Source organism: Phaseolus vulgaris, chromosome 8 (genome assembly GCF_051622355.1).
Source record: "Phaseolus vulgaris cultivar YP4 chromosome 8, ASM5162235v1, whole genome shotgun sequence".
Taxonomy (NCBI): domain Eukaryota; kingdom Viridiplantae; phylum Streptophyta; class Magnoliopsida; order Fabales; family Fabaceae; genus Phaseolus; species Phaseolus vulgaris.
Window position 1 is genome coordinate 44489472 of NC_143505.1, and position 72089 is coordinate 44561560.

Below are 72089 nucleotides of genomic sequence, written 5' to 3' on the forward strand. Positions count from 1 at the left end.
GGAAATAGTAAAAATACAAGGGAGGGTTAAATTGTGTTTTAATTAATTTTTAAAACCTTTTTTTCAAATATTGTATGATGATAAATGTTTAGACGGTAGTTTTGTATAACAAAGGATCAGGCGAAGGCTTTTCCATTGTCAGCCGCGAGAACTGAGAAAAAAGAAATTACAAAGAAAATCATAAATAAATAACATATAGTACTTTGAAGTAAAGAATATACTTAAAACTATGCTTACCATTGTTGGATTCAGATATGCATGTTGTGTTTGGATTTTGATTCTCTGAAAAATAAAACCCATGTAAAACAATAGGTCAAATTATATATAGACACTAAAGTTGTTAAAAACTATAACATACCATTTATTTATTTTTATATATTTTTACCATAAATTTTGATGAGAGTTCATTCATTCTTACATCATAATTGACTATGAACTTGTTTTTTGAACCTAATTTTTAAATATATATCTATATCTATATCTATGTATATATGACACTTAAAAATCTAAATATAAGTTGTAGTTGTTGTACCTGATACATTAGAATTTGTTTGAGAAAGGATAACAATCCTATTTCTTCTATTAATATTTTGCTTGAGTTGCTCCTTAACTATTGAAAGTTGAATGACTGAACTTCAGGAAATATTGTAGTAAGAACAAATATTTTCAGCCATAAAAGTATGTACTGTTTTGAGGACTAAGTGTGTACAATATATTGTTCATGCTATTTTTGTTTTGGCGCCAATTTTTACGGTACATCGTGAGGAACGAGACTTCCTTATATGTTATTACTTTGACATAATGCAGTTATTAATTAAATATTAAAATATTTAACAAATAAAAAGGTGTAATATTTTCGTATAATAATAATGATATTTAATTATATATAATTATATAATAATGATATTTAATACTTAAAAATGTTCAACCAAAAATTTACCTTTCAAAACGGATAACACTTGTACCCTTTTTCTTTATTTTGCATAATAATCAAACAAACTTCGAAATGTAATGTATTTAAAAAATCAAATAATAACAACCATAAAAACAATTACAAATTTAGGTAGTATCAATGTTCAATGAAGAAAGCCCATGCAATGCATGTGTAGAAGTTGTTGTGAAAAATGGGAACCTAACTTTTAAGATGTGAAAACAAATTCTTGTTCTACTCAATGTTCTACTTTAAGCATTGTTATTAATGAATTGTTGGTTGACTTTTGAAAGAGCAAACCTGTAGGAAATATACTTATCAGATTGTATATATAATAATATATATATATATAGTAAATAGTAAATATAGTAATATATATATATGGAGTAAATATATAGTAATACATTTAAACCGACATTTATCTAGAAACAATCATCTCTTAAACCACAGAAGAACGAAGCACAGTCAAAAAACAGAAACATAAAGTACGTCAAATTAAAAAAAGATAGCATGATCTGACAACCCTAATAAGCAAAAAAATGGGAACTTTGGCTAACTTTCTTTTGCACAATTGTAGAACAACTTTTCTGTTTAACAAAAAAAAAGAAATCCTTCCATTGGAAATATCTGAAATAACAAACAACTTGTAATAACACGTAATATATGTATACCACGAAAATAAGTTGACTTTTTACTTACACTCCATTTTCAGATATGCTCATTCTGTAGTTCCTAATATGACTAAAACATAAATCAAACAACAAAATATATAAATGAAGAAGATGGTAAGTAAAATGATTATTATAACCCAATTTTTGTATGAAATGTATATACCTTAAATCTGTGAACTAAAAACATTTAAAAATGGAAACTTTAATCAATATTTATGCTCAGAATGAAAAAAATATCCAAACTTTAATTAACTTTTCCATTCCCTGGATACCTCTACAGTGCGTATGATTACCAAGTTCTATATTGGGAAATCACAGTAGAAGAGAAACAGTTTTTATGTCTTAAAACTTAAGAATAGAGAAGTATTATTATAACAACATTCTTTTTTTATGAAATGCATGCACCTTAAATCTATGAACTAAAAACATTTAAAAATGGAAACTTTAATTAATATTTATGGTCATAATGAAAAAAGATCCAAACTTTAATTACCTTAACCGTTCCATGGATAACTCTACAGTGCATATGGTTACCAAGTTCTATATTCTATATTTGCAACTCACAAAAGAAAATTCAACATTAAAATTACACAATTTTACAATCTTAACGACCCACAAATTATATGTAAAAATGAAAGAATAATTTTTTCCATAACTTGTAAATTACAATGCATTACAATAATTTAAAGTAATTTAAATTAAATAAAACGCTTTCTAATACTAAGTTCTCAGAAGATATATACATGAAAAATGAAGTATTAAATACCAACTTCCTTCTTTAAGTTCAACCTGCAAAAAATACTCCACAATAATTACTACAATTAAAAGTATAATTCATTAGATTATACCAAGTTCTTGTAAAATAAAAAAAAATGTGTTTCTTCCAGAAACAAATTGTAGGCAAATTCATATGGAACTACGAAGTCACATTTGATCATATAAAATAAAGTCAAATACAATATAACAAATATTTATAGAATGAAATAGTACTCATAAAAATTACTACAAATTAGAAAAATGATACAGAAAAACAAAGATATATACATCAAAACATTTCAAGATAAAAAAAATAACTTAATACATCAATGACTAATTAATTAATAATTAATAACTAGTAACTAATAATAAACAATAAACAATAAACAATATAAACATAAACAATTTATACAAAATCAAATTAATATATATGCATTCCACAATATGAAACAGGATTATGATTTTTTTTAATATACTGGCAATTCTTATAGCGTTGAGCATATTTAGAAATGACAACACATTATTAATATACCAGATAATAAATGAAAAATTAAAAGCAGTATGTATACATATTAAAAATATTGAAAACAAACAATAAATACAAAGAAATAAAATGAGATAATTAAACATAACCATAATAAAATAAAAATAAAAATAAATAGTAAACAAAATAAATTGTTTTTGTTTCCAACAAAGTGGAAACTTGATGCTTCTCAACAAAGGAAGGAAGCAATACTTGCAAAATAAAATATCTAAAAAAAACTAATATAGTTTAAAACAATAAATGATTATCCTAAAAGCTTAAGAAATTTAATTATACACTAAGTCTTTTGTAGTGACTCGTCATCAATAGTAGAACCCTAATATCAGAAGAGGACTTCTTGTTATGACATTCAAATATAATTTTGTCATCTTCACGGATAGAATGAAGATGACAAAATTGTTTCCACCCGCTACCAAGTGTAACCTGGACTTGAAACAATAACCAAATTATTAGTTAATAAGTTAATAAAATAAATAGAATATAACAATAACCATTTAAAAAGAAAGGATGGTAAACTGACCACATATCCTCCATAGATTTGTTTTGAAGACAACATTAAGCCAAAATGTATAAAGGGGCCATTGTTGAGCGACTCCCTCTCTTGAACATCATTCAGAAAATTTCTTATAACACTTTCACATAACTCCCCCATATAAATAGTTATATGGAAGGAGTTACTACCCACATAACGAAACAATATATTGTGGTGACCTTTAAACCCATAAAAATCACTCAGACTAGACCATCCATAGAAAATTTGAGGACAAAGTATATCTTTGTTATAATATACTATATGAATATTGCCTTGACTGTCGCTGAGGGTCAATTCCTCACCCAATTCATTTTCAAACTCGATGGCGAATGCACGATCCACGTGCCATTCTATCCATTTTAAAACCATAAAAATACTCAAAGAACTGAAAAAACTATGAAAAAATAGGAATCTCAGAAAAAAAAAACATACCTCCCCACGAATGTTAACTATTGTAAATAGACCTCAAGTAGAAAGTTTTACGATTTCTTCATGAATGACAACCGTGACAGTGAGAAAAAGAAAGATGATGACGATGGAAGTAGGGAAGAGTAATTTAAGAAGCTACAAAGAAGAAAGCAATTGGATTGTGAGTAATAAAAAGCCCTACGATATTTATTTATAGCAATCATACCTTTTCAGTCACAAATCTATAAGTTTTTTCTGAAACAACATGTCCTTTTAGTTCCTAAATTAAATAATAATAAAATAATTAAAATCCAATAATGATACTAAAAGAAATTAATAATTATTAATAAATAATAATAAATTAAAGACCAATAAATATGAAAAGACAAAATTATAAAAAGTAGAGTAGGCGAGTTGTTATATGTAATTATTCTTTGACGTTTCAATTTTCCATTACCTTATACAACAGACTCTTTTCAGTTGAAGTAAGTTATTAACAAAGAATAATTAATAAAAAATACAACTATTTTCATAGATAAATAATAATAATATTAATGACACGTATAATTAATTAGCATTATATAATAATAAATTAAAATAGTGAACATAAAAATATATTATAATTTGTCCAATATATATATATATATATTTATATAATTATATATATAATATAAAATATATTAAACATTAAATATATTAAATATTATATATATATATATTTAAATTACATAATTAAATCCTAACCCTAAATCCTAACCTCTGACATTAAATAACCTACCTGTAATTAAAATTTAAAATCTAATTTGATATTGAATTTAAAATATAATATTTTTAACTTCTGTAATTATTACTTTTTTCCATAATATTTAATTAATTAATTTAAGAAGATGAAATAAATACTTTGAGAAAAGTGTAAAGGATACAAAAGGTGCATAGTTTAGGCAAAAAAATAAAAAATAAAAAATCAAGTGATGCCTTAATTGCTGAGGTATTTAATGTTATCCTAAATATACGTTTGAATCCTTAAAGGTTCAGTGTAATGGGAATATATTTTTTTAAAAAAATATTTTTCGTAAGGACAAAGATATCATTAGATAAAGAATTATTTTTTTTATCACATAGTAAGGTATTATCTATAAAAATTGAATTGATGAAAAACCAATACCTGTAATAAAGAACCTGTGAAAGGAAAACAGTATTTCAATAACCTTAAAAAAAACACAAATTATAATTAATAAAATATTATATTATTCTATATAAATTCATGAATTAAAGAAAAATTAAAAGTTGATGCACTTACTATTACGATTCTGAGCTTTCATGAACGAACCATTGTTACAAAATAAAGTTACAAAAAGTATGCCATTATATGAATTACACGAAAACAAACTTATTAAATAAATTAAAATGTACACATAAAATTGAAAAACAACAAAATATAACGTCAAAATCAACTATAAAGTCATTACATACCTCAAACATAATGTCAACATATGAAACCAACAATATTACATAAAGAGATTTAAAAATATAATTGTACTAATACATCACAATATATTCTACATAGAAATTAAAAAAAGTCTACAATACATGGAAAGCCTAGATCATTCAAGTTACAAAACATTAGAGAAACAATAGGAAACTATACTACTCCATTTTCGATCTTGATATTTTTTCTTAATATCCACAATGGGATATCATCATTGGGTGTGTGCGCAGGTGAAGCAAAATCTCTGGTAACTCGTGGAGCAACCACTTCAGTAGTAGTAGCTAAGACATTATCACTGCCTAAATCATCAGTTTTAGATTGCAAATCAGCAGCTTCACTGGAAAATTTATTAAATAAATCCTGCAATGATAACAAAACATATTAGTAAGATTAAATTATTCAATTTTTTAAAATAATACTTTAAATGAAAATTACCTGAGAAAGTGGTACAGAGGAGTCATCCTGTTCGACATCTTTAACAGTACATAGTCTTTTCTTCTAAGAATGAAGTTCCTTCACAAAATGAAAATTAAATTAAATTAAGTTAAAACAGTATAAATAAGGAATTTCAGCGTAAAATGTAAGTCATAATAGACTGAAATTAGGAAGCATACCACATTTTCAACACGACCATCACAAAACCTTTGTAGAGTATTATCATCAACACACTCTTTTTTGACACAGAATGATTGGTCAAACCTAAGAGATTGATCTTTAACACAACCAACTTTAAACAACACAACTTTGTCAATCAAAAGATCAAATTCTTTTGGTAGTACACTAGAATCACCGTTCTAAATAATTAAAAAACAAATATCAATTAATATAATAACCTTTTCTTATATGCATAAATAGACATATGCATGGTTGGAAAATTTACCTTATCATGACTTTCAAATAATTCAGTGCAAGATTTATTGATCAGTGTAGTGGCATCCCTGTCAAATAGAACGAAAGTAGTGAAATCCGTTTCATCAATTACTCACAACTTTAGCTTATACCTGAAATATAAAATACATAAAGGTTTACAAATTCTATCTATAATTTAATGAATATAATTAATAATTAATTAATAGTTAATTATTAACACAATAATAATTATAATTAATAATAAATAATTAATATAATAATACAATAAGTATTAAGTAATATGTAATATGTAATTAAAAATAAATTAAGGCAAATACAAGACTTTGATAACATGTTTGTTACATTTCTCACAAAAAAAATTTTGGAATTCGGGTAAACAACATTACCGCATAAGCAAGCAGTGTACCACAAATCGTCATCAGCTACAATATGTTTTATTGTAGCTAAGATAACAAAAGTGCTTTCCTATAAAAAGAAAAAAATGATCTTAAACTATTAATAATCCGTTTCAATAAACTGTTAAAAAACAATAGTAATACCTCTTTGCAATCTTTCAGGCCTTGAATAGTATTTTTATGAATGAAGCTGATGAATTCGTCCTCAACATTCTTTTTTCCATAATCACACAATTGACTAAGTCCATGTGTAGGTGAATCTGTACTTTCAATCATCCTACACATGTAAAAGTTGTGGTTAGAAAGGGTCATACATTTTAAGTATCGAATAACAATGCATTAAACTAACCTTTTCTTGAGTTCGGTTGCATCTTTAGACTGTATAATATATATTATTTTCGTACAGTCCAAGCAATTTTGTAGACAAACTTTGTCTACATTAAAATATAATGCATTGTTTTATAACAAAAATCATGTAAATACAATAATAAAATAAATTTTTTAAATAAATTACAAATTCATCACTTCACATACCCTGAAAAATCTTTACTTTAGCAAACTACACACTGATGATAATATTTTACAACTCTCCACATGACAGAAATGCATTGAGCTCATCAACATAGTTACCAAATAACGTACACTCCATGCGGTAGTTGTTGTAAATTAAAATTACAATTGTAAGAAAACATATTTTGGATTCGTTATGGTACATAATATTATCTTACCCATCAGCTTCAATAGAAATCACATTTAGCTTAGTTGATGACCCTGATCTATTCAACTCTCTTTCAGTTCCCACACCATTTAATATTCCAATAACATCTGTAAAAACATATTCATTTAAACACATGTCGACAAAAATCTGTTCAAGTAAAAGAATATTACTTACTGACTAAATAGTCAGTATCAAAACCAGGGGCCCTTAACACAGAAATTGGGGTGTAATGAGGTATTGCACATGAATCCAGATCATTACCAACACAGGTTACTTTGGTTCCAAACTACAAAATTATTTTGTATTGGTGACAGGTAGTGCGATAAGATCTTGAATTATTATACACAGTAAAGAAATTGAAGGAATAAACTGTATCCTTAAAAAATATCATTTTGAAATTTATAAATTAGAGTTCTTCTAAAAGAAACATGAATTCTATCACCCTGAAAGATAACAACAAACATTAAGCATGATTAATAAAAATTACATTAAACTATAGTACAAAAAAATATGAAAGAAAATGATAAAGTATTTTACATCTTTGTCTTGTATCACCATTTCCATGGAGAATGGAAACTTTGTTTTCTTGAAATCAGAAACAAACCACAAACATATAACCTTTGTTATCAGGATCCAATTTTCACTTTGTGGATTAACATCTTTGACACAATTTGTATTTTGTCTTAACACACACATTGTAAGGGTGACCTTTGAGTAAAAGGAAAATGTAGAATGCAATGATCAATGTGAAACACAAAACATATATATATATATATATACACTAAGGAAGTGGTACGAAATTATTTTCAAAAATATCAAAAAAACAACTTTACAATTTCAAATTGAAATAGCTAGGAAATGTAAGAAAACATAATAAAAGTATAAGAGTATTGTGAGACAAAAAAACAAACATTCCAATTTTCAAATGCGATATAGTTTTAGCTAAGAATAAACATGAATTTAGTTCAAATATGTCATAAGACAAAAATAATCATAAATAACATGAAATAAATATACAAGTAATGAAAAAAAATTAAGTTTCAAAATGTTAAATGAATGACAAAAAACGAAGTTAAGCATGTCAGGTTTCATACATAAGAGATTAAGCATATAAAAAATCGAAACTTTAAAACGTGCAAACAATTTTGCTTTTAGATTCAAAAAAACATGTTTCTACTTTCAGCATTGCGATTAATGAAATTGTTGTTTGACTTTTAAAACATCAAAAGTGCATGAATATAAAAGTCAGGTTGCATAAAGAAAACATTTGAACAGACATGTATGTATATAAACAATAAACAATCACACTAAACAATTCAACGTCCAAGCAATGTGTCCAAAAAATGAAACACAAAGTACAACATTTTTTAAATTCCTAGCGTGATCTAAAAACCCTATTATGTAAAAAAAAATGGAATTTTAGGTAGGTTTGTTTAGGACATTTGCAAAAAAGGATTCTTGTTTAGCAAAAAAAAACCCTTGCTTTGAAATTTTTGAAATAATACACAGATTGCTAGAATACACAGATGCAGAACATAGACATAACAAGGTGGAAACCATAACTGGGAAATCTTACCAATTTCATTTAACCATACACTCTTGCTTTTCCATGCGGAAGAAAGAGGAAAAAAAATCTTTCCTTAGTGCTTGATATACTGGGGAATCAGTTTGAAAACATGAAAATTAAGAAACAAAGCTATAAAAGTAGCGATGGCGTTCACAGATTACTGAAAACGTAAAGAAATCAAAGAGGAGAAAAAGTGAGATAGAAAGCACAAAGATCAACATTAATGACTTAACATAATCAGATGATAAAAACAAAAGAACCAAATGAAAGAAAGTCGGTAGAAGTATAAAATCAGATCTAACATTACTGGAAGTACAAAATGATATTTGAAAAATGATAACCTTTTAATACTTCCTTTGCAAAACGTGAAAACGAAGATACAAACCAATGAAAGTAGCGGTGGCGTTGACGAATTACTAAAAACAGCATAGAAATCAAAGAAGAGAAAAACTTTGATTCAAAGAGCACAAAACAACATCAATGGCTTAAGCCAATAAGGTAATACAAACAAAAAAGCAAATGCAACGCACGCGAGTAAAGGTTTAAAATCATATCTAAGTTTACTGAAAGTAGAAAATGGGAATGTCAAATCCAAAATTTTTAGAGAAAGTGTTTTGAATCAAATGGGATATCTGCGTAAAAATGAAATCAACACATCCTGTGCAAACATGAAAATGAAGAAACAAACCTATCTTTGACTTGAATACATTAAAAATATAAATTTTCTTAACACTTTCTCTGAAAAAAGACAAAAGATGAAACCTTTATCCCCTTTCCGTCTTATTGTTAACCACACACTTCCTGTGGTCCTACCTTGACTATTAACAACACAAACCAAAACAAAAATAAAGGTCTTATGCGGTAAACGATGGACATAAAACAGGTTCTTTATCCAACAAAAAGAATCACTTCCATTCAATGGACAATTTTGAGGATATAAAAAATGAGAATGAATGAACTTTACATCGAGTTGAAAAAAGGACAATAAATGAAGTATTGCAGAAAACCACAATGAGTAAACTATTGAATGAGTTGAAAAACTAAAATGAATGAAAAATTACATTTATTTAATGATATTTGATATTTATAAATTTTCAATTAACTTTTATAAATTAAAATAACTTCTATTTGTGTAAAACATTAAATCATTTAGATTTTGTATTTATTTAGGATTTTGAAAGCTTTAGAAATATTATTTATTTTAGATTATTATTTAAGTAGGAAATAAAATTATTTAGGATTTTTATTTATTTGGCACTTTGAAAAACATAGATATTTGATATTTATTTAATGAATGAAAAATTACATTTATTTAATGATATTTGATATTTATAAATTTTCAATTAACTTTTATAAATTAAAATAACTTCTATTTGTGTAAAACATTAAATCATTTAGATTTTGTATTTATTTAGGATTTTGAAAGCTTTAGAAATATTATTTATTTTAGATTATTATTTAAGTAGGAAATAAAATTATTTAGGATTTTTATTTATTTGGCACTTTGAAAAACATAGAAGTTGAATTAATTTATATTTTTAACTAATAATAATAAATAATAATAAAACGAAAGATAATAATACACAAACACAATTACGTCTTAAACCTTTTCAAACTTGAAAAAAAAGCACAAAATTGGATACATGCAGATGAACAAATTGCAAAGAATATGAGATGAACAGAAGAAAACGAAAGCGAAATATTTGCACAAACAAAGAAAATGCTAAATAATAGTAATAGTAATAATGGACATTTTATATGAATAAGAATGGTAATTAATGATATTGAAATTGTAAATTTTGAAAATATGAAAGAATAAATAAAAATAATTAATAATAATAATATTAATAATAAATAATAATAAAACAAAATTCAATCATACACCAACACAATGACCTCTTAAACCTTTTCAAACTTGAATCAAATGCTAAATAATAGTAATAATGGACATTTTATATGAATCAGAAAGGTAATTAATGATGTTGAAATTGTAAATTTTGAAAATCTAAAAAATTAAATATTTGAAGAGTAATAATAATTAGAATAATAATATTGGAATTGTAAAATAAGTGTGCAGCAGAAGTCAGAAAAAAAAAGATATGAATCAAAAAGGTAATTAATGATCTTTGAATTGTAAATTTTGAAAATATGAAAGAATAAATAATAAAAAATTAATAATAATAATAATAAATAATAATAATAAATAGTAATAATAAATAATAATAATAAATAATAATAATAATAAATAATAATAATCAATAATAATAAAATGAAAGTTAATACTACACAAACACAATTACCTCTTAAAACTTTTCAAACTTGAATCAAAAGCACAAAACTGGATACATACAGATGAACAGATTGCAAAAAAGTATGAGACGATCATAAAAAAGCGAAAGCGAAATATTTGCACAAACAAAGAAAATGCTAAATAATAGTAATAGTAATAATGGACATTTTATATGAATCAGAAAGGTAATTAATGATATTGAAATTGTAATTTTTGAAAATCTGGAAGAATAAATAAAAATAATTAATAATAATAATAAATAATAATAATAAAATGAAAGTTAATCATACACAAAAATAATTACCTCTTAAACCTTTCAAACCTTGAATCAAAAGCACAAAATTGGATACATGTAGATGAACAGATTGCAAAAAATATGAGATGAAAAGAAGTAAACGAAAGTGAAATATTTGCACAAACAAAAAAAATGCTAAATAATAGTAATAGTAATAGTAATAATGAACATTTTATATGAATAAGAAAGGTAATTAATGATATTGAAATTGTAAATTTTGAAAATCTGAAAGAATAAATAAATAAATAAATAATAATAAATAATAATAAAACAAAAGTTAATCACACACAAACACAATTACCTCTTAAACCTCTTCAAACTTGAATCAAAAGCACAAAATTGGATACCTGTAGATGAACAAATTGCAAAAAATATAAGATGAATAGAAGAAAACGAAAGCGAAATATTTGCACAAACAAAGAAAATGTTAAATAATAGTAATAGTAATAATGGACATTTTATATGAATCAGAAAGGTAATTAATGATCTTGGAATTGTAAATTTTGAAAATCTGAAAGAATAAATACAAATAATTAATAATAATAAAATGAAAGCTAATAATACACAAACACAATTACCTCTTAAACCTTTTCAAACTTGAATCAAAAGCACAAAATTAGATACCTGCAGATGAACAGAAGAAAACGAAAGCGAAATATTTGCACAAACAAAGAAAATGCTAAATAATAGTAATAGTAATAATGGACATTTTATATGAATCAGAATGGTAATTAATGATATTGAAATTGTAAATTCTGAAAGAATAAATAAAAATAAATAATAATAATAAGAAGAAGAAATAATAATAATAATAATAATAAATAATAATAAAGCAAAAGTCAATCATACACCAACACAATGACCTCTTAAACCTTTTCAAATTTGAATCAAATGCTAAATAATAGTAATAATGGACATTTTATATGAATCAGAAAGGTAATTAATGACGTTGAAATTATAAATTTTGAAAATCTGAAAAATTAAATATTTGAAAAGTAATAATAATAATAATAATAATAATAATAATGGAATTGGAAATAAGTGTGTAGCAAAAGTCAGAAAAATAATATATAAATCAGAAAGATAATTAATGATCTTGGAATAGTAAATTTTGAAAATATGAAAAAATAATTAATAATAATTATTAATAATAATAAAATGAAAGTTAATAATACACCAACACAATTACCTCGTAAACCTTTTCAAACTTGAATCAAATACTAAATAATAGTAATAATGAACATTTTATATGATTCAGAAAAGTAATTAAAGATATTGGAATTGTAAATTTTGAATATGAATATTAATATTAATATTAATATGGATACATTATGAAATGTTAATATTAATATTAATATGGATAGATTATGAAATATTAATATTAATATTAATATGGATACATTATGAAATATTAATAATATAGAATCATAATAACCATTCCAAAATATTAAAGACAATAAATTGAATTTGAAATATAATATAATGCGAATAATATTAATGTAAATTTTTTTTTATGAAGAATACATTAATGCGAATATAAAATTAAATACATTAAATATACTAAATTGAAGAATAACTTTTTATGAAGGTTAATTTGTTTATGGCAACACATTATTATAAAAAAATAACACACATTTCATTTATCTTTTCAAAGTAAACTATAAAGCAACAGATTGAAATAAAAAATACAAAATAACATGCATAAAATATTTAATATGAAATTATATAATTTGACCATGTATGTAAACAAAACTTGATTACTAAGCTAAAGTAAACAAAATTAATTTTCTCTAGTGGACATTACAACAATTTGCAAATTACATAATACAAATTGAATCTCTATAATCAGAACATTGTCATTGGCAACTTAAATTCAGAAGAACAAAATCTTGACTTTTCACAGCACAAACAACACCATCATATGAATTGGGGTTACTCCACTATGAAAGATCAATTTGTCGCTTTCACAAAGTGCATGGATCTGACAAAATTCCCTATCCAGAACCAAATTTAACCGAAACTTTTGGAGGTGGCCTTGTCAGAATTTTGCAATTTACTTCACTCTTATGTCGATGAAGGACAACATACTTTAACCTGCTTTTCCGAATGTAATTGACAATAGCAAAAGGAAGATCCTAAAAGCAAATAAACACATGTATAAATACAAATAATGAAGTAATATGAAGTAAGATTTTTTTTTTTTGAAATTAAGCAATTAAAAATTACCTAATGACTGGAATGACAAAGATAATGTGATAGTACTATAGTGAAATGAACATAAGAACCCTCAATGAGAGGAACACGATTTTGGAGATGATCATAAAATTTGTCTACGAATGAGGAAGTCGATTATGCCTTAAACCAAGTAAACTTAGAACAGTTATTTCCAACATAATCAAAATAATGGACATAATAAAATAGACAAAATAATACCAGCTTGAAACCGTGATGCCATTTTATTGAGTCTTGGGACTGTTTTTCAGAAGAAAGAATTCAAACCAAAGAGAAATGTCACAAAAATCGTATAAAGAAAAACATTAAGGATGAAAAGCTAACATCTTTAAAAAAAGAACTTGAACATTCGCTTCATATTAAAAAAATATAAGAGTAAAAAATAACTCCATTAAAAACGTATAAATAGAAACATTAAGCATGAAAAATAAACATATTTAACAAAAGAACATCAACATTTGTATCGAAAAATTCATTTGGTTCTTGAACATACGATGGATATGAAGGAAAATCCATTCCACTACCCGTTGTTGCACAGACTAAAATATACATGGGAAAAAGGTGTAAAAGAGTTTAAAAGAAAGTTTAACAACAAAAAGGAGATTTCATTGAGACGTAGTCCAAGCCATAAGAAGCCAAAAAAAATACCCATTAACGATTAAATCAACAAAAAAATCAACAATGAGAACAACCATGCAGACAGAGGAAGGCAATGATTTCACCTTGGTGCTTGAACATACGACGGATATGAAGGAAAATCTATTCCACTACCGGTTGCTGCACAAAATGAAATATAGATGGAAAAAATGTGTAAAAAAGTTTTAAAAGAAAGTTTAACAACAAAAAGGAGATATCTTTAAGAGGAAGTTCAAACCCTACATACCCAAAAATAAAAAAAATCTTCATTAACGATTAAATCAGCAAAAAAATTAATAATGAAAACAACCATGCGGACAGAGAAAGGTAAATATTTCACCTTGATGCTTGAACATACCATGGATATGATGGAAAATTCATTCCACTACCGGTTGCTGCACAAATTGAAATATAGATGGAAAAAAGGTGTAAAAGGGTTAAAAAAGAAAGCTTAACAACAAAAAGGAGATATCTTTGAGACGTAGTCCAAGCCATAAGTAGGCAAAATAAAAATCTCCATTAACGATAAAATCAGCAAAAAAATCATGAAAACAACCATGCAGACAGAGGAAGGAAAGGATTTCACCTTGGTGCTTGAACAAACGATGGATATGAAGGAAAATCCATTCCACTAACGGTTGCTGCACAACCTGAAATATAGATGGAAAAAATGTGTAAAAAAGTTTTAAAAGAAAGTTTAACAACAAAAAGGAGATATCTTTAAGAGGTAGTCCAAACCATAAGTAGCCAAAAAAAGAAATCTCCATTAACGATTAAATCAGCAAAAAAATAAATAATAAAAAAAACCATGCAGACGAAGGAAGGAAAAGATTTCACCTTGGTGCTTGAACATACGATGGATATGAAGGAAAATTCATTCCACTATCGTTTGCTGCACAGACTGAAATATATAGGGAAAAAAGGTGTAAAAAAGTTTAAAAAATAAAGTTTAACATAAAAAATGAGATGTCTTTGAGAGGTAGTCCAAAGAATAAGTAGCCAAAAAAAGAATTCTCCATTAACGATTAAATCAACAAAAAAATCAATAATGAAAACAACCATGCAGACAGAGGAAGGAAAAGATTTCACCTTGGTGCTTGAGCATACGATGGATATGAAGGAAAATCCATTCCATACCCGTTGCTGCACACACCGAAATATAGATGGAAAAAAGGTGTAAAAAAGTTCAAAAAGAAAGCTTAACAACAAAAAGGAGATATCATTGAGAGGTTGTCCAAACCATAAGTAGCCAAAAAGAAATCTCCATTAACGATTAAATCAGCAAAAAAATCAATAATTGGAACAACCATGCGGATAGAGGAAAGAAAAGATTTCACCTTGGAGCTTGAACATACGCTGGATATGAAGGAAAATTCATTCCATTACCGGTTGCTCCACAAACTGAAATATATATGAAAAAAATGTGTAAAAAAGTTTAAAAAGAGAGTTTAACAACAAAAATGAGATGTCTTTAAGAGGTAGTCCAAATCATAAGTAGCCAAAAAGAGAATTCTCCATTAATGATTAAATCAACAAAAAAATCAATATTGAAAACAACCAAGCGGACAAAGGAAGGAAAAAGATTTGACCTTGGTAATTGAACATACGATGGATATGAAGGAAAATCCATTCCACTACCGGTTGCAGCACATACTGAAATATAGATGGAAAAAAGGTGTAAAAATGTTTAAAAAGAAAGTTTAACAACAAAAAGGATATGTCTTTGAGAGGAAGTCCAAACCCTAAGTAGACAAAAATAAAATTCCCCATTAACGATTTAATCAACAAAAAAATCAATAATGAAAACAACCCTACGGACAAAGGAAGGAAATGATTTACCCTTGGTTCTTGAACATACGATGTATATGAAGGAATATCCATTCCACTACCGGTTGCTGCACAGACTGAAATATAGATCGAAAAAAGGTGTAAAAAAGTTTAAAAAGAAAGTTTAACAACAAAAAGGAGATATCTTTTAGAGGAAGTCCAAATCCTACGTAGCCAAAAAAAAAAAATTCTTCATTTGCGATTAAATCAACAAAAAAATCAATAATGAAACCAACCATGCGGAGAGAGAAAGGAAAATATTTAACCATGATGTTTGAACATACCATAGATATGAAGGAAAACCATTCCACTACCGGTTGCTGCACAGATTCAAATATAGATGGAAAAAAGTGTAAAACAGTTTAAAAAGAAAGTTTATCAACAAAAAGGAGATATCTTTCAGACATAGTCCAATCCATAAGTAGGCAAAATAAAAATCTACATTAACGATTAAATCAGCAAAAAAATCAACAATGAAAACAACCATGCGGACAAAGGTAGAAAGGATTTCACCTTGGTGCTTGAACATACTATGGATATGAAGGAAAAACCATTCCACTAACGGTTGCTGCACAAACTGAAATATAGATGGAAAAAATGTGTAAAAAAGTTTTAAAAGAAAGTTTAACAACAAAAAGGAGATATCTTTAAAAGTAGCCAAAGAAAGAAATCTCCATTTACGATTAAATCAGCCAAAAAATAAATAATGAAACAACCATGCGGACAAGGAAGGAAAAGATCTCACCTTGGTGTTTGAACATACGATGGATATGAAGGAAAATTCATTCCACAACCGGTTGCTGCACAGACTGAACTATAGATGGAAAAAAGGTGTAAAAATTTTTAAAAAGAAAGTTTAACAACAAAAATGAGATATCTTTGAGAGGTAGTCCAAAGCATAAGTAGCCAAAAAGAGAATTCTCCATTAACAATTAAATCAGCAAAATAATCAACAATGAAAACAACCATGCGGACAGAGGAAGGAAAAGATTTCACCTTGGTTCTTGAACATAAGATGAATATGAAGGAAAATACATTCCACTACCGGTTGCTGCACAGACTGAAATGTAAATGGAAAAAATGTGTAAAAAATTTTAAAACGAAAGTTTAAAAAGAAAAAGGAGATATCTTTGAGAGGTAGTCCAAACCATAAGTAGCCAAAAAAAATCTCCATTAACAATTAAATTAGCAAAAAAATCAATAATGAAAACAACCATGCGGACAGTGGAAGGAAAAGGTTTCACCTTGGTGCTTGAACATACGATGGATATGAAGGAAAATCCATTCCACTACCGGTTGTTGCACATACTCAAAAGATAGATGGAAAAAAGGTGTAAAAAAGTTTAAAAAGAAAGTTTAACAACAAAAACAAGATATCTTTGAGAGGTAGTCCAAACCATAAGTAGCCAAAAAAAAATCCCCATTAACGATTAAATTAGCAAAAAAATCAATAATGAAAACAACCATGCAGACAGAGGAAGGAAAAGATTTCACTTTGGTGCTTGAGCATACGATGGATATGAAGGAAAATTCATTCCACTGCCGGTTGCTGCACAAACTGAAATATAGATGGAAAAAAAGTGTAAAAATGTTTAAAATGAAATTTTAACAACAAAAAGGAGATGTCTTTGAGAGGAAGTCCAAACCCAAAGTAGATAAAAATAAAATTCTCCATTAACGATTAAATCAACGAAAAAATAAAAAACGAAAACAAACATGCGGACAAAGGAAGGAAAGAATTTCAGCTTGGTGCTTGAACATACGATGGATATGAAGGAAAATCCATTCCACTACCGATTCCTACGCACACCGAAATATAGATGGAAAAAAGGTGTAAAAAAGTTTAAAAAGAAAGTTTAACATCAAAAAGGAGATATCATTGAGAGGTAGTCCAAACCATAAATAGCGAAAAAGAAATCTCCATTAACAATTTAATCAGCAAAAAAATCAATAATTGGAACAACCATGCAGACAAAGGAAAGAAAAGATTTCACCTTTGAGCTGGAACATACGCAAGCAAAATTCATTCCACAACCAGTTGCTGCACATACTGAAATATAGATGGAAAAAAGGTGTAAAAAAGTTAAAAAAAAAAGTTTAACAACAACAATGAGATGTCTTTGAGAGGTAGTCCAAAGCATTAGTACCCAAAAATAGAATTCTCCATTAACGATTAAATCAGCAAAAAAAATCAATAATGAAAAGAACCATGCGGACAAAGGAATGAAAAGATTTGACCTTGGTAATTGAACATACGAGGGATATGAAGGAAAATCCATTCCACTACCGATTGCTGCATAGACTAAAATATAGATGGAAAAAAGGTGTACAAATGTTTAAAAAGAAAGTTTAACAATAAAAAGGATATGTCTTTGAGAGGAAGTTCAAACCCTAAGTAGACAAAAATAAAATTCCCCATTAACGATTTAATTAACAAAAAAGTCAATAATGAAAACAACCATGCGGACAGAGGACGTAAATGATTTCACCTTGGTGCTTGAACATACGATGAATATGAAGGAAAATCCATTCCACTACCGATTGCTGCAGACAACGTAATATAGATGGAAAAAGGGTGTAAAAAGTTTAAAAAGAAAGTTTAACAACAAAAATGAGATATCATTGAGAGGTAGTCCAAACCATAATTAGCCAAAAAGAAATCTCCATTAACGATTAAATCAGAAAAAAAATCAATAATTGTAACAACCATGGGGATAGAGGAAGGAAAAGATTTCACCTTGGAGCTTGAAGATACGTTGGATATGAAGGAAAATTCATTCCACGACCGGTTGCTGCATAGACTGAAATATACATGGAAAAAATGTGGAAAAAAGTTTTAAAAGAAAGTTTAACAACAGAAGTATCTTTGAGAGGTAGTCCAAACCATATGTAATTCTCCATTAACGATTAAATCATCATAAAAATCCATAATGAAAACAAAATCGTGCGGAAAAAAGAAGGAAAAGATTTCACCTTGATAATTGAACATACGATAGATATGAAGGAAAATTCATTCCACTACCGGTTGCTACACAGACTGAAATATAGATGGAAAAACAGTGTAAAAAGGTTTAAAAGGAAATTTTAACAACAAAAATTAGATGTCTTTGAGAGGTAGTCCAAACCATAAATAGCCAAAAACAGAATTCTCCATTAACGATTAAATCAGCAAAAAAATCAATAATGAAAACAACCGTGCGGACAAAGGAAGGAAAAGATTTCACCTTGGTGCTTAAACATATGATGGATATGAAGGAAAATTAATTCCACTACCGGTTGCTGCACAAATTCAAATATAGATGGAAAAAATGTGTAAAAAAGTTTTAAAAGAAAGTTTAACAACAAAAAGGAGATATTTTTGAGAGGAAGTCCAAACCCTAAGTAGACAAAATTAAAATTCCCCATTAACGATTAAATCAGCAAAAAAATCAATAATGAAAACAACCATGCGGAGACGGGAAGGAAAGGATTTCACCTTGGTGCTTGAACATACGATGGATATGAAGGAACATCCATTCCACTACCTGTAGCTGCACAAACTGAAATATAGATGGAGAAAATGTGTAAAAGAGTTTAAAAAGAAATTTTAACAACAAAAAAGAGATATCTTTTAGAGGTATTCCAAACCATAAGTACCCAAAAAGAAATCTCCATTAACGATTAAATCAGCAAAAAAATCTATAATTGGAAGAACCGTGCAGAAAGAGGAAGGAAAAGATTTCACCTTGGTGCTTGAACATACGATGGATATGGAGGAAAATCCATTCCACTACCGGTTGCTGCACAGACTGAAATATAGATGGAAAAAAAGTGTAAAAAAGTTTAGAAGGAAAGTTTAACAACAAAAATGAGATGTCTTTGAGAGGTAGTCCAAAGCATAGGTAGCCAAAAAGAGAATTCTCCATTAACGATTAAATCAGAAAAAAATTTAATAATGAAATAAACCATGCGGTTAGAAGAAGGAAAAGATTTCACGTTGGTGCTTGAATATACGATGGATATGAAGGAAAATTCATTCCATTACCAGTTGCTACACAGACTGAAATAAAGATGGAAAAAAGGTGTAAAAAGGTTTAAAAAGAAAGTTTAACAACAAAAAGGAGATATCTTTGAGAGGTAGTCCAAACCATAAGTAGCCAAAAAGAAATCTCCATAAACGATTAAATCAGCAAAAAAAATCAATAATTGGAACAACAGGAAGGAAAAGATTCCACCTTGGAGCTTGAACATACGCTGGATATGAAGGAAAATTCATTCCATTACCTGTTGCTGCATAGACTAAAATATATATTGGAAAAATGTGTAAAAAAGTTTTAAAAGAAAGTTTAACAACAAAAAGAAGATATCATTGAGACGTAGTCCAAACCATAAGTAGCCAAAAAAAAGAATTCTCCATTAACGATTAATTCAGCAAAAAAATCATTAGTGAAAACAACAATGCGGACAAATGAAGGAAAAGATTTCACCTGGGTGCTTGAACATACGATGGATATGATGGAAAATCCATTCCACTACCGGATGCTGCACAAACTGAGATATAGATGGAAAAAAGGTGTCAAAATGTTTAAAAAGAAAGTTTAACAAGAAAAAGGAGATGTGTTTGAGAGGAAGTCCAAACCCTAAGTAGACAAAAATAAAATTCTCCATTAACAATTAAATCAGCAAAAAAATCCATAATGAAAACAACCATGCGGACAAAGGAAGGAAAGGATTTTACCTTGGTGCTTGAACATACGCTGGATATGAAGGAAAATTCATTCCACTACCGGTTGCTGCATAGACAGAAATATAGATGGAAAAAATGTGTAAAAAAGTTTTAAAAGAAAGTTTAACAACGAAAAGAAGATATCTTTGAGAGGTAGTCCAAACCTTAAGTAGCCAAAAAAGGATATCTTCATTAACGATTAAATTAGCAAAAAAATCAATAATGAAAACAAACATGCGGACAAAATAAGGAAAAGATTTTCACGTTGGTGCTTGAACATACGTTGGATATGAAGGAAAATTCATTCCACTACCGGTTGCTGCACAGACTGAAATATCGATTGAAAAAAGGTGTAAAAAAGTTTAAAAAGAAAGTTTAACAACAAAAATGAGATGTCTTTTAGAGGTAGTCCAAAGCATAAGTAGCCAAAAAGAGAATTCTCCATTAACGATTAAATCAGCAAAAAAATCAATAATGAAGACAACCATGCAGACAGAGGAATGAAAATATTTCACCTTGGTGGTTGAACATACGATGGATATGAAGGAAAATCCATTCCACTACCGGTTGCTGCACAAATTCAAATATAGATGGAAAAAATGTGTAAAAAAGTTTTAAAAGAAAGTTTAACAACGAAAAGAAGATATCTTTGAGAGGTAGTCCAAACCTTAAGTAGCCAAAAAAGGATTTCTTCATTAACGATTAAATCAGCAAAAAAATCAATAAGGGAAACAACCATGCGTACAAAGGAAGGAAAAGATTTCACCTTGCTGCTTGAACATACGATGGATATGAAGGAAAATCCGTTCAACTACCGGTTGCTGCACAGACTGAAATATAGATGGAAAAAAGGTGTAAAAAAGTTTTAAAAGAAAGTTTAACAACAAAAAGAAGATATCTTTGAGAGGTAGTCCAAACCTTAAGTAGCCAAAAAAGGATTTCTTCATTAACGATTAAATCAGCAAAAAAATCAATAAGGGAAACAACCATGCGTACAAAGGAAGGAAAAGATTTCACCTTGTTGGTTGAACATACGATGGATATGAAGGAAAATCCGTTCAACTACCGGTTGCTGCACAGACTGAAATATAGATGGAAAAAAGGTGTCAAAAAGTTTAAAAAGAAATTTTAACAACAAAAAGTAGATGTCTTTGAGAGGAAGTCCAAACCCTAAGTAGCCAAAAATAAAATTCTCCATTAACGATTAAATCAGCAAGAAAGTCAATAATGAAAACAACCATGCGGACTGAGGAAGGAAAAGATTTTACTTTGGTTCTTGAACATACGATTGATATGAAGGAAAATTCATTCCACTACCGGTTGCTGCATAGACAAAAGAACAAGGCGAAATGTGAGAAAAAGTATAGAGCATACCTAGAGAAGAAGAAATCCAAGAAAGGGCGAAATATGCCCAGAGAAGAAGAAACCCAAGAAATGAAAATGCTTGAGAGAAACGAAAAGGCAACTAAATAAAGGTGGAATAGAAGAGAGAGAGTAATTGAGAGAAATGAATGAAAGAAACCAAAATAAAAGAAAGAGAAAGGCATAAATGAGAGGGGTTAAGGAAATGTGGGTGATAATAAAATGAGAGTTTTGTGACACGTGTAAGTTCTACAGCGTGACACTTCTAAGTTCTACAACATGGCACTTGTCACTCCCATAATGAGTTTGAGATTTCTATTCTGAGTTAAAATTTGAAATCTTTTCTTTTTGAATTTTTTTAAGAACTTACCCTGGAAGTGCCTTCTGTTTCTATTATAGATTAGGGTTTTTGGATGCTTATGTTTTGCTTCCACTCTAGAATAAAATAGGCACAAGCCTGATCTTAAAGCACGTAAGTGCATATTTCTTGGTTACAAACGAGGAACGAAAGGTTATATTGTTATGGACATACATTCTAGAGAGATTTATGTATCAAGGAATGTTATCTTTTATGAAACAAGTTTATGTAATTTGAAAGATAAAAATGGTCAGTTGGTTACTCAAGAAGGAAATGATTTCTTGAAGTATCTACATGATAATACTACGCAACTTGAAGTAGAAAGTCATGTTGAAGATAAAGATTAGAGAAAAAAATGAAAAAATGTTATTCATGATGACCTGAGGCAATCTATAAGGATTAGGAAAGCACCTTCTTATCTGGAAGATTATCATCATCAAATATTGGTTACATCGTGCAATAAGAATTTAAACACAAAGGTACTTTATCCTCTTGACTTTGTCATTTCATATAATAAGTTATCAGATAGATAGCTAAATTACACTTTATACATTTCATCACAAATCGAGCTACGGAGTTATGAAGAAGCAAAGACACACCCTGAATGGTTGAAGGTTGTGGAAGCATAAATAAAGGCACTTGAATCCAATAGAACCTGGGAAATCATGGACCTTCCTCTAAACAAAACTCTTATCGCATGTAAATACATAAATAAAATCAAGTGGAGTGCTTATGGAAATATTGATAGGTAGAAGGCAAGACTACTGTGAAGGGCTATACACAACGAGAAGGGATAGACTATATGGAGACCTATTCACGTGTTGCGAAACTCACTACCATGCAATGCATTCTTGCAGTTCCTTCCATCATGGATTGACACCTTGAACAGCTAGGCGTTAACAACGCTTTTCCACATGGTGACTTACAAAAAGAAGTTTACATGGATATACCCCCCGGGATCACCACTGAGAAAGAAAATCAGGTTTGCCGCTTGACTAAATCCTTATATGGTTTGAAGCAAGCCAGTAAGCAATGGTATGATAAACTTACTACTTTTCTTTACATGATTAATTTTACTCACTCAAAAGCAGATAACTCCTTCTTCATTAGAAAAACTGAAACTTCCTTTATAACATGTCTTATATATGTCGATGATATATTGATTGCGGTAAATAACATGAAAGAGATACAAGTTGTCAAAAGTTCCTTGAATCTAGCTTTTGAAATCAAAGACCTAGGACATTTGAAATTCCTTTTAGGTTTGGAGATTGCTAGAACAAGAAAAGGGATTCACATTTGTCAAAGAAAGTATGCTCTTGAGATTTTATCTGATGCGGGAATGACGGGAGCAAAACCAGGTACTACACCAATGGTTAAGAAAAATGAAAAGATTTTTTAACAAGTAGTTGTGCATGACATCTCCACATATCAAAGAATCATTGGACGTTTACCATACTTAGTAAACACAAGACATGATATCAGTTTTTTTGTGCAATGTTTTAGTCAATTTGTTCAAGCACCCACGAAACTGCACCACCAAGCTACACAGAGAGTTCTCAATTATATAAAGTTTTCTCCTGCTCAAGATATATTTTATCCAAAACATACTAATATCCAAATCAAAGCGTTTAAAGATTCTGACTGGGCATCTTGCATATCGACACGCCATTCAACTATTGATTTTTGTATTTTCCTTGGAGAATCATGAATATCATGGAAAACCAAGAAACAAAACACTGTGTCGAGATCTTCTTCTGAGGCGGAGTACCATGCATTAACAACAACATATTGTAAAGTTTAGTGGATCACATTCTTGATTGAGGATTCGCACATCACTACTCAATACAACAAATCTTTTCTATGATAGCCAATCTGCTAGACATATCGCCCAAAATCATAGTTTCTATGAGAGGAATAAACACCTTGACATAAATTGTTATGTGATAAGAGAAAGGCTTCAGCAATGGCTCTTCCATTTCTTCCCATAACCACTAAAGATCAACCTACATATCTTCTTACCAAGTCCCTTAAGAGTGATGATTTCCATAGGCTTCTTTTCAAGCTTGGTGTATTGAACATCCACCCACCAGCTTGAGAGGGAGTTTTGTGTTTTGGGCTTTTTAGTTTGTGCCTTGGATTAAACCCATCTTTTTGTCTTTAATGTTGTTTTAAATATGTGTGTTTTTTCATGTAGAACAAGTGTGTGTTTTTTTGCTTGAATAATAAAACCCTCTCATGTTCTTTCTCCTTCCTCCTGCTGCAATTCACTGTTCATCTCTTTCAATCCAAATTACCAATAATATGCAGAAAATCAAGATTTTTTTAGCAAAGAAACGCTGCTTGAGTGAATTTCTAAGTGTCTATTTTTCTGAGTCTTTTCTTGGCAAAGATGCTTCAAGTAGCGACTCTCTTCATCACTTATCTTGGGTCTCTCCTCCTCCAAGTGGCGTGACTACTCCATTACCTCCATGGATGTCTTCAAGTGTCTAAGTTTTCTATCCTTCCTATCTCATTCCATGTTTTCTAATTTTGTTAATTATATTCTCTTTTGAATACTTAATTTTGTTTGCACTTTATCCTTGTGCGACTCTTTTTTCTTTTCTCTTTGAAGAGAACCTTCACACTTGACCACTTGGTTAAGTTTGTGTCCAATGGAAATCCTTACTGAGTGAATCTAATAACCCAATGTGTGTGTCTACTAAATCAGCTCAAATCATGTGCTATTCAGAGCATGGCTTATTTTAAGCTTAAATTTGAGTGATTTATGCCTTTCAATTCCGCTTTACAATTCATTGCCAATTTCAATTCCGCTTTAAAATTTCTTGTAAATTTCAATTTTGCCTTTACCATTTCAATTTTAATTTTGCCTTTATAATTCCTTGTCAATGTCAATTCGGCTTACTAAATTCCTGTCATCTAAATTCCATATATGTTTGTCTTTTAAATATCCACTGCCTACTTTGCTTGAGTCTTATGTTCTTAATGTTCTAGGATTGTTTCCATTCGCCTTATTTGATTTTAATTGTGAAAAATTAAAAACAATTACAAGTTGTCTTAATAGTGGTTGATTTAATTCCAAACATAGAATGCAAGTGTTCACAAAAATTGAATCTGAGTCCAAAATTAATTTTAGAATTTGTAAAATGAATAAAAAATATGCCTGAGAAGAATATGAAATTTTATAAGAGTTGTGTCAACTTTCATTTGAATTAAATCTTTTCAAGTTTTGAACTTTTTTTAATTTAGAATTCTCTTTATTGGTAATAATTGTTGAATGAAGAGTGAACCTTATCCTTTTTCAACTCTTTTTCGTAAAAGGTCGAGTAATACACATGAGAAGAGTACATAAAATTTTATTGATCTAATTGTTTAAATTTTGTTTGTGCAAATATGTCTCGTATCATCCAGGGAATCATCCAAACCAACCCCTCCTCACAAGGCAAATCTCATTGTAGAACTTGAAGAGACTAAGAAGGACTTGGCTCAAAAAGAGGAGAGCGTGAGTCAAATGATGGAAAGGTTGCAAAGGTTAGAGGACTCACAAGATAGACAAAACCATGAAAGAAGATGGGGACCTAGAAAAGCAACAAGATATCATTTGCATTATGGGAGTCATGAAGAAGATGATGAAGATTGGAGAATGCAACACCATGGAGAAAGGCACCATCATCAACATCACAGGAAACCCATGTCTAATGTTAAATTACCTTCTTTTAATGTGAATTTTGATCCCAATGTATACTTAGGATGGGAAGCTAAAGTAGAACAAATTTTTAGTGTGTATGATGTAAATGAAAAACAACATGTAAAATTAGCTTCCCTAGAGTTTAAGGACTATACCATGCAATGGTGGCACAAAATTGTAATGGACATGGGCTGAACAATAGGGCAAATGTGATCTCTTGGAATGATCTAAAGTAATGTATGTGCGCGGTTTATTCCTCCTCATTATAGGAAGGAACTCTTGTTGAAGTTGCGACGACTTCGTCAAGGAAACATGAGTGTAGCTGAGTATTTTAAATATTTAGAGATAACCTTAACCAAAGCTAATATGTCTGATGAAAGTGATGAATCTAAGATAGCTAGGTTTGTGAGTGAGTTAAGGACAAAAATCCAAGATGTTGTAGAATTGCATGAATATTCCACTTTAGAAAAATTGGTTCGCTTGACCATCAAGGTAGAATCACAAATTTCAAAGAAAAACTCTTTTGAAAATGATCACAATGATGGTTTCTACAAAACATCTTGGAAAGACAAAACCAAATGAAAATTGAAAAATCTATTTCAAATTTTTCTAAAGAACTCACCCAATACAATAGGAACTCTAAGGATATACCTTATACTTCTACTCCTAAGTCTTCTACCAAAGCCTTAAATACAAAGTGTTTTAAATGTCTAGGTTTTGGGCATATTATTGTAAATTGCCTAAGTAGAAGAACCATGATGGTTAAAAGGGGGTAGTAGTAAGTGATCATAGCTCACAATCCTCTAAATCTAACTCCCATGTCTCTTCAAAAACCCCAAGTGAGGATGAATACGAAATACCATGTGAAGGTGATTTGTTAGTGGTGAGGTGAATGTTGGTGCAAGTTCAAAAACCTCTTGATGAAACTCAAAGAGAAAATATATTTCATACCTACAGCCTTATTAATAACATTTATGTTCCATGATTATAGATGAGGGAAGTTGTACTAATGTGGGAAGTACAATAGTGGTGGATAAACTTGGATTACCCACTATCTCTCATACAAAGCCCTCTAAATTACAATGGCCTAGTGAAGAGGGTGAATTAGTTGTCAATAAAAAATTCCTCATAGCCTTTGCCATTGGAAAGTATAAAGATGAGGTATTATATGATTTTGTGCCCATGGAAGCAACACATGTTCTTTTAGGAAGACTTTGGCAATATGATTAAAAAATTTACATGTACTAACAAAATTTCTTTTCACTTCCAAGGGCATAAGATAATAATAAAATCTCTCTCTCCAAGAGAAGTAAATGAGAATCAAATTAAAATGAAACAAAAGAGAGAAAAAGAAAAGAAAAAGAGAGAAACATAATAATGTCAAAACAGGCCTTCTCATCTCTCCCAAGGAAGTCAAAAAGGTAATGATGGCCTGAAAAGAAATATTTATAGCCTATCCACATAAATGTTTAAAATCTTATCCTTTTCCTTCTTCACCTTCAGATAGTTCTAATTGTTTGGAGTCTTTGTTAGAGGAATTCCCAGATGTTTTCCAAGATCCTCCTAAGGGTTTACCCCCTCTAAGAGGCATTGATTTTATTCCTGAAGCTTATTTACCAAATTGACCCGCATATAGAACCAATCCAGAAGAAACTAAAGAGATCCAAAAGGAAGTCGAGATATTATTAGAAAAGGGTTGGGTCCAAGACAACATGAGTGTTTATGCTATGCATGTCATTCTTTTTCCTAAAAGGAATGGGAGTTGGCGTATGTGTACAGACTATCGAACCATAAATAATATAACCATTAAGTATAGGCACCCCATTCCTAAATTAGATGACTTGTTAGACTAGTTACATGGGTCTCAAATATTTACCAAAAATTGATCTTAAAAGCGGGTATAATCAAATTCGAATTGAACCTGAAGATGAATGAAAAACCGCTTTCAAGACCGAATTTGGACTTTATGAGTGGATAGTCATGCCCTTTGGCTTAACCAATGCTTCGAGTACTTTCATGTGACTCATGCATCATGTCTTAAGACCTTTCATGGACAAGTTTATAGTAGTCTACTTTGGTGATATCCTCATATACAACTTGAACATAGAAGACCATAAATTGTGATGGGAGTTGATTTTAGATTGGCACATTTTATGGTGGCGCTTTGTTTATGAGTTTTTGATTTTAAGCAGAATGATGAGAAATCCAAAGAAGATTCTCACTGGACACAAACTTAACCAAGTGGTTAAGTAAGTGTGAAGGTTCACTTCTAGAGAGCAAAGAGAAAAACACAATATAAGGTGATGATGATGATGAGGTCCGAAAATTAAAGAGCATAAATGGAAAGACAAGCAATATAGAAACCAAAAAGGGGAAAAGAAGAACACATGATCGTAAAAAGGAAGGGAAATGGTGCATGGTGAAGAAAAGGAAAAGATGAAGAGATAAGAGAAAACTTATGGATGGTGAGAGTGTGGTCACGCCACTTGGAGGGGAAGAGACTCCAAGATGAGTGGTGAAGAGCCACCACTTGAGGTGTTGTGCACTCAAGATAAGACCCAAAGATAATAGGAGACTTAGCTCACTAAACACTCTGACAAAGTTTCTTTTCTATTCAAAATTCAATGTGTTAAATACATGAGGCAATACACTCTATTTATAGGAGAGAGTGTCTTGGAGAACAATATAGAAGGGTAGGGGTGTCATTTGTGAGAAGCCTTCTAGAAGGTAGGTCAAAGAAACCCTAAACCTAGAAGCACTTGTCATGAAAGGTAGGCTTGGCACAAGCCCAAATTACTAAGCACACCCTACTCTAGTTTATTCTTCTATTTGGAACCCCCAAAGTCAGTCCAATTTATTTACAAACATTTTTGTCTTATAAGAAGACCAGAAGAAAGAACATCTGATGCTCTGGTCTATGCCCAGTTCTTCTTCTGATGAGGTCCTTCCAATATTTGGTGGGACCTTGTCTTGTAAGCTGAGATGACTGATCAAAGTGTGAAATGCCTCTTGTGTCCTTGGTCATCTGCTTCGCTAATTAGGTTGTATCAAATTGCATGTTAGGAAAGTAATAGAAACCATTAGGAATGATTTTTGTATGTTAATCCTGAAAAATGTGTCTTTGCCATAGACCATGTTGAATTCTTAGGTTTTGTAGTTAGCTCCAAAGGAATACATGTAAATGAACAAAAGGTAGCAACAATTAGAAATGGGCCTACACCTGAAGTCAGAAGTTTTCATGGGTTAGCTAGTTTCTATAGATGGTTTGTGAAAGATTTTAGTACCATTGTTGCACCTCTCAATGAAAAAGTAAAGAAAGATGTAGTATTTAGATGGGGACAAGAACAAATTAAAGCTTTTGAAACTTTGAAAGATAAATTGAATAAATATCCCATTTTAACACTACCAAATTTTACTAAGTCATATGCAATAGAATGTGATGCGTCCAATAAAGACATTGGGGTTGTCCTTCTTCAAGAGGGCCACCCCATAACTTATTTTAGTGAGGAATTAAATGGAATTCATCTCAATTACTCAACTTATGACAAAGAGCTTTATGCTCTTGTTAGGGCTTTGTAAAACTTGTAGCATTACCTTGTGATACACAGTGATCATGAGTTTCTTAAATATTTGAAAAGCTAGAGCAAACTTAACAAGATACATGCTAATTAGGTAGAGTTTATTAAACAGTTTCCATATGTGATCAAATATAAGCAAGGAAAGTCAAATGTGGTAGCAGATGCTCTTTCTATAAGACATACCATGCTAAATTTTTTAAACACTCAATATTTGGGTTTTGATCACATTAAGGAAACTTATAAAGATGACCTTGGTTTTTCTCGTATCTTACAAGAGTGCTCAAAAGGAGCTCACAAAGACTTTTTTTTTTTGGAAGAAGGAAGGGTAAAGTTCCCCACAAAGACTATTTCATCCATGAAGATTTTCTTTTTAAAGAAAAAATACTTTGTCAAGATTTTCATGACGGGGTAGTCCCCTATCACGAATTTGCACAAGTGTCCGGTCGGGATAAGTTTTTCAATCTTATCTTTCACAGCTTGACATTCCTCGGTTGTATGACCATAGTTCTAGTGAGATCGACATTTTCGGGTCATGTTGGCATCGTTAGGTCTTGATACCTTCCTTGGGGAGGCAGGAGGTTGGCATTCAAAGCTTCCTCTAAAACCTGACCTCGATCAGTATTCAGGGGAGTGTAGTGCTGAAAGTGAGGCTCTCGAGCCTCCATGTTTTTTCCGAACGTAGATCGGTTACCCTTCTCTTTTCCCTTTCCTTTATCCTTTTCCCTCTCTGCCCCAGTCTTGATCCAGACTTGATTCCAGTAGTCCTGAAGTTCTTCAAGTTGTGTGAACTTTGTTGCTAGTCGATGTAACTCATCCATATCGGACGCTAATATTTAGCATAAGCTATAAGTAAAAGGACTCGATCGTGGTGTCGTTACCATATGGTGCATAGCCACCTCTGAACTCAGATTCTGGATATTAAGGGATATTTTGCTAAACGTCTCCATGAACACCCTAAGTGATTCTTCGTTCTCTTGGCATACATTCACGGGTGCTATGGAGGTTAGGTGATGTGGGCGAATTTTTTCGAACTATGTCCCAAACTTGGATGTTAAGCTTTTAAAGTAATCGATAGAATGTGGAGGAACCCTCGTAAACCAGCTAAGGGATCCTCCCTTCAGTGCTGTAAGGAACACCCGACATAAAACTGAGTCATCTCATGTAAACAAGCTCATATGAGTGGTGTAGTGTCCATGTGTTTGTCCGGATCTATGGTTCCCTCATACTGATCCATGTTTAGTCCCTTCCAGACTGGGGGTAGTTGAGTCCCCATGATCTCATTAGTAAAAGGGTGTCTCTTGGGTCCACCCATAGTGTCAAACATCTGGACGGATTGATTGATTCGCGACTCACTATTTTGGCTTTTGTTTCTAGTGAGTTAAGTCGTGATTGATAGTTCCTCTAGATTCTCCTCCTGTTGAGAAACCTTAGTATCACTCGGTGGCTTCTCAATTGAGTTGTTTAGGGTTAGTTGTCGCTTCATCTCTTCATTCTCCTTCCGGAGGACACGTATCTCCTCTTCATTTTTCTTCCTTATCTCGCTCATCTCTCTTTGTAGGGATAGGAGCAATGTCTTCTGCTCGACTTCATTCATTCTATCGTTAGACAAGTTTCTTGTTGATACCATTTGCTTTACTTTTGCTACTCTCTGGCCCCACGATGGGCACCAATTGTACTTGTAAGGGGCCTAGACAATACCTGTCACCGGTTGGACAATTGATTCTTCTCCCTCAGTTGTGCTTTCCTTTCTCTCCTTCTTCTCGTGTTCAGGCTTCGACTCTCGGCCGAGAGTGCACCTGCAAAAGGTTCTCCGATGCTGAAGTAAGTATTCGATATTTGGGTATTGTTAATGTAGTAATAACTATGTAGCACAGACACTGACACTAATACGACATGGACACGGATACGGAGATACGTAAAATCTCTAAAATGTAGGACACGGGAACACGAATCTATATATTATATAATTATGAATTATATAAATTGACAATAAAGATTTATGTGCATAAGTATGTTCCATATTATTTTTTGGAGCGGAAAGATGTTTTTCATGACTGGTTCACAAGGATTTGTTTCTTATTTTTATAATCATAATAACAATTTATACAATAAAGTTTGAATTTTGATAAAATTAATGTATTTTTCCTTTTTAAAATTGTGTTAGAATCATACTAGAATTGTCAGAAATCTAATAAATACTTTTTGAATTGGACATTTCACAGATACGTGTCCTATAGGTGTCATATGAGTGTCGGTGTCTGAAACGAGTATCGGACACCGACACGCCATTTAAGAGTAGTGTTCGAGCTTCATAGAGTAATAAAGACATATATTTGCTTTGTTTATACAATATGTAATTGATTATATCATTGATAGGTTGTATTTAGTGTGTATAATTATAAAAATGGAATTACCATATTTGTCGCCTATTGTTTATATAGGTTGTAATGGATTATATCATTGATAGGTTGTATTTAGTGTGTATAATTATAAAAATGGAATTACCTTATTCCTCGCCTATTTTTTTTACCTTGAGATTTTTACACTATTCGGTTTGACGACCTCTGATCCTTTGACGACCTTTGATACAAGATCGTTGGGCCTTGATCGATACATTATCTTTTCCTTGTCCCAATAAAGTTGGAGTTGAGTTGTTTAGAATAATGGGAATTGTTTAGAGAGGAATTTGTGAATGAAAAATTGTTACTGAAGTTTTTGAAGGACAAGAATTTGTACTGTAAACTTTATTCTCAACCACATGGGTGATGATGGAGAGTAAGGGTGGCAATGCGGGCTGACCTGTCCCGCATAGGCTCGTCCCGCATTTGGCCCGCAAAATGCGGGCCGGGTTGGCCTGCCCCGCACTAGGAGTGCGGGTTCATTTCACTAGCCCACTCCGCATAAGAAGTAACCCGCAGGCTTACGGGCCAACCCACATAATTTTTTTTTTAAATTAAAATTTTATTAATTATAAAAAATGTTATTCCTAGTATTGCAAAATTAAAATTTTATCTGTATTTCATTTCATTTAATTAAGATAAAAATATAAATTCAAGTATGAGAGTTGTTAGAAGATTTGATTAAAAATAATTACAGTTTTGCTTTGCATCAATTTTTTCCTATATATGTATCTAAATGTATAAGAGTATCTTATCAAAGTTTTGTTACAAAATATTCGAATGAAGATGACTAATTTTTTAATTATCCTATTGAAATCTCTTATTTATATTATTTTTTTATTAACAAATTTGAAATATAAAATTGTACTTAAAACTAAATCCACTATCACTTTTAATAGTATAACTCCTTTAGATGATTTAAATAAAATATTCATTTTTTTAGTATATTAAATTCAATTTTTTTAAATAAAATAAAAGTCACTGCAATAATGACTAAATGGGATATGATTTAATTTTACAAAAAAAAATTAAATAATTATTTTTTAATTTACGTGGACCAGCAGGACAACCCGTCCTTTTCCACTGCAGGCCCGCACGGATGACAGGTTATGTGTGACAGACCAAAGTGGGTCAACAAACTAAATTAATGAGTCTGTCCCACACTTTTTGGTCGCAAGCCACGGGTCAGCCACATGGCCTGCCTCGCATTGCCACCCCTACAGGGAGACTATTTTCATTATCCCACGTGTTTAAGTTACTCTCTCACATCTTATCTTGAAAAAATCTACATTGTCCTTTTTTAAACAAATTTGGGATCAAATTAAAACTTTTTAAAATAGTAGAACTAAATTCAAAAAATTAACAAATAAAAGAATAAAAAAAGGCCATTAATCCAAATAAATAATGACAACTATCACCCTCTGCATGTTGTATATTATGAAGAACAAAAAAAATTCTCAGTCCGAAAAATAACAAAAATAACAAATAAAAAGGGACTTTTATTTTTTTATTAACAAATTTGAAATATAAAATTGTACTTAAAACTAAATCCACTATCACTCTTAATAGTATAACTCCTTTAGATGATTTAAATAAAATATTCATTTTTTTAGTATATTAAATTCAATTTTTTTAAATAAAATAAAAGTCACTGCAATAATGACTAAATGGGATATGATTTAATTTTACAAAAAAAAATTAAATAATTATTTTTTAATTTACGTGGACCAGCAGGACAACCCGTCCTTTTCCACTGCAGGCCCGCACGGATGACAGGTTATGTGTGACAGACCAAAGTGGGTCAACAAACTAAATTAATGAGTCTGTCCCACACTTTTTGGTCGCAAGCCACGGGTCAGCCACATGGCCTGCCTCGCATTGCCACCCCTACAGGGAGACTATTTTCATTATCCCACGTGTTTAAGTTACTCTCTCACATCTTATCTTGAAAAAATCTACATTGTCCTTTTTTAAACAAATTTGGGATCAAATTAAAACTTTTTAAAATAGTAGAACTAAATTCAAAAAATTAACAAATAAAAGAATAAAAAAAGGCCATTAATCCAAATAAATAATGACAACTATCACCCTCTGCATGTTGTATATTATGAAGAACAAAAAAAATTCTCAGTCCGAAAAACAACAAAAATAACAAATACTAATGTGTTTATGATCTTAAAAGGAACTACCATTTTAGACAGCCACAAAACCTGCAGTCAGCATGTACAGTACAAAGATAAATAAAATCATAAGCCTTACTTCTGCATTAATGAGAAAACATGTATATATTTATCTCTTTCTTGCTTTTCTCCTTCTGGACTCTGCCTTCTGCCATTTCTTTCTAGAAACCAGTTTACTCTTTGGTTTCAGTTTTAACTCAGGCGAGAATTTGTAATTTGGATCTCTCATACGGGCTTGTATGTCCTTGAAAAACTGAATATTTAGTTGTTTAGGTCCTCCTTGTCTAAGCTCTTCATATTCTGGTCCTGAAACAACATTTTCAAATGCTCCTATTAGAATATCTAAATCACTCATAACCTCCCACACATTACTGTACCTCCCATCTGGACCTTTCTTTAGTTTCTTTAAGGCATTATCAACAGCAATCTTCCTAGCTTGCTTTCCTGGTGACAACTCCTCAGGTTCTTGTTCTGCTTTCAACATTTCTGAGATGGTTCTGTATTTGGGAACTTCGTCAAACTCAAACAATTTATCTATATACTTGTCACTACTTTCATTTGGGTAAGCTGCAGTAGGAATATCATCATCACTATCCATTTCATCACCAGTCCACAATGTCTTCTCTTCATCACTGCCAGACCAGACACTTCTTAACTCATCACTGTCATCTGCATCAATCAAGTCTGAATGTTTTTTAGCTTCCAATCTTGCTTTCTTGATCTCCTTATCTACATTACTCTTAGACCCCATTTCTTTATCACTTTCATCCTCACTTCCTGTCCATAGAGTCTTATCTTCATCCATCTCCTTTGCCCAGGCTTTCTTGAACTCTTCATCCCCTGGTCTTCCCCGGCCAAAGAGATCATAGCCTCTACGTGTGTCAGGTGCATATGATCTCAAGGCTACAAATCCAATTCATTAGCTCAAAGGAACTCATACTATATACTAATTGTATGTGTGAAGCCCACAAAAGAAGCCTTCTTCTGAAGATTAAATTATATATTTTAATTAAAACAATGTCCATAGGGTCAAAGCAATAAATAAAAGTAGGATCTAGAGAAATGAATGATAAAGAATGTGTATTTCCTTATATTTTCTATGTTTAAAGAAGACATGAATTCCATTCATGATTTTATACAAATACTTCAACCATGGATAACATGTTAAATGACAACAGAAGCAAGATTTTACACGGGAAAGAAGAAACATCAATAAAGATGCATTCCAAAGTCCTCCTGACCTAAAGGAAATATACAGATACGTTTAATTTAGTGCATAAAAATCAATAAATAGTTTCTGTAATTAAATTAAAACATGACTGTTGTCTTCTATCAGAAATTCAGTAATGAAAATATAAAATGGTACTTCTAATTGCCACACTACCATAATCAGTTCAAGCCAGCACGGGTTAAAAAATTTCTAACGCAAAGATTACCTTGAAAGTTCATCAGAGAACCACTATTGCAACAATGTTGTAGTACGCTTGGACCTGAATCATAAAAATAAAATACTTCTGACCTGAAATAACAACAGAGATGAGGTAATTCAGCTATTGCAACAAAAAGTTATCTAAAACTAGTATTTCAACAAAATATAAATCACCAAAAAGGCAAAATGATAGATCCGGAAATAATCCTAACCTTTGAGAGAGTGGCAACAAATGTGACTTTGCAACCCTTAGAAGAGATGGAAAAAAACTATTGTAGGAGAATGACCTACATCCCATCAGGAAGAACTATGATCTGTCACTAATAATTTTTTTCTCAGTCCAGAACATTTAGCCACACTTAAACAGGAAGAAATAATTAAAAAAAATATATAATCCTAGGCAGTCCATGCCACAATTTCCAAAATTAAAATCACTAGTGCTATCTTTCAAGGCATGTTTGGATGAAACCATACATTTTCGTAGAATAAGCTGACATTTAATCAAACAGTTAGAGGGCATTGCAGTTAAACCACTAAATCCCACATTTTCAGTAACGAGAACCCATTGTAGCACATTCTTCAACTGAGAAAACAAGCAACAAATAGGTTTCTTAGTTCACGGAGTAGAATGGTTTTCTGGGTGCTATAGATTTCTAAAGAGTGGTGTGAAGAAAATTGGTTACCTGGCAAGGAAATGCAGAGAAGCGAGAGAAAGAAAAAGAAAGAACGACAATAGTAAAAAAAGACCTTGCAATAGTAAGACAAATACGACGTCGTCAAAGGCTGAGGAGTGACCCCGGCAAATAGTTGAAGATGGAAGAACAACAAGGACAATGGTTTAAGGGTTCAGCTTCGACAGATAGAAGACAAAAACAAGTGCAATGTTTATACATGAAAAAGATAATAATTTACATGTGGATTTTATGCTAAGTGATTAAATATATTTTAATTTTGTTTGGACAAAACTCTTTGGTCAGACAATCTATTCTTGTAAATTAAGGGTAAATTGTTTTTTCTAGGTTTTATAAAAAAATTGTATCCATCTTGTACTGGTAGGCACCGGACGAACGCACGTGGCCGACCGGCCATATACACAATAAATGGAAACGAACGCACGTTCCGACCGGCCGTATACACAATAAATGTAAGGGCATTTATGTGACAAGCTAAGGTGGTTAAGATACACCTCCGAAGAATAAGGAATATGCGTTTAGAGAAGATATGTTCCCCGGGTATTCCGGAGCACGACTGACAAGACATATCCATAACCACCCTGAGCCCAAGGGATAGAAAGCATGTTCCCCGGGTATTCCGGAGCACGACTAACAAGACATATCCATAACCACCCTGAGCCCAAGGGATAGAAAGCCCATTAGGCAATCCTATAAATACTGTGCTCAAGCCAGAGAAAGGTACGTTTTCATTCACTTACGAAACTGCGCTTAGAATCTCATACTTACTTGAGCGTCGGAGTGCCTTCGCAGGTACCCTCCCCCGCCCGACCGAAGTGGATAGCACGAAGGGACGACCGACCAAAGGAGACAGCGAGAAAGGGCAATCGACCAGAGGAGAAGAAGATCAACACGTCAGCAATTACACCACGTCAACCGACCGTGCCTGGGCCCCATCTCTCCACTCAGGTACACATCTCAAAGTGTTATATTTTAACGTACAATAAGTCTACATTTCTCTTCATATTTTTATAAAAAAAATATTCATATTTATTTCTTATGTTTTGATAATATCCAACAAAAACTAAAAAATTCAATAAAATATTTAAATGAGGAAATATAAAGCATAAAACACATTTAAAATATATATATATATATATATATATATATATATAACACATAAAGTATGATTTCATTGTAATAATTCAGATTTAAATTGACGTGATATGTTCTATTTCATTTTATTTTTTTAAAATATATGTTTGGTTTTATGAAAAGGAACAGGAGAGAAATTTTAATTATATATTATTTTTAGTTTGAAGATATGGTCAAGTCTAGAAAGATGTTTGAAAAGTTTTTAAAAATATTTTGAAAGCGTTTTTTATAAACTATTTTAATTCGGTGCAGTAAAAATGTTTTTAACAAAACAAACTAGTGTGAGATCTCTAAGAGTAAGTTTACAATTATTTTAATAAAGTTTTAAGATGATGGCCAAAAGAAATAATCTAAATAATAAAATAGAAAAGAAAGTAAATACTTTTGTTTTAAACTACTTTATAATTTGGATTAGATCTAGTTCTAATTTACTTACAAAAATTACAAGTATTATTTTGTATAATTTTTACTACAAGAGTAGATAAAGTCTCCTTAGGTTATATATATATATATGTTAATTTTCCCTTAGATTAGACATTGAATGTACTACAATATACAAAGTCTTTATAAACTACATTGTTTGGTGCTTACAAGAAACTCTCACTCGTGAGGGTATTAAAATTAACACTCCTTACTTTAAGAGTCTTAATTTCACTCATGAAATATTTACAAAGATAATCTCTCTCTAAGATATTACTATCAGACACATTGATTCTTCTAAGCACTTGAAGCTTTTTGACTTTCTTTACATGCAAGAGTTTATGTTAGAGTTTGCATGCTTTTTATACGTTCATTCATTAGTTGATAATACATATGGATACTTTCTTGTATATGTATCTTAAAAATGGTTTATTGAAACTTGTGTGTTGTAGTTTCTCCTTGTGTTAGCATAGTTTCAAAACATGTTTGACTTTTGGCTGACACTTTTTACTGTTATACTCAAGGAACCTCATGAAGGACTCTCCAATCACTCGATGCCATGTATCAACTCTTGTGTGGAAAGTTTCTTACACTTAGGATAGCCACATGGCAAGCTAGGAATGGAGAGTATTCTTATAAGTCAATAGTCATCTTAGGAGTCTCCTTAGCCTATGATAACTATTTTACGACAAGTGTACCGTGTCAGAAGTAATAAATTTGTCTCTTAAGGACAGATATCAAATCAACAAGGAACAATTAAATTCTCAAGTATACTATTCACTAACTAGAAAACAATATATAAAATTTTGTTGAAAAGTTTTAATATATGTCAAATATTTACAAAATTATCATCATGTTTTTATTTACACTGATTCTCAATTAACCGACCTAAAATGTCGTTGTAGAATGCATTATTTACACTAGTGCTAACATGACATGTTTGTAAGTGAAATCTCTCCTAAGCAAGATTTGTCTCGCTTGAGCGAGATTACTTTAGAGAGCATCTCTTTTCAAATACTTAACTTGCCTAGGCGAGCTATATCCCGTATAGGTGAGTTTCCCTGCTTAAAATTTATAAACTTATGCAAAAACATGAATTTTATCAGCAAAATTAAAAACAAAAATTAAAATAAAAAATCAACAATAAACGAATAAAAATTATATGGGGTTGCCTCCCAGTAAGCGCTTTGTTCAGCGTCATGTAGCTTGACGATTGTTTTTATCAAGGTGGTTGAGCTTTTTGTTGTAACAATTTCCTTGTTTCAACCTTAGTTCTTCTAGAATATTGGATTTCAAGTTCCATAGTTCCATTCGTCCTTATTTCTTTGATACCCATAAACTTGACCCTTTTGTTTTCAACCTTTTAGGTTGAAATTTTAACTTAGCACCATTATTGGTTTCCCCGTTCTAAAATCATCCTTCACTATAATTGTCTCCTATTGAACTTTGTCTTTCTCTTTTGTACCTAATGTTGATGATTCTTTATTAGGGAGTGGTTTTTCTACAAATTTTGGTACAGGCTTTTTCTTCTTTTCCTCTGCTTTTGAAATGAAATGATGTATAACTTTCTCAAATACATTTGAAAGGTCCAATCGTTCTTTAGTTTCAAGAAAGGCTTCCTTTGCTGCATCTCTTTGTAAGCAATATTCCCCTACATTAGAAATATTCAAACCATCAAAAACATTAAAAGTTACCTCATCATTTTGAGCTCTTACTTTAAGCTTTCCCTCATCAATATCAATAACAACTCTAGGTATTTTCATAAAGGGTCTGCCAAATATGAGAGGAACCTCATTGTCTTCTTCTATGTCTATTACAACAAAATCTACATGAAATATGAATTTACCCACCTTAACAAGAACATCTTCAACGACACAATATGGATATTTGATTGCTTTATCAGGTAACTATAATGTCATCCTGGTGGTTTTTAATCTCTAAATAACCTATTTTCTTCATCATAACTAAAGGAATTAAATTTATACTTGCCCCTAAATCCAATAAAGACTTGTCCACAGATAAAGCACTTATGGTTATTGGGATAGTAAAATTTTTTGGGTTTTTAGATTTTAGGGGCAAGTTTTTTCTGAATGATAGTACTGCAACCAACCTCCAGCTTTATATTCTTTTCATCAATGAAACTCCCATTTTTTGTAACCACTCCTTCATAATTTTTTCATCAGTTGGCCTTTGCTCCAAAGCCTCTACAAAAGAAATATTATAATACAATTATCAAAAAAAATCCTCTCTTTATCTTTTCTTAAAGGAGAATGAGGATATAGTAAATCTTTTAAAGGAACCTCTCTCTCCTTCACTCTTTTTCTTTCTTTTCTTCTTTTTTCTCATTTTTTTCTTCCTCAATCCTATTCTTCTCTCTCTCCATCTCATTTTCCTCTCCCTCAGTCTCATCTTTTCTTTCTTTTTCGACAACTAAATTATCATCACTCCCTTCTCTTGCTACTTTACCACTTTGAGTGGTAATTACATTGCTATTTTCCTCTAGGTTGGTCTGTGTGTTGGCTGAAAAATGACCACTTTGTCGCTCTGTCAATTGTTTAGGAATTTGTCCCACCTGCATTTCTAAATTTTTTATTGTCGCCTTATTATTCTCTTGACCGGTCAGAGAAGCTTGCATGAATTTTTCTAAGGTATCTTCAAATTTGTTTAGTCTTTCTAAAACTAAAGGATATAGGGGTTGTTGTTGTTGGAAAGGACATTGCTTGTTAGATGGACCATGATGGAAGAGGCCCCGACACCAATCCATTGAAAGGCCACCAAAATGTCAAATTGAGGCAACCACTAGAGTTATGGTCAAAGAGGGGTCAAGAGGACGCATTCTACATGTCATAAACTCTAGTGTAGAATAGTTTTTACATTTTTTGTCAAGAGTAGCATAGTTTAATTCTTTTGTATTTTTGTTGAAACATGCAAAGTGGTACCTAAATGCTAACCTAAGTTTAATTAGAGTTTCATACTCCTAATTAAACTTAGGTCCAGCCCACATTTAGCCTAAGTGGAGCGTAAGGTTCTAGAACTCCTAGCACATGGAAGAATTCTAGAACTTACCTCACATGTGCTGAAATTTAGGAGCCACCTTCCCATGTGCCAACATTGAATTTCCCTCCAATTCTCTTTTCATATTCAGCCCACTCTTGCTATATATAGAAGAGCTTGGGTCATGTAAATTCAAGATTAATTCATTAGTGAAATGCTGCCAATTTTGTGTCATTCTCACTTTTTGCCTAAACTCTCTTAGGATTAGGCTATTAATCTTCCGAAATTTCATCTTCAAGAAGAGTAGGCCTCACCAATCTCAAACCACACTTCTCATGCACCTCCAAGGCTATCATCACTCCTAGGAGAGCCTTGTTCCGCCAACAATTCATGGAGCTTCCGCATTCATCAACAAAAACCGCAAGAAATGAGACACAAATCCATCATTTGGTAATTAAACTTAGGCTAAATGCGGGCTAGACCTAAGTTTAATTAGGAGTAGGAAACTCTAATTAAACTTAGGTTAGCATTTTAGGTACCACTTTGCATGTTTCAATAAAAATAAAAAATAATTAAACTATGCTACTTTTGACAAAAAATGTAAAAACTATTCTACACTAGAGTTTATGACATGTAGAATGCGTCCTCTTGACCCCTCTTTGACCATAACTCTAGTGGTTGCCTTAATTTGACATTTTGGTGGCCTTTCAATGGATTGGTTTCGGGGCTTCTTCCATCATCCCCTCCCTCTTGAAAAGGATTTGTCCTCAAATCCAAGGCTTCGTCCTCGTCATTAGTAGGGGGATGTATATGGCTGGATGGTGTCCATCATCTCCTCCTTCTTGAGAATATCTATCCTTAGATCCACATGGTTGATCTCGGATAACAGCCTCTTGCTTTGACAACTATGCTCGTCCTCCCGGATCAAACGTCCATCTATGAGAGTCATCAAATAAAGCAAATGAGTTAGTTTGAGCAGTTGTATAAAAATCAATTCTATTAAGTTGCCATGCCTTTTGTTTTTCTATTGTTTTTGGCAACTTAGCATAATATTTCTCTATTTGTTTTTGTATTTGTTCTTTAATCCTCTCATGCATCTTTTTAACAAATTCAGTTTTTGTTATTCCTTCCTTAGGCACAAATTCTTGTGGATTAGGAAATGGTAACAAATCAAAAGGGAAAAGAGGATTAAGCCCACATACAACCTCAAATGGAGAAATATTAGTACTTATATGAGCTACCCTATTGTATTGAAACTCAATATGAAAAAGATACTCATCCCTAGAGTTGTGGTTGTCTCTCATGATTACCCTAGGCATAGTAGAAAGAGCTATATTTTCAACTTTGTTTTGACCATTCGTTTGAGGATGACTAGAAATTGAAATTTTCAACTTAGTTCTAAATATTTCCAAATGAGTCCTTAAAGGATGGCATATAACTTTTGGACCTCTATCAAAAACTATGCTTTTAGGTAATCCATGAAATCTTACCACTTCTTTAAAGAAGAGCCTATTCACAACCATAAAATTGGAGTCAAAACCTTTGTTTTCCTAGGAAGTTTTAATATAAATCTTATGCTTATGTCTTCCCATGGGGTACTTGCAAAAGGTGAAGGAGCATAGAGTTCATGAGACATTGCCTTAGAGTTAGTTTTAAAATAAGAAATGCATCTATGGTAATGTCTTTGAACATCTTTCCTCATGGGTGACCAAAAGAATTTTCCTTTTAAAAGCTCTAGAGTTTTATCAACTCTAAATTGGTCCATGAGTTCTCCTTCATGAAGAATTTATTTTTTATATGTGAAGGTAGTCTCGTTGGTACAACCATGGAGCATGAAATTTTCAATACTTTGCAATGGTCGTCTCAATAAGACATGACAAGTTTCTTTAGGCACTACATCACATAAAACTTTATCTTTGTAGGTGCCTATAGATAACTCGACCTTCACTTGTTGGTTATTTTCTATTTTCATATTTTCTTCACTCCCACTAGTTTCTTTGTCTTGGCTACTATTGTTATATTTGTCCCTTAAGATTATAGATCTTTCATTGGAACAATGTGATGCTAAATGATCATTACCAAAACATTCAAAACATGGAATTTCTCTAGTTTGAGTGTGTGAGATATGTGCATATTTGGGTAGGTTTTAGGAAGGTTCTAGAGATGCTTCTTTTATATGCTCTTCCCCTCTTTGGACCTCTTCCTTGTCATGAGATATAGAGTTTGAACTTTGTTTTTGACTAGATTGTTTTCTCAAAATTTGTTTTTCAACTTTAATGTTAAGTTGAATCAAGTCATTTAAATCTTTATAGGGTAAAAGTTCAACTTTGTTTCTTATCTCAAGTTTGAGACCACTTAAAAACCTAGATATGGTGGTATGGTTGTCCTCATTAATCCCTGCCCTTATTATATATAGCATCATCTTTTGCCACTACTCTTCTACACTTAGATTTTTTTGATGAAGTCCTTAGAGTTTGTCCATTGACTTCCTATTGTGGTAGGAGGGAATATGGCGGCGTCTTAAAACTCCCCTAAGATCATTCCAATACTCTATGGGAGGGTCCTTATGAAGGCGCCTTTTACTCTCAAGGGCATTCCACCAATACATAGCATTATCTTGAAAACTTAGGGTGGCTAAGGGTACCTTTCTTTCCTCACTTACTCTATGGCAAGCGAACAATTGTTCTACCTTCATTTCCCAATCTAGATAGGCTTCTACGTTTTCTTTTCCATGAAAATGAGGTAGATCTACCCTGACCTCTCTTGGGCTCTCTTGTTCTTTTCTTTTTCTTCTAGTTCTCCTAGGGGCTGGTTGATAATATTCATTTATCCTAAGACTTTCTTCCCCAAAAGATTCATGATTGTGAGAACTAGATGCATGTGAATATTTTTTAGATCTTTCATCCTTTTCTTTAGCCATTTTCAACTCTTTGATTTGTGCCTCATGTTCCAATTGTCTATATGAGAATGATGAAAAATCCTTGGCTAATTGTTTTAAAAGAGTTTTAATGGACTTTATATCACTTTCACTAGATTTAGAAGAGTGAGTTGACATGACTAAAGCTTTGTGTTAAAAGTATTTTACCTCAAGAAAGAAAAGGAAAGTAATGAAGGTAGCTTTCCAGGAAAGAGAAGTGAATCACTAGGATCTCTTAAGTACCAAGTCTTTCCTTGCCAAAACCTATCCCTTAAGACTTCACACAATTCTTTTTCTAAGTAATTTACTTAGATCACAATTAGGAATGAAAAATCAATTTTTATGCAAAGGAAAACAATGCAAAGCAATTAAACAAACAAAGCAAATAAGCAATGCAAATCAAGTTTAACAATACAAAACAAGTAATTAAAGCAAAGCAATTAACTAAGCACAAATTAAAGATTGCTAACTACAAAGCTTTAAACTAGACGAATCCTAAGGTGAGGCTTCTAGACACTTGGAGCCATTGAAGACACACTCACCGTCTACACGTGATTAATCCACTAATTAATCAAGGTTGAATGTAATTACAACTCAAAGAAATACAAAGAAATTGAATTGTGATTGATCTTCCTTGTTGTATTCTAGAAAGTGTATGTGTTTGTATTTATATTTGCTGCAGCTCCTTGCCTTAACCTCTTATGGTTAGCCAATTAAAATCTTCAAAATAGTACCTACTAAGTAGGGATAGACTCACCACAAGGTTAAGTCCACTTAAAAAGCACCAATTTAAATTTTGTTCTCCAATTAATTTTAGAGGTCAAGAAATGAAAGCAAGAAATAATTCAAATTTTAAAAATAGGACAACAGCAATTGGATTTGATTTATAGGACACAACTAGAAGGAGTATTGAATAATATTGGACAAGCAATAAAAATAGGCACTAAACAAAAGGTAGCACACAAATGGAACCTAGAGAATGGCACTAGAATTGATTAGAAAAACCAAAACAGTACTACTGGAAATTTTAGGTCCAAAAAGCCTGACTTATAAAATTTATGCTGAGCTGGCTATTTGAAATTTGATTCTGAAATTTGAACCACAAACAATTCAAGGTCTTAGCAACTTTTGGCGTTGTAATCACACCAAAATTATGCACCAAATTATTGTGATAAATTTTTCAAAATTCTTGTCCAACTACCGTATATTTTGGCGCCAGGATGCACACTTGTTTTGTTTTATTTATCATTTTTTCTCTATTTGTCTTTTGATCTGATTCTTTTTTTCTTGATTTTCTAATACATCAAACTGTATAGATCCAGATTTTCATAATTTTTCTTCAACGTATTTGAAATTCATAACAAAAAATGGCCAACACAGAATTTGAAAAATAGAGTAATCCTAATTCTGGAATTTAAAAACAGAATGAAGAACTTCAAAAACACAATGGAGTGAATGTATATGAATTTGTATGGATCTAACATACAAATATGAACTCAAACTAAAAGAAAAATGCACCAAAGGATCAACAAACACAGAATTATAGATCTGGACTCAAATTAAATCAAGAAACCAAAATTATCAACAAAATCAACACTACATGGATTTGATGACAAATTAGGAGAAACATGACTTGACAAAACATAATTGGATTCAAAAATCAAAATGACTCAAATGAACACAATATGAACCAATTAAAATTGCAATAAAGACTCAAATAAACCTAAAACAGAACATCAACACAAACTATATGGAATCCTACACAAAATTGCACAAGGATTGCTCAAGAACAATTGAACAAGATGCACCGATTGGAATTTCCAAACAACACACCAATTCAAAACGAAAATTAAAAAACAGCAAGACAATATGGAAGTGATGAACAACAAGGAATCCAGAATCAAACACAAAAATTAAAATGAAAAGAAGAAGGCACACTTAGCTCTTGAAGAACCATAGCTCATGATACCAAATGATGGATTTGTGTCTCCTTTCTTGCGGTTTTTGTTGATGAATGCGGAAGCTCCATGAATTGTTGGCGGAACAAGGCTCTACTAGGAGTGATCATACACTTGGAGGTGCATGAGAAGTGTGGTTTGAGAGAGGTGAGGCCTACTCTTCTTGAAGATGAAATTTCGGAAGATTAATAGCCTAATCCTAAGAGAGTTTAGGCAAAGAGTGAGAATGGCACAAAATTGGCAGCATTTCACTAATGAATTAATCTTGAATTTACATGACACAAGCTCCTTTATATATAGCAAGAGTGGGCTGAATATGAAAAGAGAATTGGAGGGAAATTCAAATGTTGGCACATGGGAAGGTGGCTCCTAAATTTCAGCACATGTGAGGTAGGTTCTAGAATTCTTCCATGTGCTAGGAGTTCTAGAACCTTACGCTCCACTTAGGCTAAATGTGGGCTGGACCTAAGTTTAATTAGGAGTTGGAAACTCTAATTAAACTTAGGTTAGCATTTTAGGTACCACTTTGCATGTTTCAACAATAATACAAAATAATTAAACTATGCTACTTTTGACAAAAAATGTAAAAACTATTCTACACTAGAGTTTATGACATGTAGAATGCGTCCTCTTGACCCCTCTTTGACCATAACTCTAGTGGTTGCCTCAATTTGACATTTTGGTGGCCTTTCAATGGATTGATGTCGGGGCCTCTTCCATCAAACCAATATCTTATTTCCACCTATAATTTTGATTATGGTTGCTTATCCAACCTTGAGGATAATTATTATTGTTGGAGAAATCGCCTTGCCTTCCCCGGTTTCCCATGTAATTTACTTTTGTTTCAGATGAATTATTTTGGTAAGAACAATGACGATTGGATGATCACCTTCGCAAAAGTCACACCTTATTGGTTGATTCTAACTTTGAGAAGATTGCATAACTTGAAATTGTTGTGGCAGTTTAGCCATTTGTTCAGTTAATGCCTCAAGATGTTGTGTTAGAATTTTATTCTAAACCGAAATTGCATCTAAAGTATTCAACTCTAACAACCTTTTCTTCTGAATACCTTGTCTATCATGTTGGGCTTGATAATCTATTGATGTCAATGCATCAATAATATTTGTCGCCTATTCTACATCAACAACCATCATTGTGTCACCAGCTACAACGTCTAAAAGCATTTTGGTATCAGATCTAAGACCATTATGAGAGATACTCAATTTATCAATGTCTTTAAACCCATGATTTGGGATTTTCTTAGCATCACTTTGAATCTCTCCCATGTCTCATAGAAGGCTTCGTCTGACCCTTGTTTGAACATAGAAATATCATACTTTGCTTTGATGTAGCAAGATAATGCAAAAAAAATCTTTGTAAACTTTTTCCCTCTACATCCTTCAAACTAGTAAGGCTCTAATTTGGATATGATTTGAGCCATTCCTTAGCTTTTCCTGCCAATGAGAAAGGAAAAAAATGCAGATAAACAATTCCAATATCACCTGATTGGAAGCCTATTGTTCCCACCAATTCATAAAATGTAGACAAATGTCTATATGGATCCTCATGGTCCATTGTTGTAAATTGATGGGCATTGATCAGACTGGGGAATGCAGGTGTCATCTCCAAGGCCTTAGTGGTAGTAGGTTTTGCAATACTATAAAAATGTCTTAGCCCCTACTGCATAGCATAATCTCCAAGTGTTATCATAGGATGTGGTGGTTGCTCTTCAGCCGCAATGCTTCTTTGAATAAATTCAATGGGATGAGAAGAAGCAGTTGAAGATTTTCCCTAAGTTCTCCTTGTTTTTCTTTTCTCTTTGTCTCCCTATTTTTCTAAGCTTCCTTTTCAATCTCTTCTTCAAATAGTATTTGGTCTTTACAAACCTGACCTCTTAATATCATAGACAACTCACTCAAGGGTTAGCACAAGGAGTAACTTGCAATAAAAATAAACTTTTAAAATAAAAATTTAAAATTGTACTGATAGGTCAAAACCGAGAGGTTAAGCTGAAAGCTAATACCGAAATAACCTCTCGGTTATAATAATAAATATATTGTGCTGATAGGCAAAAACCGAGAGGTTAGGCCGAAAGTTAATATCAAAATAACCTCTCGATTATAACAATAAACATATAAAATAAAATTAAAACATATATATATATATATAGCAAGGCCCAAATTACATAAGAAACCTATGTTAGAGGGTGCGTAAATAATAAAATGGTGTAGAAAAGCCCATTAAGGAAACTCTATAAATAGGAGATCAACATGAGAGGTAAGTAAGAGTGAATTTTATCTGATGAACATTACATCGTTTCTGACTTTGGCATCGGAGCAACTTGCAGGTACACCCCCCCCCATCTGTGGGAAGGAGAAGCCGAGAGCACCTAGCTGAGCGAGAAGCCGAGAGCACCTAGCTGAGCGAGAAACTGAGAGCACCTAGTTGAGGAGAAGCCGAGAGCACATAGCTGAGCGAGAAGCCGAGAGCACCCAACGTGAGGAGAAGTCCAGAGTATCCATCCTACGAAGAAACCGAGAGAGTCCAGCCCAAGATTAGAAGATTTGTATAAGAGTTAAATCTTGTCAACCTGATTCTAGTGTTCTTAGTCCTTGTTGTAAGAACATTTTGGCGCCCACCGTGGGGCCGAGAAGTAGTTGAAAAAGGTTGAAGACAAGATGGATCAAAGAGGAGAACAAGGTGGAGAACAGAAAGACAATGTTAACATGCCAATGGCAATGTTGGTACAACTACAAAAAGAATTTGAGATGTTAAAAAAGAATAATGAAGAAGAATTAAGTATTTTGAGAGCCGAAAATGCACATATGAGGAGAAAATTGCAAGAAGAAACAGTTTTGAATTCGTCCTTTGAAACCATTCAGCCTAGAGCACAAATGATTGAAAGACTTCATCACAACGAAAGTTCCCAAACCAAGAGAAGATTGCTTGAAAATTCTGGGGTTTTTGCAGGAGCATCTTCCAGAAAGCATTCGTTCTATGATGTTATAGTTGATACTCCATTACCTGACAATTGGAAAAATTTGACCATTGACAAATATGATGGAAGTACAGACCCTGATGAACACATTGCAATATATACCACTCAGATCAGGTTATATACGTGGAATGATGCTGTTATGTGCAGGGTGTTCCCTACAACGCTGAAAGGAGCAACATTGAGTTGGTTCACGCGTCTCCCACCTTTGAGCGTTGATTGTTTCGATACATTGGTGGAAAAGTTTGGTGCTCAATTTGCGACTAGTCGCCCTCATCATTTAACATCAATTGCCTTAGTAAACATAAGACAAGAGAAGGGGGAGTCATTAAGAATGTTCATGGAACGCTTTGGAAAGGTCGCCTTGGGTATTCGAAATCTCAGCCCAGAGGTTACCATGCATCATATGATAACAACGTTATAACCGGGACCATTTGTCGATAGCCTTTGCAAAAAACCTGCAACTAATTTGGATGAACTAAGGCAGCGAGCATCAAAATTTATGCAGATGGAAGAACTAAGAGAGTTCCGAAACCAGGTGAGGCTTGATGGAGGTGAGAAGAAGGTGATAGAAAGAGAAAGCGGACCTATGGTCAGAAGAGCCCGAGAGAGTTTAGAAGTCGAAAATTCCAACAATACACACCTTTGAATACAAACAGAGCAAGAGTTTTACAAGAAGCCATGGCAGCTGAAATAATACCACCACCAAGAAAAGCAAGAACACCAGAAAGAGCTGATCACACCAAGCATTGTGAGTATCATAAAAATCATGGTCATCATACAGAAGAATGCATTGGGTTGAAAGATAGAATAGAAGAATTGATCCAAGCAGGGCAGTTGAAACGTTTCATCCGAGGGGGAAATGCAAGAATAAGGTTAAGTCCTGAAAAAGGATTGAAAGGGGGAGAGGTAGGACAGAGAAGAGTGGAAAGATTTGAAAGAAGAGAAGATAGAAGAGTTGAAGAAAGAGATGATAGAAGGGATGGAAGGCCAGAAAGAAGAGGTGATAGGGTTTATCAAAACACTCAATCAGTAAGGCGAAGTAGGGAACGAAGTCTGGGGAGGCCAGTCAGAGGGTTTATAAATACAATTTCAGGTAGGTTTTCTGGAAAAGAATCCTCGTCAGCAAGAAAACAGCATTGGAGAAGTATCAGAACCGTTAATCATATTTTTAAAAGAAGAACTTTGCCACCAATGCTTTTCACAGATGAAGACTTTCAAGAAATTGATCCCGATCATGATGACCCTATGGTGATAACAGTAGAAATAGCCGAGTATGTCGTCATGAAAACCTTGGTTGATCAGGGGAGCTCAGTTGATATTCTGTTTTGGGATACTTTCAAAAGGTTGCACTTGAGAGAAGAAGATATTGTACCTTTTCGAGAACAAATCATTGGCTTCTCGGGCGAAAGAGTTAGCACAAAAGGATATGTTGATTTAATGACAACATTCGGAAGAGGCAGTAAGACTAAAAAGATCAAAATCAGGTACTTGGTAGTGGACGCTTCCACATCATACAATGTGTTGTTGGGACGATCTTCTTTGAATAAGTTGGGAGCAATAGTATCAACACCGCATTTAGCCATGAAATTCCCAACAGAGAAGGGGGAGATAGCCACAATTTATGTCAATCAAAAAGATGCTCGGGAGTGTTATGCGGCAGGTTTAAAAATGAATTTGAAGATGGATAAAGATACTGAAAAATTGGTGGCCATGGAGGATTTGGATCCCAGGTTGAATGATGAGAGGTTGGAGCCGAAAGAAGAAACAACAGCGGTGGTGTTAGGCCAAGACGAGAGACAATGTACTTACATAGGTGGAAGTATGCCTGAAGAATTATTGAGCAAACTCATCACAGTGTTGCGTAACAACAAGGATTTGTTTGCCTGGAAACCGTCTGATATTCCTGGGATTGATCCAGAGGTAATTTGTCACAAGTTGTCTGTTTGCCGAGAAGCAAGGCCGGTATCTCATAAACGAAGAAAGTTAGGAGAAGAAAGACGAAAGGCAGCAATTGAGGAAACCAAAAAGTTAATACAAGCTGGTTTTATCCGAGAGGCTAAGTATACTACATGGTTGTCTAATGTGGTATTTGTTAAGAAACCGAATGGAAAATGGAGAATGTGTACAGATTATACAGACCTGAACAAAGCCTGCCCAAAAGACACATATCCCCTACCCAACATAGACCGATTAGTTGATGGGGCGTCTGGCCAAGAGATGATGAGTTTTCTTGACGCTTATTCGGGGTATAATCAAATACAGATGTATGGACCTGACATCCCGAAAACACCTTTTACCACTGATGTTGCAAATTACTGTTATAAAGTCATGCCTTTCGGTTAGAAGAATGCCGCAACAACGTACCAGAGATTGATGGATAAAGTGTTTAAAGAACAAATTGGAAAGAACATGGAGGTTTATGTCGATGACATGGTTGTTAAATCAGGAGAGATACAGAAACATTTGGAAGATCTTGAAGAAGTGTTTGCACGAATAAGAAAATACAATATTCGTCTCAATCCAGAAAAGTGCGTTTTCGACGTAAAAGGAGGAAAATTTTTGGGATTCATGTTAACAAACAGAGGAATTGAGGCAAATCCTGATAAATGCGAAGCAATAATGAAGATGGGAAGTCCGAAAAAACTTGAAAGAAGTACAAAGGCTGGTGGGAAAACTGAATTCATTGTCAAGATTTCTACCAATATTGGCCGAGAAAACTAAACCGATAGTAAACTTGTTAAAAAAATCCGAAACCTTTGAGTGGAATGAGCAATGTGAGCAAGCCTTTTCTCAGATCAAAAGCATAGTGGCCGAACCCCCAATCTTAGTTAAACCCATGCCAACCCAACCCATCATAGTTTACCTAGCAACTTCAAATGAAGCCATAGGAGCTGCCTTGATCCAAGAAAACCCAGAGCAAAAACCGATATATTTCGTAAGTAGATCCCTTCAAAATGCTGAAACCAGATATCCCAAGGTTGAAAAAATTGCCTTAACATTGGTGTATGCCGCGAGGCGTCTTCGACCATATTTTCAGAATCATCAGATAATTGTGAGAACAGATTATCCAATATCTAAAATTTTGAGAAAACCAGAACTTGTAGGTAGAATGGTGACGTGGTCAATGGAGCTTTCAGAATATGGAATCAAGTATGAACCAAGAGGACCGATCAAAGCCCAATCCCTTGCGGATTTCATTATTCAGATGCCGACAACAACACAACAGGAGCAGTGGACATTGTATGTAGATGGCGCGTCAAGCAAAAGAGGAAGCGGAGCAGGGATAGTACTTGAAGGACCAGATAACTTCCAAGTAGAGATGGCGTTAAGGTTTGAGTTTAGAACATCCAACAACCAAGCCGAATATGAAGCTCTTGTTGCAGGGTTACTATTGGCCAGAGACATGGGAGTCGAAAATGTCATTTGCAAAAGTGACTCTCAACTTTCAGTGGGACAGGTGCAAGGAGAGTATCAGGTAAAAGATCCATTATTGATGAAATATTACCATAAAGTATTAAATATTATGCAATGTTTTAATAAGGCCGAAATGAAATATATTCCGAGAGAATTAAACATGAAAGCAGACTCGTTATCCAAATTAGCAAGCCAACAACGACAAGGGCAACATAATTCAGTCATACAATAAACCCTCAGTCAGCCAACAGTGAGTTTAGAAGAATGCTTCAATATTGCAACGTCAAAAGATGAATGGATAAAAACTTACATAGAAGTAATCAAGAGCCAAGAACAAGGTGTTGAACCAGATGCAAAAACGACAAAGAAAGTAGCTAGTTTTGTTTTAATTGGTGATGAACTTTACAAAAGAGGATATTCTATGCCTTTGTTAAAATGTCTATCAAGAGAACAAGCCGAATATGTAATTAAAGAACTCCATGAAGGAATTTGTGGACTACATTGTGGAGCTCGAACAATGGCAACAAAGGTCTGCAGAGCTGGTTACTATTGGCCAACAATCCGAGAAGATTGTGAACTTTATGTTAAAGCATGTAAAAAATGTCAAGAATTTGGAAGTTTAAATCATATACCAGCGCAAGAGTTGCAAGGAATTATTTCCCCTTGGCCATTTGCAAAATGGGGAATTGATATACTTGGTCCATTTCCACTTGGACGAGGACAAACCAACTTCATGATAGTAGCTGTGGACTACTTTACAAAATGGATAGAAGCAGAAGCATTGACTAAGATAACAGCTCAGCAGGTTCAAACGTTTGTATGGAAAAATATAATATGTTGATTTGGAATCCCACACACCATTATAACTGACAATGGCCGACAATTCATTGACAAAAAACTTATGGAATTTTATGCAGATTTGGGAATCAAGTCAACAAACACTTCAGTTGAACATCCGCAAACGAATGGACAAGCTGAGGCTGCAAACAAAGTTATTCTCGGACAGTTAAAGAAGAGGCTAGGAAGCGCTAAAGTTTTATGGGCAGAGAAGTTGCCAGAGATATTATGGGCATATAGGTGCACACCACAAACTTCAACTGGAGAAACACCATTCAACCTCACATATGGAACAGATGCAATGTTACCAGTGGAAGTTAGTGAACCAACATTACGGAGGCAAATGGAAGATTGGAATATCAACAACGAATGCTTAAGGACTGACCTTGATCTTATTGAAGAACTTAGAGAACGAGCAAAAATAAAGGAAGCAGCAGTAAAGAGAAGAGCAATGAAGAGGTTTAATGCAAAAGTAAAGTTAAGAGATTTTAAGGAAGGGGATTTGGTCTGGAGAATGCGAACTGATGCTCGAAAAGATCCACGACATGGAAAGTTAGCATCCAATTGGGAAGGTCCTTTCAGGGTACTGGAAAATTTGCAAAATGGAGCCTATAGATTAGAAACTCTGGAAGAGAAAGTAATACCAAGAACATGGAATGCGAGTCATTTAAAGTTCTATTTTAGTTAAAATAGAAGATGTAAAAAGAAGACTTTTGTGTACATACTTATCGTCTAATAAAGAAGCATTACCAAGTGACAATTACCAAGTGACAACAGTCATCTTGTTAACTTTCATTTTTTTTTCAGTCTTGGATATTTTTTCTAGGAAAAATCCCACAATGCTTTCACTTCAGGTGAAATCCCTCCCGAAAGAATATTTCCTTATGATCCTTTCGGTCTTGGATGCTTTCACTTCAGGTGAAATCCCTCCCGAAAGAGTATTTCCTTATGATCCTTTTGGTCTTGGATGCTTTCACTTCAAGTGAAATCCCTCCCGAAAGAGTATTTTCTTATGATCCTTTCGGTTTTGGATGTTTTCACTTCAGGTGAAATCCCTCCCGAAAGAGTATTTCCTTATGATTCTTTCGGTCTTGGATGCTTTCACTTTAGGTGAAATTCCTTCCGAAAAAATATTTCCTTATGATTCTTTCGGTCTTGGCAGCTTTCACGGCAAGGGAAATCTCCCGAAAGAGTATTTCTTTATAATCCTTTCTGTTCTTACAAGGACCTAGAAACAAACTGTCTTCGTCTTCCACCTGTTGACCTCTCGGCCTTCGCTTCCGGACTCCCTTCTCGGTGTGATCTTTCGGCTTACTCGTTCTTGGTTTGTATTTGGTTTGAAAACCTTTCACGTTTTATTGAATTGCTTGACTGACACTTCCCGGTCAACTTTAATTTACTCCATTCGATCTTTCGGTTTTTGGTCTCGGCATCCTCTCACAGATGGGTGTGCGTACCTGAAAGGTGCTCCGATGCCAAAGTTATATTCAGTTTTACAGGATATTAAAATGATTTCAACAACCCTTACCTCTCAGGATGACCCTCTATTTATACTACTCTTTTATTGGGCCCAGAAGTTATTTGGGCCTTTTCTTTTTGTATTAAACATTTACTATACATACCTACATATTTGGGCCCCGTTTCATGGGCTTTTGCTTAATAATAATTTCCATTCTATTTTATTTCTTTCGTTATTTAGTTTACTTTCGGTCGGCTTAGTACACCTTGCTTTCGGTCGGCTTAGTACACCTTGCTTTCGGTCGGCTTAGTACACCTTGCTTTCGGTCGGCTTAATACACCTTGCTTTCGGTCCAATCTCTTGGCCCAGTACACTAAGCCCCCCAGGCATAAGGAGGTGTAGACGACGAAATGTCTATTAGAAGATAAAATGCTACCTCTTGTATTTGTTGGAGGGAAAATCAATTTTGAAAGAAAAGAGAGAAAAACTTAAATGGTGTATTAACTATGAAAAGACAAGCTGATGAGACCGCTTGACAGGACAAGCTGGAAGTGCCAACCATCGGATGTAAGTAAATCTGATGGTCACTATGCCATGACTCTTCAGATTTCACCACTCTTCCACCACTATAAATCTTCACTTCTATTCACCTTATTTCACAGTTTCTCCCTACATTATATATTAAAGCTGAAGCAAATATTCGCGGAAGGTATAATGTCCTCATCAAGTTCTGTTTCCGTTTCTTCTGAGTTTACGGAATTTTCGAGCACAAGTAATGAATCTACTGGGAGAGTGATTGAGACCAATAAGAATGCCAACCCTGCTTTGTCACCTGAAACGGTTTCGTGTCTGAATTCGTCAAGCAAGGACGGCGTAGATGTTGAGGTCGAGGAAAAAGAAGTGGCCGAACAAAAATTAAGCCTTCGGCCCGGGTACGAATGGGTTAATCCAAAAGTTCGGGAATATTTCTCTCGGTACCAATTTACTTCAACCCTTCGTAACTTCCTTTCTAAAATTTATGTGTATTCTCCTGATGCCACTGAGGAAATCATTTCTTTTCGGCGAACTTGTGCCATTGATAATGTTTGTCATGGCCGTGAAGGCGACGAACACGAATTTTTTTATTTTTATGAATGTCTCTTTACTGATCTCCATATTCGGTTTCCGTTAAGTGAATTTCAGATGGGTGTCCTGCGTTTTCTTAATATTGCTCCTACTCAACTTCACCCCAACGGTTGGGCTTATATGCAAGCTTTTAGTATTTTGTGTAGATACCTTTCTTTAATTCCGAGTCCGAAAACCTTTTTATATTATTATAGCTCTCGGCCCGGTAAGAAGCCTAGTTGGTTGTCCCTGATCAGTAAGACAAAAGTGTGTTTCCTTTCTCCATTTACTTCTTCGTATAAAAATTTCAAAGGAGGCTTCTTTAAAATTCTAATTGAGGAAACCGGGAGAAAGTACTTCTTTGATGGTGATATTCCAAAATTCCCTTTTTACTGGACCCGTGCTCCTGTGAAATTCAACTCTTGTTCTTACCATTCGATGACTACCGAAGAGAAGCATAGTATTGCGGTTCTAAGTCACTTCTCCCATAAGATTCCAACTCGTGCTCTGCTTCGGCTATACGTTTCTCGTAAACCCCAAAAGGATTTCATGGGTATGTGATTCTTTCGGATTTTCTCTTTTAGTAATAAGAATTTTAACTTTGTTGAATCTATTGGTGATGTCCAGGTTTAATGGCGGCCACAAAACCGAAGGATCGTGCTTATTTCTCTAAGTTGTTTAATCAGGTTGGAGGTTCAACTCCTCGTTTCGAGAATGAAGCTCCAGGAACAGGAAATGAAGTTGTTGAGCCTACCCCTCGCTTAGAGGTTGAAATAGCCGCGGACGCCGGAATAGGACCTTCTAGAAAGAGTAGGAAACGAGACAAGAATAATAGAAGGTCACACTCCTCTAAAAAGCATCGTCATGGTTCTGGGAGTTCTTCTGAATCGCTTTTTGAAACAATGTTCACATCGTCCACACGCTTTTCAGACTTTGTTGATTGCAACCTTGATTCCTCTGCTCGGGATATGTTCAAAGTGGTTTCTGTTCCTTCTCTAGCTGATTCAATGTTTGAATTGACTAGCCGTGCTTTTTTGATTAGTGAAGCGATAAAAGAAAAAACAAAGAGCCATGTTACTTCTGCTGAATTTGAGAAATTGAAGAGGGAAGCAGCTGAATCGAATGAGAAAATCGCGTTACTAAATTCGCAAATTGATGAACTCTCTGCGGTTAATAACCGACAAGAAACTGAGAAAGAAAAATTGAAGAGTGAAAACGTCCAGCTCTCAGCCCAAACTTTGGCACTTAACTCGGAGAATCAAGAATTGAAGGTAGACGTTGCTAAACTCACTGCTGCGAAGAAAATCGATGCTGAAAGCATTTCTCAATTGGAAGCAGAAGTAAACAAGTTAAAGTTGAGAGTTGGTGAAGCTGAGAGTTTTGTTATCCAACAACACCAGTTGGGTTTTGAGAAAGCTCTTCAACAAGCCGAATATTTCTACAAGATCCCGTTAGATGCCGGTAACTTTGATGTCGGCAAAGACTTCTATAAGGACAAATTAATTCCAGTTAGTGATATTCCTTATGACGGATCTCCAGAAGATGAGAGGGAAAATGAAGGATGAAAAATGAATGACGAGGCCGAATAGTAATCTAATTAGGATGTTTTTTGTTTTTTGTAATAGCTCCGAGTAAAAACTTTCGGACTTTTTAGGACGTTTTGTCTCTGTAGTAATAGGAATTTTGGATATACGGCATCAAATTATATGATAATATTTGATGTACTTTGTGTCTATCTTACGTGATCAGTTCCAGCTATTTATTATCTTAATTTCATACGATAAATGTATTCTATTTAATCGAACAAGAACGGGCGATCGGCCATTTAATTGTGATCTTTAAGCGAACAACTAAGGATAGGTGGCCAGCTTACTTGCGATGTTAATCAAGCAAATTTGGTAAGCGTTCGACCGGCACTTGAGATGTTATGTTCAGCCAATATTTGCGATGTTAATCAAGCAAATTTGGTGAGCGTTCGGCCGGCACTTGCGATGTTACGTTCAGCCAATATTTGCGATGTTAATCAAGCAAATTTGGTGAGCGTTCGGCCGGCATTTGCGATGTTACGTTCAGCCAATATTTGCGATGTTAATCAAGCAAATTTGGTGAGCGTTCGGCCGGCACTTGCGATGTTACGTTCAGCCAATATTTGCGATGTTAATCAAGCAAATTTGGTGAGCGTTCGACCGGCACTTGAGATGTTACGTTCAGCCAATATTTGCGATGTTAATCAAGCACATTTGGTGAGCGTTCGGCCGGCACTTGAGATGTTACGTTCAGCCAATATTTGCGATGTTAATCAAGCAAATTTGGTGAGCGTTCTGCCGGCATTTGCGACGTTACGTTCAGCCAATATTTGCGATGTTAATCAAGCAAATTTGGTGAGCGTTCGGCCGGCACTTGAGATGTTACGTTCAGCCAATATTTGCGATGTTAATCAAGCAAATTTGGCGAGCGTTCGGCCGGCACTTGAGATGTTACGTTCAGCCAATATTTGCGATGTTAATCAAGCAAATTTGGTGAGCGTTCGGCCGGCATTTGCGACGTTACGTTCAGCCAATATTTGCGATGTTAATCAAGCAAATTTGGTGAGCGTTCAGCCGGCACTTGCGATGTTACGTTCAGCCAATATTTGCGATGTTAATCAAGCAAATTTGGTGAGCGTTCGACCGGCACTTGCGATGTTACGTTCAGCCAATATTTGCGATGTTAATCAAGCAAATTTGGTGAGCGTTCGGCCGGCACTTGAGATGTTACGTTCAGCCAATATTTGCGATGTTAATCAAGCAAATTTGGTGAGCGTTCGGCCAGCACTTACGATGTTAATCAAGCAAGCTGGCAATCGTTCTTTCGGGAAGGATTTCACCTGGAGTGAAAGCGTCCAAGACCGAGAGTTTCTAGTTAACACTTAGAACTTTCAACAAAAGATCTTAATATACAATAGTTAGTGTTCTTAAATACAAGCCTTAACTGAAATAAAATTTTAAGTGACTCATATTCCAAGTTCTGGGCATTGGCTTTTCGTCTAACGTTTCCAACCTATAGGCTCCATTCTTCAAGTTTTCTTTTACTCTGAACGGTCCTTCCCAGTTTGGTGCTAACTTCCCTTGTGCTGGATCTTTTCTTGCATCAGTTCTCATTCTCCATACCAAATCTCCTTCACTAAAAGTTCTCGGTCTTACCTTCGCATTGAACCTCTTACATGCTCTTCTTTTCACTGCTTCTTCTCTGATTTTGGCTTTCTCTCGAAGTTCTTCAATCAAATCTAATTCTACCTTTAAACATTCATTGTTAGCACTCCAATCTTCTATTTGGCTTCGCAATGTTGGTTCAATGACCTCTATGGGCAACATAGCATCTGTTCCATATGTGAGATTAAATGGTGTTTCTCCAGTTGATGTCTGCGGTGTGCATCTATATGCCCACAATATTTCAGGTAACTTCTCGGCCCACAACCCTTTCGCACTTCCCAATCTTCTCTTTAGTTGACTGAGAATGACTTTGTTAGCTGATTCTGCTTGCCCATTTGTTTGCGGATGTTCAACTGAGGTAGTTGTAGACTTGATTCCCAAATCCGCATAGAATTCCAGAAGCTTTTTATCAATAAACTGTCGGCCATTGTCGGTTATAATAGAATGTGGAATGCCGAATCTACAAATTATATTCTTCCACACAAATGTTTGAACTTGTTGAGCTGTTATTTTTGTCAACGCTTCAGCTTCTATCCATTTTGTGAAATAATCAACCGCAACAATCATGAATTTTGTTTGTCCTCGGCCTAAAGGGAATGGGCCGAGGATATCCATTCCCCATTTAGCGAATGGCCAAGGAGAAGTAATGCTCTGCAACTCTTGTGATGGTATATGATTGAGGCTTCCAAATTCCTGACACTTCTTACAGGTTTTAACGTATTGATTGCAATCTTCACGTATTGTCGGCCAATAATATCCGGCACGACAGATTCATGTTGCCATTGTTCGCGCACCACAGTGCAATCCACATAGTCCTTCATGAAGTTCTCGGATTACATGTTCAGCTTGCTCATGAGAAAGACACTTTAACAAAGGAGTTGAAAACCCTCTCTTGTACAGTTCATCCCCTATGAAGATAAAATTAGCGACTTTTCTAGCCATTCTAACATCAATTTCAATTCCTTGTTCTTGATTGTTAATCACTTCTTTGTATGATCGAATCCAATCATCTTTCTCTGTGGTAACAATCAAACATTCTTCCACTCCAACAGTCGGATTGTGCAAGGTTTGTTGTAAAATGGAGTTGTGCTGAGGTTGTCTTCGTTGACTTGCCAACTTGGATAGAGAATCTGCCTTTGTGTTTTGTTCTCTCGGAATGTGTATGATCTCGGCTGTGATAAAGTTTTCCATAATGCTTAAGACTTTGTGATAATACCTTAATAGCAAAGGATCTCTTATCTGGTATTCACCTCTCATATGTCCCACCATTAATTGAGAATCACTTCGGAATATAACATTTTGTGCACCCATGTCTTTGGCTAAAACCAACCCTGCAATTAAAGCCTCATACTCGGCTTGGTTATTTGAAGTTTTGAATTCAAATTTCAGAGCCATTTCCAAATGAAAGTTCCCTGGTCCTTCTAGCACGATTCCTGCCCCACTCCCCTTCTTGCTGGATGATCCGTCAACAAATACAATCCACGCTTCATGATCAGCTTCCATTGTCGGCATTTGGATAATAAAGTCTGCTAATGCTTGTGCTTTGATTGCTCCTCGCGGCTCATATTTGATTCCAAATTCTGACAACTCTACTGACCATGCTACCATTCTTCCCGCAAGTTCAGGTTTTCTTAATACTTTGGCTATCGGGCAATCGGTTCTGACAATAACCTGATGATTCTGAAAGTATGGCCGAAGTCGCCTTGCTGTGTATACAAGTGTTAAAGCAATTTTTTCAACCCGTTGGTATCTAGTTTCGGCGCTTTGGAGAACTCTGCTCACGAAGTATATAGGCCTTTGTTCTGGATTTTCTTGTATCAAGGCTGCTCCTATGGCTTCGTGAGAAGTGGCAAGGTAGACAATGATAGGCAGAGTTGACATAGGTTTGACCAGGATGGGAGGTTTAGCTATCGTCTCTTTGATCGTTGCAAAAGCTTGCTCACATTGTTCATTCCACGTGAACGTTTCGGCCTTCCTCAACAACTTCACTATCGGTTTGGACTTCTCGGCCAGTATCGGCAAAAACCTTGCCAATGCATTTAACCTTCCTACTAACCTCTGAACTTCTTTCAAATTTATCGGATTCCTCATATTCATTATCGCTTCGCATTTATCTGGGTTTGCCTCAATTCCTCTGTTAGTCAACATGAAGCCGAGAAACTTCCCACCTTTGACTCCAAAAACGCATTTTTCTGGATTCAATCGCAAGTTGTACTTCCTTATCTGTGCAAATATTTCTTCAAGATCTTTCACATGGTTATCTACCGCATGAGACTTGACAATCATATCATCCACATACACTTCCATATTCTTTCCAATTTGTTTTTTAAACACCATATCCATCAATCTTTGATATGTTGCTCCGGCATTTTTCAAACCGAAGGGCATGACCTGATAGCAATAGTTTGCCATATCGGTAGTGAATGCAGTCTTCGGGATGTCAGGTTTATACATTTGTATTTGATTGTAACCGGAATAAGCATCCAAGAAACTCATCATGGCTTGACCAGATGCCCCATCAACCAACCTGTCAATACTCGGCAAAGGATAGGAATCTTTCGGACATGCCTTGTTCAAATCTGTATAATCAGTACACATTCGCCACTTTCCGTTTGCCTTCTTGACGAGAACTACATTTGCTAACCAAGTCGTATATTGGATTTCTTTAATGAAACCCGCCTGTAACAATTTTTCAGTTTCTTCAAGAGCAGCTTTTCGTTTTTCCTCTCCCAACTTCCTTCGTTTTTGAGCTATCGGTCTTGCTTCTCGGCAAACAAATAATTTGTGAGAAATGATGTTATGATCAATTCCCGGTATGTCTGATGCCTTCCAGGCGAACAAATCTTTGTTCATTCTTATCACTGCCACTAAGTCATCAATCATTTCTTCGGGCATACTACCCCCAACATATGTACATTGCGTTTCATCTTCGCCTAATTGAACCGATGTAATTTCTTCTCTTGGCTCTATCCTTTCATCATCATTCATTCTGGGATCCAAGTCCACCATTGCAACCATGTTTCTTGCTTCCATACTTCCGGTCGCCACTCTCGGCTCTCGGACCATCTTCAGTCCGGTCGCATAACACTCTTTGGCTGCTTTTTGATCAACATATATGGTTGCTATGTCTCCCCGTTCAGTTGGAAATTTCATTGCCAAATGCGGCGTCGACACTATAGCTCCCAACTTATTCAACGAAGATCTTCCTAACAAGGCATTATAGGAAGTACGAGTATCTACCACCAGGTATCTGATTGTAATTGTTTTCGTTGCATTTCCTCTACCAAAGGTTGTCGGCAAATCAATATATCCCTTGGTGTCAACCTTTTCACCTGAAAACCCAATTATTTGCTCCTTCAAAAGAACCATGTCTTGTTCTTTCAAATGTAATTTTTTGAAGGTTTCCCAGAACAGAATATCGACTGAGCTCCCTTGATCTACTAGAGTTTTCATTACCGCGTACCTGGCAATTTCAATTGTTATCACCATTGGGTCTCGTTGATCAGGATCAATATCTTGGAAATCTTCATCAGTAAATAACATAGGTGGCAAACTTCTTCTTTTGAAAACATAATTCACGGTCATGGCACCTCTCAAATATTTCTTTCCTATCGTATTATATGTTTCCTTTTCCGGAAAACCTCCAGAGATGGTATTAATGAACCCCCTGACTGGCCTTCCCAAACTGCGCTGTCGGCTCCTTCTCTCTTGAGAATGGAGGTGGCTTCCTCCACTTCTTAGATCTCTTTTTTCGTCTCTTCCTCCTCTTCTCTCCTTTCGATCGTTTTGTATATCAGTCGTTCTTCCAAATTTTTCTCCTCTACTCCTGACATCTTGTTCTGGACTTTGACTAGCCTTCATTCTTCCGACTCTAACAAAGCGTTTTAATTGCCCTGTCTGAATCAACTCTTCAATTCGGTCTTTCAGCGCTATGCATTCTTCAGTGTGATGGCCATGATTTTTATGGTACTGGCAACGTCTGCTATGGTCAGCTCGATCTGGGGTTCGTGCTTTCCTTGGTGGCGGTATTACTGCGGTTGCCATCGCCTCTTGAAGTATTCGGGTCCGAGTTGTGCTCAATGGTGTGTATTGTTGAAACTTTCGGCCACGGGGTTCCTCTCTGAAACGTCTACTTTGATATCCTGCCTCTCTTTCATTTGTTTTCTTCTCGTTCTTCACGTCCATCCTTGCCTGATTCCTAAAGTCCCTTAACTCCTCCATCTGCATGAACTTTGCTGCGCGCCGTCTTAATTCATCAAGGCTTACGGCTGGTTTTTTGCATAAGCTATCGGCAAATGGTCCCGGTCTCAAGGCAGTTATCATATGATGCATAGAAACTTCCGGACTGAGGTTTCTAATACTTAAAGCCATCCTTCCAAAGCGTTCCATAAAAGCTCGCAGTGACTCATTCTGTTCTTGTCTTATGTTTACGAGAGCTATGGATGTTAAGTGATGTGGTCTACTTGTAGCGAATTGAGCTCCAAACTTTTCTATCAAAGTGTCAAAACAATCAACAGATAAGGGTGGTAGCCGGGTAAACCAGCTTAGAGCCGCTCCTTTCAAGGTAGTTGGGAAAACCCTACATAGAATGGCGTCGTTCCACGTGTACAGACTTATTTGAGTTGTGTATATTGCAACATGTTCATCTGGATCTGTGCTCCCATCATACTTCTCTATTGTTAAACTCTTCCAATTGTCAGGTAATGGGGTCTCTATTATAGTCTCAGAAAACGGGTGTCTTCTGACTGGCGTTTCCACAGCGACACCGGAAAGTCTCAGGTATCTTCCTTTGTGTAACCCCGAAACTCTCTTCCTTGTTCTCTCTTTCATTAACAAAGTTTCTCGGGGAAGTATTTAACGCTGTTTCTCCATTCAATCTTTGTCTCAGGTAAGCATTCTCAGCTCTCAACATGCTCAACTCCTCTTCATTACTCTTCTTCAGTGTCTCAAATTCCTCTTGCAATTGCATTAACATGGCCATAGTCATGGCGTTCTGACAATCTTCTTGTTCTCTAGAATGTTCTCCTCTTTCGCTCATTTTGTTTCTCGACCCCACGGTGGGCGCCAAAATGTTCTTACAAGGACCTAGAAACAAACTGTCTTCGTCTTCCACCTGTTGACCTCTCGGCCTTCGCTTCCGGACTCCCTTCTCGGTGTGATCTTTCGGCTTACTCGTTCTTGGTTTGTATTTGGTTTGAAAACCTTTCACGTTTTATTGAATTGCTTGACTGACACTTCCCGGTCAACTTTAATTTACTCCATTCGATCTTTCGGTTTTTGGTCTCGGCATCCTCTCACAGATGGGTGTGCGTACCTGAAAGGTGCTCCGATGCCAAAGTTAGATTCAGTTTTACAGGATATTAAAATGATTTCAACAACCCTTACCTCTCAGGATGACCCTCTATTTATACTACTCTTTTATTGGGCCCAGAAGTTATTTGGGCCTTTTTTTTTGTATTAAACATTTACTATACATACCTACATATTTGGGCCCCGTTTCATGGGCTTTTGCTTAATAATAATTTCCATTCTATTTTATTTCTTTCGTTATTTAGTTTACTTTCGGTCGGCTTAGTACACCTTGCTTTCGGTCGGCTTAGTACACCTTGCTTTCGGTCGGCTTAATACACCTTGCTTTCGGTCCAATCTCTTGGCCCAGTACACTTTCCGTATTGGATGCTTTCAATCAAAATGAAATCCCTCGAGAATATTTTCCCCATAAAAATCGAAAGGTACAAGTCAACAAATGCTTAATAATTTTATGCCTTCAAAACCGCAAGGTCCAAAGCAATAATTTCATAATTCAAAAACAGAAAGGTAGTTAATAAGTATTTAAAAAAATATATATTCTATAGTTCTCATGTTTGTCATATTCCAAACATACTAAACCGAAAGGTCTTGCTACAAAACCGAAAGGTTTTGCTACAAAACCGAGAGCTCCAACACATTCGCGTATCAATATCTCCAAACTATTCAACCTTAACAATTGAAGGGCTGGCTTAATAATTTGATACCTTAAACAATTCAAAGTGCTACTTCAGGATATATACTAAATCAATTTTTCGTTTTCCAATAATAATATCAATCTCATCATCATTAAAGGTGAAAACGTAACCTGAATTTATACTAAATGGCAAAAATAAAATCAAAGATAAAAACTGCAAATATTATTTTATTAGCTAAAACCGAAAACAAAGAACTAAAAGCGTTAGTTACGTATACATCGACGTTATGCTTTCAAAACCCAACCGAAAGATCCCTGTACCGAGATCATTAATAATTTTATGCCTTTAGGTTTAATCGAAAGATCCAATTAAGATTTATACCCAAACGACGTTTCAAGCATTCAAATAAAATTCAGTTAAACTATGAATGCATGATATCAAGATATATAAAATGTTTTAATAAAACCGAATGGATTACTAATTGATAATTTTAATAGCAGCAAATATGAATGGAGGATGCAGTTTTAGACAACCTAATATAGTTAATGGGTCCAATTTCAATTTTCGGTTTTAGTATTGATTTTTAGTTAACCGAATTTAAATTTTGATTTGTTTTTGCAATCAAAGATATTCTAATCCCCTGTTTTCGGCTTCAATATTCGGCCTATTACGTTGTTAGGTAAATCTTAAGTCTAATTTATTTTAATGTAGCAAACATTCATGACTTGCTTTTTCGGCATTAATATTCGACAATTATTTTACTTGAAGTAAAAGCATTTGAAACCGAAAGAATTCTTTGCACTTCGAACGAAAAATCCTCCATTTAGAACACTATAAGATAGAAACCGAAAGGTAGTCATTGTTTTGAGATGACAAAAACCGAAAGGTAGTCTTGTAGTTTTCAGGTGATAAAAACCGAAAGGTAATCCTCTTGCTTTCAGGTGATAAAAACCGAAAGGAAATCTTATTGCTTTGAGGTCACAAAAATCGAAAGATAATCTTATTTACTTTGAGATGACAAAAACTAAAAAGTAATCTTATTGCTTTAAGGTTATAGACACTAAGAACAACACTTAAAAAATTCTTAACCAAAATATGGCATTTAAAGCATTTAAATTAAATAACTGAAAGGATAACATTGGCAGAGCAAGACCGAAAGGTTTATGATAATATATAATTATAATAATAAATAAATAAATAAATAAAAAACAAAGTTAATCATGCAACCGAGAAGTCAAAATCGAGAGGTTTTGTGATAACATTCAATGTTAAACCGAAAATAACAATGAACTTTATACATGCTAAAGTTCCAAAAAGGAATTACATTAAGGATGCAAATATCCATACATGGATCAAACGTCATAACATTTCAAAACAAATTCGCTTCTCGTTAACAAAAAACCAAAAGCTACAAACAAAAAATGAGAGCGCATATCCATCTAGCTCTCGGCATCAACACCATCGGTATCATCTTCAGGAATTTCGTTAACAGGCATTAACTCACCATTATAAAAATCTTTCTCAACATCAAAATTGCCTTCATCAATAGGAATCTTATAGAAATACTTCGCTTGTTCCAAAGCTTTCGCAAAACCTAACTTATGTTGTTCCAAAATGAAGTTTTGGGCTTCAAAAACATCCACCTTCAATTGCTCAATCTTCTCCTCCATAGCCTTGATAGCATTGATATTAGACTCCTTCACGGAAGATAATTCCGAAACTCTTCCATCAAGCAATTGATTCTCATTACGAAGTTGAGTGATCTCCTCACCAGCCTTCAAATTCGCGACTCTTAAATCAGAAATTTGCTTTTCAAGACTTTCTGTTTCTACCTCTTGTTCCTTCTTCTGCAAACTCAACTCTTGTAATTGCGAAGACAAAGCGGCATTTTTATCCTTACTCTCGGCAAGTTCACTCTTTAACTTTTCAAACTCGGCAAGTGACACGCAGCTACCATTCTTTGCTTTCACCATCTTTCCAATCAAAAGAGTTCTACTCGAAAGTTCGATGATAGAATCAGCCAAAGAAGCAGCACTCTCAGCTTTCAGCATATCATAAGATGACTCAGTAAAAGAAGTTTGGACAAACTTAGCATATTTGGTAGCAGCACCAAAAATAGATTCAGGAAGAGATTCCGTTGAGCCACCTTCACAATGACGATGGCGCCGAGAAGAGGAATGTGATTTTTTGCTACTTCTAGCACGTTTCTTGGACTTTCTTGAAGGTCCAACATCATGATCATCCTTCGCAGGTTCAGCAACTTCAATACAAGAAAGAGGTTCCACAGTTCCTACCTCCACTACCGGGTTGACCACATTTTTTCGCCGAGGAGTAACATCACCAGCTCTGTTAAGAAGTTTTGTAAAGTATGAACGACCTTTCGGATTTGTGGCCGCCATTAATGCTGAAAATCAATAAAAAATTTAGCAAAGTTAAAAATCTCATGCTATAAAACAAGAAAAAGCCGAAACAATTAAATACCAATGAGATCTTCTTGTGGACTTTTTGAAGTATACAATTGTAGTAAAGCGCGAGTGGGAATTCGATACGAGATGTGACCAAAAACTTCAATAACACGACGATCAGCAGCATTCATTGAGTGGCAAGACCACGAATTGAACTTTAATGGATCTTGCGTCCAATACAAAGGAAATTTCGGAATGTCTCCATCAAAAAAATATTCTCTTCCTTCAGGCTCTATTAAGATCTTGAAAAAACTCCCCTTAAAATCCTTATACGACGACGTAAAGGGCTTAAGAAAACAAATATCCGGCTTACTAATCAGAGACAACCAACTTGGTCGTTTACCTGGCCGAGAACTATAATAATACAAAAAAGATTTGGGGCTGGGAGAAAGTGACAATAATTTACACAAAATGCTAAAAGCTTGCATTGCCGCCCAACCATTAGGATGAAGCTGGGTAAGAGCAATATTAAGAATATTAAGAATACCCATTTGAAAATCATTCAAGGGCAACTGAATATGAAGGTCCCTAAAGAAACAAATAAAAAATTCATTACTATCACCCTCTCGGCCATGACAGACATTATCAACATCACCCACACGCCGAAAAGAAATTATATCATTCTCAACATCAGAATAATAAATCTGCGAATTAGAAACAAAATCACGAAGCTCATTAGCAGAGCGATACCGAGAAAAGAAGTCTCGGACCTTAGAATTAACCCAGTTGTAACCTGGACGATGTTTCTTCTTTGGAGAAATCACTTTGACTCTTTCGGCAACAGCCACAATAGCAGCTTCATTTGAATCTTTCATACAAGAAAGAGTAGCAGAAGAAGACTTTGATTCAAGATCTTCTTCTTCTCGTACCACTCGACCGGTGGATTCACCACCCGCGCTTGAAAAACTACTCAGACCATCGGAACTAGAAGAAGATTTCGAGATAGACATTGTTACCTTTAGAGGAAGAAGAAAGCTTCAAACGTCGTAGCTCTCCACAAGCAATAAAACTCGTATGAAAAGATAAACAATTTGAATGGGGTACCTATTTATAAACAAAACAAACCCTAGATACTGAAAAGTCACAAGCCCTTCCAAACCGTTCAAAAAATTATTCATCTAAGGGTTCAAATAATACCTCTGTCAAATCATTCAGTAAACACGGTAAACAAGGCATTTAAAACACATCAAATCATATCTTGAAATTCTCACACCATATCAGACATAAACACTTTTTTATTATTTTTAAACAAAAAACTTTATTCCAAATTCTTTATGCCTAGGGGGCCAGTGTACTGATAGGTCAAAACCGAGAGGTTAAGCCGAAAGCTAATACCGAAATAACCTCTCGGTTATAACAATAAATATATTGTGTTGATAGGCAAAAACCGAGAGGTTAGGCCGAAAGCTAATATCAAAATAACCTCTCGATTATAACAATAAAGATATAAAATAAAATTAAAACATATATATATATATATAGCAAGGCCCAAATTACATAAGAAACCTATGTTAGGGGGTGCGTAAATAATAAAATGGTGTAGAAAGAAAGTCCAAAGGTAAAGTGAAAAGCCCATTAAGGAAAATCTATAAATAGGAGATCAACATGAGAGGTAAGTAAGAGTGAATTTTATCTGATGAACATTACATCATTTCTGAGTTTGGCATCGGAGCGACTTGTAGGTACACCCCCCCATCTGTGGGAAGGAGAAGCCGAGAGCACCTAGCTGAGCGAGAAGCCGAGAGCACCTAGCTGAGGAGAAGCCGAGAGCACATAGCTGAGCGAGAAGCCGAGAGCACCCAACGTGAGGAGAAGTCCAGAGTATCCAGCCCACGAAGAAACCGAGAGAGTCCAGCCCAAGATTAGAAGATTTGTATAAGAGTTAAATCTTGTCAACCTGATTCTAGTGTTCTTGGTCCTTGTTGTAAGAACAAAAACAAATCTGAAAATGAAATAAAATAAAACAAAAAATAAAAACAAGAAACAATAAAAAAATTAAAATATTCACAATATTTAGGAATTTATGCTTAAAAATAAAAAAAATTCCTCGACAACAACGTAGAAAACTTGATGACTATTTTACAATAAATGTATCGTGTTAGAAGTAATAAATTTGTCCCTAAGGACAAATATCAAAACGATAAGGACCAGTTGAATTTTCAATTATACCATTCAGTAAATAGAAAAAAAATATATAAAAGTTTGTTAGAAAGTTTGTTGATTGATATTGATATGATTCCAATAGCACAATATGAATGATTCTTGACATTCTTAGGAATCATCTTGAGTTGGATATGAGATAGGCACTTTAAGATAGAATTGGATCAAGGTTCTATGTTCAAGAACTCACCAAGACTAGTACCAAAACCCAAACTCATATGGAAGTTCCATGTATAGTCAAATTGAACCGAACAAATTGATTGAAAAGGCAAAGGTACCGAACCAAAAGTGTAAGAACAGAAATGCACCGAACAATTAAGCAAGAAAATGAAGAAGAAGCAAAGATGAACGGTAGAAATTGAAATGAACCGAAGCAAAACACAATTGACTGAAAATGCCGAACTGAAAAATGCAAAGAAGCAAGCTAAGACATGAACATAACAAGAGAAGGAAGGAAGGAGAAGAGAAAGCTTATGAAGATGGAGGAATGGTTGGATGATCACGCCACTTAGAGGATGGTGACTCCAAGATGAGTGTGCAAGCCGCCACTTGAGGTAACCATAGAACTCTCAAGATAAGACTAAGTGAGGAAGGCATAAAGCTCTCCAATGCTCTCTCAAAAATTGAGTATAGTTTCTCTAATCAAAATTCAAATCTGAAAAATACAAAGGCAGCACCTTAATTTATAGCCTAGAGGTGCTGAAAAATAGGTGGGAAAATTCAAATAAACTCATTTGAAATTCCCGCCAAAAACAAGTCACATGGGAGGTGTGACCTTTTTCTACTATGACACCTCCTAAAAACTACACCTACACCTACTCTCCTAAGTCACATGGATAATGTGACTTTACTTTACATTTTCACACTTCCTTATTTAATATCCACACCTCCTACAAGAGTAAATCAAATGATGCTCTTTTATTTAATGTTTGGCCTTGCCCCTCATGGGATGGACTTGGGCTTTTTGGGCTTTGGCCTTCTTAGGCTTGGGCTTGGGCTTGGGCTTGGGCTTTGGGCTTGAGCCTCATCTTTATTTTATGTCTTCTTTTAATTTTGAGAAGACTAGAAGGAAGAACTTCAAATGTGAAGGCGAATGTCCTCTTCCTTCATTAATAAAAGCCTCCTTTATTTGATTCTCATCAGATATTGATGCACATATAAAAATCATTCATATTGATTCCTCGCATACAAAATTATTAAGAGAGTCTCTTAAATATTGATTTCTCGCATATTTATAAAAACTCCTTATCATTACGAACGAATGTTATAAAGCAATTAACATTTAAAATCTATTCCTAGCATTCAAATATGTTAAGCATTATCATTTAGGTCAAATTCTAGAACTACTTTTGAGTCAAATCTAAGGATCAAAATCATGAATAATTCAAGCTTTGAGAATAAAATGATAATATCAATCATCAATCAGGAAATAAAATATTATATATAAATATCACCTCAATACATAAGAGTTTAAACATGTTAATCTCAAACCCAAAAGGAAGAATTAGCCACTCACGTTGGTCATTACAAGAATGGAAAGCAAGAAAAGAAGATCTAGGGTTTTTCTCCTTGACAGCTGCCTCCTCTAGGGTTTTCTATCTCTCTCTATTCTCCCAATGATGTCTAAGGTTATTCCTCACGCCTTTTATTTAACCTAGTTGGGCTTGGGCTAAGTGACTTCTCACCTAGGTGAGTTATTACTTGCTTGGGTGAGTTTGACTAGAAATAACCCAACTTCACTTGAGTGAACTCGCCTGGGCGAGTTCTTCTAGACTGAGCTTTCTTGGGTGATTTTGGGCGAGTTTCCAAAGTTTCAACTTTCCCTTTGCATCTTGTTTATTCTCTTTTAGCCCTTTCATCTCCATTTTCCCTTATCATCATGAAATTAACACAAAAAATGTGAAAGTATTTAAATTCCTAAATTAGGGGATTATAGCTATTTTATCAATAAGCAACCATAAGTGTTTGGTTTGTAATATGAAATATTACCAAAATATGACACTTATCAGCTTAGAAATAAGACACTTCCCTTTTGTAATTTGTAGACTTGATTGATATATAAAATTGTGTTTCCAAAATTCTCAACACACTTTTATCCAAGTCTATCTTCTATGATGCTCATTTGCATTCTAGAAATTCAAGGAAGTTGACATAACCTCTTCCTTAGCCTTTGCAACTTATAAACTCATGCCCAAACCCATAAACATTCATTGCCATTCGGTGCTTCCTTCATAAATCTACAAGTCTTCCACTGCCTTCCATCAATTCCATCCAACACTCAAGAAGAATTGCATCACAATATGTGTATTTATATGATATAATAAAATAGATCATTTCACAAGCATAGTTTTAACTTTTCCTCCTTATTTAGTTAGATTAATAATTGAAACATGCAATATAAAAGATCAAGCAAAGAAAAGATAATCAATATTTTTGTAGTGGTGCATCTGATCACACAAACTACGTCTAGTTCTATCTTTCGACATATATAATGGTTAGGCTTACTCAACTAGTTTGTTAGGTTGAAAACAAACAATGTTCTTA

General features: G+C 33.7%; 3 protein-coding genes and 1 non-coding gene across 9 annotated transcripts; 1 reads left to right on the plus strand and 3 right to left on the minus strand.

Annotated features, from left to right (window-relative positions):
- Positions 1–5484: 5484 nt before the first annotated feature.
- On the minus strand, positions 5485–30667 carry LOC150025597 (uncharacterized). Its single transcript, XM_090294127.1, has 8 exons — positions 30455–30667; positions 7325–7461; positions 6741–6873; positions 6608–6666; positions 6212–6269; positions 5946–6125; positions 5767–5829; positions 5485–5691 (listed from the first exon to the last, which is right to left on the minus strand). The coding sequence occupies exons 1-8, from the start codon at positions 30665–30667 to the stop codon at positions 5485–5487; spliced, it is 1050 nt and encodes a 349-aa protein (XP_090150253.1).
- A 3653-nt stretch (positions 30668–34320) lies between these two features.
- LOC137826608 (uncharacterized) lies at positions 34321–36738 on the minus strand. Of its 6 annotated transcripts, XM_090293400.1 has the most exons (5): positions 36605–36738; positions 36332–36440; positions 36070–36144; positions 35865–35947; positions 34321–35331 (listed from the first exon to the last, which is right to left on the minus strand). In XM_090293400.1, the coding sequence occupies exons 2-5, from the start codon at positions 36352–36354 to the stop codon at positions 34538–34540; spliced, it is 975 nt and encodes a 324-aa protein (XP_090149526.1). In that variant the 5' UTR covers positions 36355–36440; positions 36605–36738; the 3' UTR covers positions 34321–34537. The 6 variants fall into 6 exon arrangements, with proteins under 6 accessions (XP_090149526.1, XP_068488733.2, XP_068488731.2 ...); XM_068632632.2 differs by lacking the exon at positions 36332–36440; XM_068632630.2 differs by lacking the exon at positions 36332–36440 and having other exon boundaries at positions 36070–36171.
- Positions 36739–47211: 10473 nt separating this feature from the next.
- On the plus strand, positions 47212–47316 carry LOC137827377 (small nucleolar RNA R71). Its single transcript, XR_011083747.2, has one exon. It is a non-coding gene; the product is annotated as a small nucleolar RNA R71 (small nucleolar RNA).
- A 14850-nt stretch (positions 47317–62166) lies between these two features.
- Positions 62167–63962, minus strand: LOC150025598 (uncharacterized). The gene is made up of 3 exons (XM_090294128.1): positions 63722–63962; positions 62300–63648; positions 62167–62181 (listed from the first exon to the last, which is right to left on the minus strand). The coding sequence occupies exons 1-3, from the start codon at positions 63960–63962 to the stop codon at positions 62167–62169; spliced, it is 1605 nt and encodes a 534-aa protein (XP_090150254.1).
- Between the last annotated feature and the right edge of the window lie 8127 nt (positions 63963–72089).

What these genes read in the sequence shown, in the direction of transcription:
- LOC150025597 (XM_090294127.1), bottom strand. Translation starts at nt 30,667, where the DNA reads ATGGATGAGTTACATCGACTAGCAACAAAGTTCACACAACTTGAAGAA. An exon ending in ATTTCTATTGAAGCTGATGG is followed by an intron (nt 6,874 to 7,324) that starts GTAAGATAATAT and finishes TTACATGTGTAG; the next exon opens with GATGATTGAAAGTACAGATT. An exon ending in GTAGCTGATGACGATTTGTG is followed by an intron (nt 6,270 to 6,607) that starts GTACACTGCTTG and finishes TCTATTTGACAG; the next exon opens with GGATGCCACTACACTGATCA.
- LOC137826608 (XM_090293400.1), bottom strand. Translation starts at nt 36,354, where the DNA reads ATGTCAGCTTATTCTACGAAAAT. An exon ending in TCAGCTTATTCTACGAAAAT is followed by an intron (nt 36,145 to 36,331) that starts GTATGGTTTCAT and finishes GATGGGATGTAG; the next exon opens with GTCATTCTCCTACAATAGTT. An exon ending in TTGTTGCCACTCTCTCAAAG is followed by an intron (nt 35,948 to 36,069) that starts GTTAGGATTATT and finishes TTGTTATTTCAG; the next exon opens with GTCAGAAGTATTTTATTTTT.
- LOC150025598 (XM_090294128.1), bottom strand. Translation starts at nt 63,962, where the DNA reads ATGACTATGGCCATGTTAATGCAATTGCAAGAGGAATTTGAGACACTG. An exon ending in GTGTCGCTGTGGAAACGCCA is followed by an intron (nt 63,649 to 63,721) that starts GTCAGAAGACAC and finishes GTTTAACAATAG; the next exon opens with AGAAGTATGATGGGAGCACA.